Consider the following 72089-nt stretch of genomic DNA (forward strand, 5'->3'; position numbering starts at 1 on the left):
TCATGGGTCTGTCAGGTCATAGATAACTGTGATGTAATGTACAATGCTCATCAACAAGTTTTCTGTACACAGAAAAAAACCTGCCATTCGGTTACCTTTCATAAGATTCTTTGTCCACATTGCCCAGTGGGAAACATTTGGAATCCTTTTCAAATTTTCCAAATAGACTGTAACTTCACAGAATGTTTCCTTTGTTCTTTAAAGTGCTGAATCATTTATTTTAAAATCAGGTTTAACCTAACTCAACTTTAGTTTTGGTTTGCTCTATTTGATTTCAAGTAACCTTTCAAAACAGGTCGGGGGCAGATTTATAATAAATGTAGCTTGAACTTGGCTTGGAAATCTGATAATGGCAGGCAAAGGGACTATGTTGTTCTTATATCTCTTTTTAAAAGCCCTCCTTATTTATGCCTTTTCATAACTGGGTCGACTACACTGCTTGATGCAAACTCAATCCAAAATATAACCTGAGCTTAAACAAAGGGATATGAGAAGCCTGCCCTAACAACTAGGAGCTCCACACCTAGCCAACCCTCCTACTGCTGTTGACCATGTGATCTTGTTCTAATAACTACTTCTGTCCAATTCTGTGTATCTGAGTCCAGGAATTGTTAACCAAGGTTGTCTAAAATATGGACAATAACACACTTCTATCTATTTTTTTTTAAATACAGAAATTGAAGTCTGGTTCCTCAATCTCAACTTCGGGACTGGGACTCTTGATTGTGTGTCTACATTCTGGATTATCCAGTTGGTCCTGGCTTTTTTTTCCAGGACACACCATTATCTTGTGTCTGAATTTTTAGCATGGACTTACTACATTTTGTCTGTTGCATTATCTTTTACTTATTTTAGTTTGTACGATAAGATGTTTTTTCTTCAATGACATCTATTCTTCTTAAGTTAGGCCTATTCTTCTTGCATATTCCTCATCCCAGGAGAAACGGCCAATAGTAGCTTTTAAGCCCTTCTATAGTGTTCCAGTTTGTTGAGCAGATTGATTATATCTTGGAAGAGAGGCAGATTTGTAGCTCATACACCAGTAGAAAAAACTTGCTGGATAAATAGCAACAGGAAGTCGAAGTTAAATCATTATTCCTCTGCCTTCCTAGCATTTGGTTGTGTACATACTATAGTATGCATTTAATTCCAGTTTGACTTACAGTTATATATGTCTCCCCCGATAGGATTGTAAGGTCCTTTGTGACAGGGTCTATTCTTATTCATTGCTGTATGCCTTGCAGCATGAGGGTAGTGCTTTCTAGGTGGTAAATGCGTAGTAAATGGTTGAAAAAATAAAGACATATAATAAAATTAGAATGTGTAAGATCCTCATTAATAGGATCAGTGTCTTATTCATTTACCTGCTATATATTAATATAATGTTTTCCACATGGTGAAATACCTAGTAAATGTTTGAATAGTAAAGATAGAATTAGAGTCTCACTTTTCTAATGTATATTTACTCTTAAATTTTTTTCCTGCATAGAAATCAGCTGTCATATTGGCTTTTTGTGCTTGATTTTTCACACAATGTGTTATTCTTTTTTTTTTTATTGAGACGGAGTGTCGCTCTGTCACCCGGGCTGGAGTGCAGTGGCACGATCTCGGCTCACTGCAACCTCCGCCTCCTGGATTCAAGTGATTCTCCTGCCTCAGCCTCCTGAGTAGCTGGGATTACAGGCACCCACCATCACACCTGGCTTATTTTTTGTATTTTTAGTAGAGACAGGGTTTCACCATGTTGGCCAGGCTAGTCTTGAACTCCTGACCTCATGATCTGCCCGCCTTGGCCTCCCAAAGTGTTGAGATTATAGGTGTGAGCCACCATGCCCAGCCCGTATTATTCTTTTTTATGGTGAGAACAGCTACATCTCTGTTCAAGTCAAATACATTGGGTGCCCACTGTACGCTTTAACTTCTCAAGTTCTTCAAGAGATACAAACAGGAGTGATCAGATGAATCACTGCTTTCCTGATTTTTTTCCTCTCATCTGCTCTTTTTGCATTCTCTTGTCTAAACGAAGAGATATAGCTATTTGGGAGGTAGAGGCAGGAGGATCTCTGGAACCCAGGTTTGATGCTGCAGTGAGCTATGATTGCACCACTGCATTCCAGCCTGGGTGACAGAGTGAGACCCTATCTCTAAAAGAAGATAGGGTCTTTTTATATGTTTATCATATGCCTTATTATAGCTAGATCAACTACACTGCTTGATGCAAATTCAGTCCTGCTGGTCTCCAAAACAAGAAAAAAAGAAGAGAGAAATCAAGTGCATGAAAATTATGAAACATGACAAAGGGGAAGAGCTTGGGGAGATGCTCATCTGATGTCCTGGGGAGAGCACTATGCTGGGAAAGGCTTGTATCCAGCTGTGGGAACTTTCTAGAGGAGTGGCATTTGAAATCAACATGAAAGTCTGGCCTGGATTTTGACTGAAGAAGTAGGAGACCATTGGAGAAGAGAAGAACTTGAGTAGAGACAGAGAAGCAAGATATGTCTAGAGAATGTCAAATGGGTTTGTTAGGCTTAATGTACAAATAGCAAATAAGTGGGAGGTCTTACAAGGTCAAGGTAGATGGAAGACATATTATGAACTTTAGGGAACCTGTACTTAACTTGGGAAGACAGTGGAGAGCCATAACCGTGTGTGCGTGCGTGCATGAGAGTGTGTGTACGTGTGTGTGTATGTGTGTGTGTAAGAAGAGAAAGAGAAAGATGGGAGTGAGGGGAGGGCTCCAAACCATAGCAGTTTATTAAAATCACTTGAGTATCTTTGAGAAAGATACTGAATCAGCCCAGATCTCTAGAGTGAGAATATTAAGGTGACTTCCGAAACTGTACTTAACAAAACCCCCAAAATTCCTCAGGTAATTTTTATTTCCCGGGTTTGGCAGTCAACTGTGGATTATAGATTACTGGCCAGGAAATTCTGTTCACTCATTTGTCAAAAGTCTATTGAGGCCAGGCTTGCAGTGGCTCATGCCTGTAATCGCAGCACTTTGGGAGGCCGAGGCAGGTGGATCACCTGAGGTCAGGAGTTCGAGACCAGCCTGGCCAACATGGAGAAACCCTGTTTCTACTAAATATACAAAAATTAGCTTGGCATGGTGGCGAGCACCTGTAGTCTCAGCTACTCCGGAGGCTGAGGCGGGAGAATTGCTTAAACCCGAGAGGCGGAGGTTGTCCTGAGCTGAGATTGCCCCACTACACTCCAGCCTAGCGACAGGGTGAGACTTTGTCTCAAAAAATAAAAATTAAAATTAAAAAAAGTCTATTGAACACCTACTATGTATCAGACATTGTGTAATTACTGGAAATATAGAAAGGAAGACAACAGGCACCATCACTGATCTCATAGAGTTTACAGCCTAGCAGGATTAACCAACACTAAATGAGTAATTACACAAATTATAACTGTACTAAGTACTATTGAGGAGAAGCACAGGGTACTGTGAGAAAACATAATGATGGGCCTGACAACTCTGGTTAGGGGAGATGACCCTGAGGAGATAAAATTTTAATCAAAAGCTGAGTGGCTCAGTTAGCTGAAAGGTTTGAGAGTCACTGTAAGTAATTCAGAGTGAAATAATGACTTGAAATAGGGACGAGAGTGAAGGGGGAGATGGATGAACTTCTGTTTCTGTTTGCTTTGTCCAGTAAAATCAAGGGGAAAAATATGTCAAGGAAAATCATCAGAAAGTAAAGCAAAATGTGAGCTATCCTTTTGGCAGAACTATGGATTTCCCAAGTTTTTAATAAAATTGGTGCCATTTCCCAAGCACTTAATGCTTGGCTTGGGGCTGTGGTCGCTGGAATTGAGTCTTTGTTAACTTCTCCTTCAGTGCGACAGAAAATTGTATTTCTGCTGAAATAAGGAATTTAAAGTTTATATACCCTTCTTGAACATTGTCAATGTACAAAAATACAAAAAAATAAATCGTTTCCCAATTTTAGAAAGAAAATAAATGCCTGAGAGATCTCTCAACTCTAAAGTATTTCTCTAGGTACAACTTCTCTCTTTATCTATCATTGAATCTTAGCTATCTAAGGAAGCAATAATTGTTTCCAGGAACTTCCATTTATATTCTCTTACATGTTACTTAAGCTGCAGAGCTTTCTGAGACTCTTCATTTCTGCAGAAGTAACAAATGCTGCTGTTTAATCCGTGTTCCACCTGAAAGCTTAGATTTCTTTTTGAGTTGATTTTCTGACTAACACAGTTAATTTTCTGATTAGTATAGGGATTTATTTTCCTCGAAATGGCTTAATGATTAGCTCTAGTATTTACAAAATAAAAATAACTTCCTGACCTGCTATTCAGTTCATATGGTGGGTGGAAGGAAATGACTGTTTTTGATATTCAATTGACATACTGGGGTTCTACCATTACAAATTTCAGGGAAAATTCAGATTTCAGAATTGGAAGTGTCTTTCTCAAATGCGCCCAGTTCTAAACTTTACCTAGATTCACCTAACTTTACTCCTAGCCCAATCTTTTTCCTCTCTCATCTTTAAAGAAGTGGTAACCCTTTTTAAAGTTTCCACTTGGTTCACAATGGCCCCCAAGCTGCATCTGCTCCTGCAGCCTATAGCCTATCTTCCTAAATGTCAGTGAATTCAGTGGGATCTCTACCCCATTTCCAACCATAGTTGATAGGACCATAGCTGGGTCCCATCCAAGCCAGCTGGGGTCCTTTTCCTGGGAGTATGTAACTGGAACTAGAAATACATCTGTTTCTTCATGTGGTAGGTATCATCATTCCTGTAAAAGAAAAATGTAGGAGGTAGCTTGTGACATAGGAAGGTTAGTCCAAGAACACTGTTCTTGATAATAGAAAAAAAGAGGAGGATGATGATAAGAAAATATTATGTTTGAAAAATTAGAAGGAAGGGGTCACATCAAGCTCAGTGGTGACATTGATTAGGGCCATGTTTTATGGATTTCCACCATGCCAAGCAGCCCCTGAGCTACAGGAAGCTCCTCCTGCTTCATCATCTCTGTACACAGTGGGGCTGGTGGGAACCAGCTTTGAGAGGGCATCATGAACCGTGTTTTGAATAGTTTGAGATGTTCTTGTGGCATCTAAATGGACATATCAAATAGGCATTGGACGTGGGCATTTGAAACAGTCTTGGATAAAAATGTAAATTTAAGATCATAAACCTAATAAAAGTTTACATAGTCTTTGAAGCCAAAGTTATGGATAAGCAAACCTTATTATAGCAAGTTTAAAATTTTGCCACTTAACTCTTTTTTTCTTACATTGAACCTATGGTTTTTTTGTTACATGTTTTTTTATAATAAGACTTCTTCTGGAACACACCCTTTGTATTAATAGTGAACAGATGGTACCAATTTATGCTCTTCTCAGCAATGTATGACAGTTCTTATTTCTTTGCATCATTGACAGCACTGTGTATTATTTAAAAATCTTTAGTGATTTAAAGAATGTAAAGATTGATAGAGCATTATTTTAATCTGTACTTCTTTGATTAAGTTGGGTCATTAAAAAATGTGTTTATTTATTATTTGTATTTCTTCTTTACTAAATTGCCTCTTTATGTCTTCTTGACATTTTCTCTTGGAAATTCAATTTTTATGTTAAAACTTGTGAAAGCTTTTTACATAACGAGGACATTGTTCCTGTAGATGCCATTTGTATTGAAACATTATTCCCAGTTGTCATTTTCCTTTTTATTAAATGTTTTTATTGTTGCTGCTTTTACCAACATATTTAATTTTTCACAGTTCAATCAATTATTCTGCCATTTCCTGGGTTTGCCTTTGGTGTTTTTGAATAAAATTCTCCTACCAGATACCATTTAAATATTTATGTATTTTCTAGCATATTAATGATTTCATTGAAAAATTTAACCTGTCTTGGATATATTTTGATACATGAGTGAGATCAGGTTCTAACTATTTTTTTTTAAGTAGCTAAATGTTACTCTAGCACAGTATGATTCTGTTATGCATGTTTGCTTCTGCTGGCGATTTAGATCATCTAATAACATAGTAGAAGGTAACATACCTAAATAGCATAACATGCTTCTACCTGTAAGGGGTATTAAAATATTTACTAATGACTTGGGAAAGATATACTCTAGTTTTTGGGAGAAAAAAATAAAGCCATTTAAAGTTTGTTCCTCTATAACATAACTGCTATTTCTATCTTCTCATAGTTAGGGGATTAGCATCCAAGATGCCATTGTGAGAAAACTCTAGTTATTGGGGGAACCTGCCCCCAATATTTCAACGTAGTTTCTTTCTATTTTCCATAAGTGTCAGCCGGCTGAGAAACAAAGAGAAAGAGCACAAAGAGAGGAATTTTACAGCTGGGCTGCTGGGGGTGACATCACATATCGGTAGGACTGTGATGTCCACCTGAGCCTCAAACCAGCAAGTTTTTTTATTAAGGGTTTCAAAAGAGGAGGGGATGTAAGAACGGGGAGTAGGTACAAAGATCACATGCTTCAAAGGGCAAAAAGCAGAACTACTAATAAAGGTCTAACAAAGATCACATGCTTCTGAGGGAACAGGACAAAGGGCAAAAGCAGAACTACTGATAAGGGTACAACAAAGATCACAAGGCAAAGGGCAAAAGCAGAACTACTGATAAGGGTCTATGTTCAGCGGTGCATGTATTGTCTTGATAAACATCTTAAACAACAGAAAACAGGGTTTGAGAGCAGAGAACAGGTCTAACCACAAATTTACCAGGGTGGAGTTTTTCCCCACCCTAGTAAGCCTGAGGGTACTGCAGGAGACCAGGGCGTATCTCAGTCCTTATCTCAACTGCACAAGACAGACATTCCCAGAGCGGCCATTTATAGACCTCCCCCCAGGAATGCATTCCTTTCCCAGGGTATTAATATTAATATTCCTTGCTAGGAAAAGAATTTAGTGATACCTTCCCTACTTGCACGTCCGTTTATAGGCTGTCTGCAAGAAGAAAAATATGGCTCTCTTTGCCCAATCCTGCAGGCAGTCAGACCTTATGGTTGTCTTCCCTTGTTCCCTAAAAATCGCTGTTATTCTGTTCTTTTTCAAGGTGCACTGATTTCATATTGTTCAAACACACATGTTTTACGATCAATTTGTACAGTTAACACAATTATCACAGTGGTCCTGAGGTGATGTACATCCTCAGCTTATGAAGATAACAGGATTAAGAGATTAAAGTAAGACAGGTGTAAGAAATTATAAAAGTATTATTTGGGAACTGATAAATGTCCATATTAAAATGAAATCTTCACAATTTATGTTCCTCTGCCATGGCTCCAGCTGGTCCCTCTGTTCGGGGTCCCTGACTTCCTGCAACATCTAGTAAGTGCACTTGTGATCTGAGCATTCTAAAGTCTTCAAACACAACCCCATTGTTCACCAGTTCACTGTTTTGGTACATGGTGAGAGTGTGCACATATTTTTAAGACTCCAAGGTTACTCCTTATAACTTATTTCTTTATTGAAAGCAAGATTTTGTACAAGAATCCTATGGCTACTTCTCCACATTTCTTTCAAGCATGTTGTATTTCTATTAAAATACTGTTTATTCTATTTATTTATTTCCTTAGCTTTAAGTCTAGGAACACAAAATCAGCTACCTTTTGTTAATTGGTTAAATACCTACATCCATAGTTCCATTTTACCAAAGTAGATATACTCATTTATACAGTAGCTATGTCTGTCTGTCTGCCTATCTCTTTGTATATCTACTGAGATTAAAAATTGGTAAATCTATTAAGAGTAATAAGAAAATCTGTGCAGTGTCTCATGAAGATCAGTGGGTAAATAAACATTTGGGGTTTACAGATAACCAAGAAGATAATGCTTATAAAATAAGTATTTCCTTATGCTTTCATGGTCTTGGATGCAGAGAATATTGATGGCTTTTAAAATGATTTTGGCCCTTTATTTATCCAATGATATTTTCCTCAATCAAACTTTCTCTTCTATGCCCTTTTATTCTCATTTGTAATCTTTCATTACCCACTAATAAACAATTCACTAAGGTTTAGGGTCTCTTTTTTAAAAAAATCTTTTTATATCTCTCCTACAATGAAACCTTATATCAACCCAAAGTAATATTTTTAGAGGAGAAAGAAAAAAATGATAATTCATGAATGATATCAGAAATATACTGTCATTCCATTTGTAGGTATGTGTTATAAAGGATGACATAGAAAAACAAAAATAAATATTACACTAGGATGCAAGATCAAGAGAGACTTGGAGTCCATTTTTAACTTTTTAAATAGTTTAGAGCAGGGATCTTTTCCCGAGGTCCAGCAACAACTTTGTGATGGGAGAAGGAAGCAAAAGGCTGAGTTTCTAAACATTCTAAGACTCAGTGCAAAATTTTGGCTATATTTGATTATGCAACATTTTTGGTAAGGGAGAGAAGTTTCATAGCTTTAATCACATATTGGTAGGAATCTGCCACCACAAAACAGAGAAGGACCACGGATAGGGAGTTCCTAGAGTTATAATAAATATCTGCTCTTTTGAGTCATGTAAGGAAGTTAAATTTAATGAAGATATTTCTTTTTCTTTCTTTCCTTTGCCCTAATTCCTATTATGATGAATTTAATGTATTTTGAGTCATTTTGCTAAACCTTACATAAATGAGCAATGTAGAAAATATTTTGGTCTACCTGCACCCACAATTCAGCAGAAGGGTGCCATAGTGATAAGGGTACAGCAGGGTATTTCTGAAGGGTGAGTGAAAAGACAGAAAACAGCATGGAGTAGGAGCACTCTTTATCCTTGAGCCCACACTGGGCCTCACCAGCTGGCTTCATCATTCTAGATGCCAATAGATGTGTCATAAAGAAGGTCAGCTGCCAAACATCATGGAAAAACCAGAGAATCCTTGCAGGATGTTTTAATTTTTTATGTAAGTTGACAAAGGATGAGGACATACAAGAGGAGGGTGAGTCAGTGACACATATGAGTTACACTCTCAGATGATCCAATGCCTAGTTTACATACCTTCTCTCAACAGCTACTTTTATCGGCTACTTCAGAGAAATTAATAATGCATCTCATGAGTTCTGCCAAATATATGAAATTCTGGCAGAGGCAGTAAGGGGAAACATGCTCCCCATTTGGCATTTGCCTTAGGGATAATGTTTGATGGTCATCATGTATTTTTTGTCACATCTTTGCCCTGTCCATAATAAGACTTACAGACTTATATCTAAATGCTGGAATCCATTTTAACCTTCTTAAAAAATATATGGACCATCAGGTCAAGTGTTTTTCAGATCCCTCCTGTGAAACTTATTTCTAAATTGTTTAATTTCTTTTCAGAAAATGTTTTCAGATGAACATCTTTTGCAAATGTGTTTCTCAACTGAAGCTCATATCTCTCTTTCTTCGGCTCTCACCTTTTGAGAGCCTTTTATAACTTTATAATTAAAATCCTATCAATACAACTCATGTAAAGTAATAGGATCCTAGGCCAGGTATAAGTGTTGCAGGCTTTCTCAATATTTGGCAAATATAGAGTATCATACACAGTTGGATTCCTTTAAAAATAAAGTATTTTATATTTAGAGATTTCATTTGGGGGCAGAACTAATGTGTTACTTGACTCCATTATATTTGTATTTATTTTTTTCAATTAATAAATTCTAAATTTCCCAACTTTGTGTAGAAAAACAAATCAATTTTGATTAAATATAAAATAAAAACAACTTACATTAATAAAGAGGATTCACCTAAATTCTAGGCCCCAAGTCAAATATTTCATAAGAAGTCTCTTAGTATGGTTTTTAGGTGTAAAACAAACACAGCCTTTGCAGAAAGGCTTATTGGAGCAGTGAAGAATCTGCTTAATTTTTTTAAGTAATTTTACTAAAACTTACAGAAATGAACAATTGGGCTTGGTCTCTACTACTTCAAATGAGATAACTAAAGTAAGTCATAAGATTAAACACTGGACACAGGATTTGTAGAATTCTGGATGTAGATATGGCTTCGGCAAAATAGGAGGAATAAGTTCTAGTGTTTTACAGCATAATAAGGTGACTATAATAAACAATAATTTATTGTATATTTTAAAATAGCTAGAGGATTTTGAATATTCTCAACACAAAGAAATGATAAATGTTTAAGGTAATGGATATGCTAATTACCCTGATTTGATCATTACACATTGTATACATGAATCAAAATATCACACTGCTAGCCTGGGCAACATAGAGAGACCATGTCTCTACAAAAAAAAATTTAAAAATTAGGCTGGTGTGGTGACATGCATCTATAGTCCCAGCTACTCAAGAGGCTGAGGTGAGAGGATCCCTTGAGCCCAGGGGTTTGCGGCCGCAGTGAGCTACGATCCCACCATCGCACTCTACCCTGACTGGCAGAGTGAGACCTTCTCTCAAAAAACAAACAAACAAAAAACACCACACTGTACTCCATAAACATGTACAGTTATTGTGTGTCAATTAAAGATAAAAATAGCATAAAGTGAAGTGCACATCTGACTAAAAGATTGCATGATGTTTCTATATGATTCTAAGCACAAATTACTTCTTTAGCATTTTTATAAACCATTCACTTGTGACTTTTCTTCCAATTTTAAAGTAAAGATTCTCCATGCAAACTAACTAGTTGTAATAATGGCAGAGAAGCATTGTCCTTGCTAACGTGGGGAGAAGACGTGAAAGCAATATCCAGAAGCATCATCTTCCTATATAAAACATAATCATTTTGATCACAGACAACACAAATGGTAGCAATGTTGGGCCAGCATAATGATATTAAATCCAGTTGTCATCTCAGCTATATTTTTGTCTTCAGGAGTAAGCAAATGGATTTCTCAATATTTCATCTCCAGCTGCTCTTAAGTAGTTATATTTGAGGTAAAATACTCTTGCAAGTAAAGTATTTAAGATTTTTGAATGTAAATGGAGTAGAAACTTAATGGTTTTAGAAACTAAATGCACAATAGAAAGAGAGATAAAATTATTTTATTGGTTCAAATAAACTGAAAAAAATAGACATACAAATCACTTAGTTGTAATTTTAAAGAATTCCTCAAACTAAACTTGAATTTAAGCATAAGCTTATGCTTACAGATTACTATTTGCTAGCTTACTAATTATTATTTGAATTAAGCAGTAAGAACTAAAATTTAAGTTTCTTAGTTTTACAGATCGATTTGAAGGCATGCTGTCTTGCTAATATTGAAATAAATTTATTTCTTAAAAATTATTATTTTACTGGATTATGTCAGAAGCAGGGCTGTGTTCTTGAGGAAGGACAAGTTTCTTCTCAGACTCATCACAATGAAGCTCTCACTGTTCTGCCCTTCAGAGGTTGGGTTGGGCGGTTGTTGTGCTGAATGGGGACAGCGTTATCACCTTCAACATTTGATAGAAGACTGCGGAATTTTGCCAGCTGGAAGGATAAAATGTTTTAAAAATAAAAAGTTTTTAAAGTTACATAAAGCGTTTTATTTACAGGATTACTAACGCACTGATATTTAGAAAACTGAGTTAGAAATTGCAGTAATATCACTAATAGGAAGAGAGAAAGCCCCAAATCCTTTACATTCATTCCTTTGAACCAGGCATTTTGCTTTAATTATTGATGACTGGGTTAAAGTATCAAGTTTTTAATTTCAGCTGGGGTACATTGGGCGAGTGACTTATTAGCATGGTACCTTAGTTTCCATATAGTACTGACTTCACTGTGTTGTTGTGAAGATTAAATGGGTTAATACATGCAAAGCCCTTAGAATGATGCTTGACATATAGCATGTGCTCAATAAATGTCAGTTAGCAACAGGCTACAATGCTTGTCCTGTAGGTTTGTTATGAGAATTGGCTAACAAAACTATGTAAGGCACCTAATAAACGTGGTTGAGCAATGAATGATGCTTACTATAATCACCATTATAAACAAAAGTTAATGAGATATTTTGTTGAATACTTAAAAGTTTAAGCTCTACAAAAGGAACAAAAATATTTTGCCAGCTATCAAGGTACGGCAGCTGGGAGCCACAATTCCCCAAAATCTTATTGAAATGTCCAGTCACAATTTTTCCTTTATTTCTGAAATGCTTAAGAAGATATTTAGCAAGGTTGGACTTTTCCTTATTAAGGATGAAGGAGTGGTGGGAGTCATTTTTTTTTTCTGCATAAAGGCAAGAAAAAGTATTATAATGCATTTTTGGATAGTTTAATAAACCTATGCCCCCAAATTAATATTTTTAAGTTGGGAGGAAAAATGAACTTCTCACAAAGCTGATTGAAATAATAATCTCTGTCACTTATACTATCAATTAAAGTAATATTCCTGCTACACATTCCCAGTTCCCATTCATTCACAACTCTACCTGCTCTGAGCTGACGCTGATGCTCTCCTTACAGATAATCCAAGTTACACTCTCATAAAGAGGAGGATGAGTCAGAGAGCCAGCGTAGGTCCAGAAATCCAGGGATGAAGGAAGGAGAGTAGAGGGGTCAAAATTTGTGAATGGGGCTCGTTTGCCCTTCAAGAAAAGAATACATAATTACAGCATGATATAAAATACTTATATGAATATATGTGACATACATATGCTATATTATCTTGTTATTCATTATTTAGAGATTTTAGCTAAGAGTCATTGATTTTTCTATTTATTACTTCATGACTGGTGTGTTTGTGGATATAAACAATAATATCAACAGAAGAAAAAAAGATGAAAAATGTGTTATATGTAAGTTTTTGACCAAGACATCTTCCTTCCTCATTTGGTTGCAGATAAGCAAAGATTCAAAAACCTTTTTTACAATCTATATCTTTAAAACATATTTAATTTCTAGTATAAAGCTTTTATTTTTTCTCTAGGAATGATGCCAGATTCTATTTCAATGGCAAAAATCTTTATTGACATGAATATTGGTTGTTTTAGTTTTATTCTATTTATTCCTATCATCTTTTCTGATTATTACTGGTGTATAGGAAATGTACTGATATTTGCATGCTAATCTTTTATTCTGTATTTTAGATGATCCTTCTGGAGTTTTCAGGTAGATGTTAGCGATGATATCAACTGCACATAATGATAGTTTTGTTTTTGCTATTTCAATATCTTTTTTTTTTTTTTTTGAGACGGAGTCTTGCTGTCGCCCAGGCTGGAGTGCAGTGGCGCAATCTCGGCTCACTGCAAGCTCCGCCTCCCGGGTTCACGCCATTCTCCTGCCTCAGCCTCTCTGAGTAGCTGGGACTACAGGCGCCCGCCACCACGCCCGGCTAATTTTTTGTATTTTTAGTAGAGACGGGGTTTCACCGTGGTCTCGATCTCCTGACCTCGTGATCCGCCCGCCTCGGCCTCCCAAAGTGCTGGGATTACAAGCGTGAGCCACCGCGCCCAGCCTTGCTATTTCAATATCTATCATAATATGTACTCTTTCATTATTTTGTTGCACTGACTAGGACCCTTATAATTTTCAATTGTGATGGTCACAGTGGCACCTTGGTCTTGTCCCTGATTGAAATGAAAATGCTTCAAGTGTTTCACTATGAAGTTAAATGTTGATACAAGTTTCTAGGTAAATTCTTTATCAAATTCAATAAGTTTTCAGACAGTTTTCTTTCATTTTGTTTCATCCTAAAGAAAGGGCATTAACTTTTATCAAATGATTTTAAGCATTTAACAAGTTGATCATGAGGTTTTCTTCATCTTTAACTAGTTAATATAGTGAATTAATTTAAGATTTTCTAATATTGAGTCATTCTTGTATTTTTGGGATAAACTCTACTAGTTCAGAAACTACTCTTTTAATACACTGTTGAATTTGATTTCTTACAATGAATTTTAGGATTTCCTTTAGCTATATTCCTAAGAAAGTTTATCCTATGTTTTTTGTTTTGTTTGTCTGTTTTGTAGTTTTCATACCCGGTTTTGGTATCAGATTCCATTAACTTGATGGGAAGTTTTCTGTCTGTTCCTTCATCTGGGCAGTTTGGTTAACACTGGCATGATTGTTTCTTAAAAGTTGAGTAACCCTTTTCCATGAAGTGGTCTGGGCCTAGTCTTTTTGTTTAATAGATACATTTTGACTATTGTTTAAATTTACTTTTAGATTCTCAGTCTATTTAGGTATTCTAACTCCTTTTGAGTCAATTCCCTTACTTCACATTTTCTTGGAAAATTATCCATTTTATCTAAATTTTCAAATTTGCTGGCATAATGTTGTAAAAAATTTTGTCTCTTAAAATTTTCTTCTATACCTTTAGTCACAACCTATTTATTTCTAAGAATGTTTTATATGTACGGCTTTTTTTCTCTTTATCCAGCTTCCCCAAAGTCTGACTTTTTTGTTGTTCTTCCAAAGAATCAACTTTTCAATTTATTGGTAAAATTTTACCCCTTACTTAGTCATCATTTTTCTTTTTAAAATTTATTTATTTATTTATTTAAACTGGAGTCTCACTCTGTTACCCAGGCTGGAGTGCAGTGGCACAATCTCGGCTCACTGCAACCTCCACCTCCCGGGTTCAAGCAATTCTCCTGCCTCAATCTCCTGAGTAGCTAGGACTACATGTGTGCGCCACCACGCCCAGCTAATTTTTTGTATTTTTAGTAGAAACGGGATTTCACTACGTTGGCCAGGCTGGTCTTGAACTCCTGACCTCAAGCAATCTGTCCACCTCGGCCTCCAAAAGTGCAGGGATTACCGGCATGAGCCACCACACCCGACCATCATTTTTCTTTCTTATTTTATTCTTTTCTGCTTTTATCTTCACTAATTATTTCCTTATATTTTCTTTTCATATTTTTTTTGATAACTCTTGAGTTGAGGGCTTATTTTTTGTCTTCTGTCATTTATACTTTATAAGACACTCATTTAAGTTTAATCTTTTCTAGAATCAGCGTAAATCAGATTTATTTTACACAAATATATGACAGTTCTCCGTGCCGCAAAACATGACAAATCTCTGATTTATGGTTTAACTACTTACCATTAAAACAATAAAGCTAAGTTTGTGTATATCAAAGAATCCATATTTTTTTGAGTTGACAAGAGTTATGGTTATCAAAGATTGTATATCAATCGTATCTCAAAAGAATGCCCTTTACTTCTGAATTTTTGTACTGCTAAAAAACTAGAGATATCTTTATTTATCAAATGGAAAATCGCAATTTTGTTAGATATAGTTTTTCAAGCAAATGTAAATGGCTATGTAATCTGGTTTTCTACAGGCCATATTCTGCTGAGATAAATAAACCGTAACTACGAATAACAAAAAACCAAAACAATTCCCTGCATTAGAGACTTTCTCAGAGGTAGGCAGTATTGAAGTAGCACCTTGATTTTCAGTTGGTAGCTTTTGCTATGGCCTTCCTACTCCCCAGTTTTAATACTTCATTAAATGATTTCCACAGATCTGTAAATTCTTGTTCTCTGATTTAAACTACTGATTTAGTGTGTTTACCTTGGTTTTAATTGCTTGGAGGGCATCAAGTACTTTCTGCAGCTTTGGGTTGGCCTCACCAACCTGGAGATTTAAGGAAATGAAGTATGAGATAAAGATTATTATCAATCGAACACTGCTTAGCTAAGTTTTGAATTTTTTTTCAATTAACAACTGACAAGAGGTAAGGTATTTTCTCTCTGCTTTAGAAGGAGAAATTTTTCAAGCTGTATGTCTTTGAGGGCCTTTGTACTCTATAAATTGTTTATAATATGTACCTACAGATAAAGTAGCAAACAAAAAGCTTGATTTAAACTTAATTATTGGCAATATATTCAAAGTTATAAAGGGCAAAATCTAGTAATTTATCAAAACTGACACAAAAACAAATCTCTTATTTTGGTCTGTTATATTAGTTTTCATTACTACAGTATTTGGCATATTGTAAGTGCTCAGTAAAGGTTAAGTAGAGGTGCTATAATTTCGAGTTACTTGGTAAGCCAGGCATACCCAATTAATAACCTTTTTGTAGAACTTTTCAGGGATTCTTCTATAGAGGATTTGAGCAACATCTCCCATTTAAAAAATCAATTGAATGTTCTTTGTAAGAAAAAATTCTCTTACTATTTCTTTCCTAATGAGATATTAAATTGATAAATTTCTGAATCTATGATTTCAGGTTTCCTTACTAATATTAATAATATTTCTTTCCCGATGAGATATTAAATTAATAAATTTCAGAATCTATGATGTAGGAAGTTTAGAGGAAAAGGAATTTAGAAGAGCTGGAAAATAGAAATTCCTTTTTCCCTATGAACACCTTTCTATCTCACCTCCACCTGAAACTCATTTCTCTCTTTAAGAGGGAAAAGCAGAGATAAAACCAAGTAATAAAATACTAGGGAACTATTTGTTCACCTGTAGTCATCAGTTAAATGGAAACTTTAAAATAATAAATTCTAAAATATTATGTTCCCTTATTTCCTTCTATTTTGAGGTCTAATTGGTAAGACAGTGGAAGCAGAGCTGTGTAATTATCTGTAACTCACCTTCATCAAAACACCAATAACTGCCAAACCATCAGCCTTTGAGACAGCTTCAGCAAGGCTGGAGTACTTTGCAGAATTCCAGTGAGCTACGTGAAGCTAAAAATGATACTATGGTTAATTAATTATTTATATCAGTGTGATGAAAAAAGGTAAGTTATAAGTTAACTTGTTACCATATGATGATGGATCTTGACTTAGATACATAAAACTTATGTGAACCTTTATCTAGTGGATTAGAAGAGTTACGTTCTCACTCGTAGGAAGAGTTATCTGTGTGCCAAGTAGAGATTACAAAACCTGGAACCAGTAAGCAAAATGTCCTTTCCTATGATATTGTTATTTAATATTACTCCTTTAAATGTATCTCTCTTTGTTATGAAGAGATCAGGAAATATGACTAACTAGCTTTTGGGAAAATAATTGAAGTAATTTTCTCTCACATGAGGTACTTTACAGTAAATTTATGAGAAAGGGTTCCTGGAGTACCTGGGAGTCTTGGCCAAGAACAGATCTTTCAGGTACATTAGTGCCCTTTCCAAACACCTCCCAAATAAATATCTCCAGCTTAATGTCTCTGCAAACTCTAGATTTGTACATCCAAGGATGTATATATGTATTCTTGATATCTCTACGTGGATGTCTAATAGATGTTTCAAACTTAATCTGGCCAAAATAGAACTCTAGATTTCCTTCTTGCCAAACCTGCTTAATTTTACCTTCTTAGGATAAGGTTTTTAAATTGCTCAATCAATAAGTACAACAATTATCATTCATTTCTTACTTTCCCCACCTATCAACATTCATATCTTACAGGTTATACTTCGTCACATGTTCACAACTTTGAGCATTTGCATTAGCTTCTAATTTTCTCTGGAATTTCCTTCCCCATGATCTTCAAATGGCAGACTTTTGTCTTGAATTAGGGTTGAACTCAAATGCCACTCCTTAAATAATTCTTTTCTGATCATCCAATATAAAGTAACCACCACAAATCAAAACAGTTCTATCCATACCACTTATTTAATCTCTCTTCTTCCTATTCTCCTCCCTCCCTTCCTTCCTCCCTTCCTTCCTTCCTCCCTCCCTCCCTTCTTTCCTGCCTTCCTTCCTCTGAAATTTTTATTTTCCCTATCAAATGCAAGTTCTGATAGCAAGTACTTTTTAAAAACAGTATCTCACGCCTGTAATTCCAGCACTTTGGGAGTCCGAGGCGGGTGGATCACGAGGTCAGGAGTTCGAGATCAGCCTGACCAACATGGTGAAACTCCATCTCTACTAAAAATACAAAATTAGCTGGGTGCAGTGGCACATGCCTGTAATCCCAGCTACTCAGGAGGCTGAGGCAGGAGAATCACTTGAACCTGAGAGGAGGAGGTTGCAGTGAGCTGAGATCGCGCCTCTGGACTCAGCCTGGGCAACAGAGCAAGACTCTTTCTCAAAAATAAATAAATAAATAACAACAAAAAATAAATAAAGACAGTATCTGGCATATTGTAGGTGTTCAGTGAATGTTTGTTGAATGAAAAAAGAATGATTAAGACAGTGTATTAAGAGGGATCACTTATTGCAATTTCCTCTGACTGTGCCAGTGTAGATTCTGTCCCTACTTGTAATTAATTATTCTTACATGTGTATTCCCATGCTTCTTTGTGAATAGTCATACTTCCATTTACTACTATATTTATTTAATCACAATAATTTATGCCTATACTTCCCTGCTTGAAAAGTGTTTGCTTGTGTCTTTATGGAAATGTTAAGTAACATTATTCAGCACATGCAACATGAAAGGTGCTGGTCTAAGTGTGCTCTGTATGAGTTGACTCTTTTCATGCTGTCAACAATTATTAAGATAGATACTAATGTTATATTATCTAGATTCTCTATATAGGAATGTTGGAGCGTTGAGTGATTTGTTCGAAGTTGTACAGCTAGTAAGCGGTCGAGCTTTGATTCAAACCCTGGCAGTCAGCTAGGTCCTTGCATTCTTAAGCAACAGGCTGCACTGCCTCTCAAACCTATTGTCTTATAGGTATCCCAAGAAGGTTTATTGAACTGAATTTAATCATATGCTAAACTTTGTGGCTAAGTGTCTCTCATATCTAGCATGGATTATATTGATTTTTCTCAATTTAGATGAGAGAGTCACTAATTTAATTTTCTTGGATACTACCAACTATCCTTCCAAAAAGATAATACTAATTTAGGCTCTTAGTCCATTTAATTTTAATCTACCTTCAATTTTACGGAGGGGAAAACCCAATTAACAGATTTCTGCAGCATTGAAAGGTGTTAGTCATGCTTTACAACACAAGGTAAAGCAAGTTTTATTTGTATACAATCCGCTGATATTCTATCAGAATAAAAGATACATATACTTTGTAACATAGCAGTCTGCCCTGTAAAAATCTATCCTACGTAATTACTTTCACTAGTGCACAAGATATATGTACAGATATATTCACTGAAGCATTTTTTAATAAAAGCAGAAGAAACCAATATAACAAAAATCATATGTTGTGATTGTTCATCCATAGAAGGCAGTTAAATAAATTCTGATGCATTCACCCAAATGAAATTCTATGCTGACAGTAAAAAAGGTGGAATTCAATCTTCTGATTTTTAAAAATTGTCATGATAAATGGGTAAATAGAAAAAAAGCAGGTTGCAAAATTATATATATTATAGAATTCATTTGATGAAAGTAAAATTAAAAAGTCAACCTGCATATTTGGGTACACATGTATTATATAATTCATACATCTAAAGTAAAGAGCAAAATTTCTCCCATTTTAATCTCCCAGACCCTCTGTTGACAGTTTGGTGTACATGTCTCCATTTTTCTTTGGATATGCAGATAATAATGTCCTGAAATAAGTCACAAACTCCCATGTGAGAGCAGGTTAAGAGCCAGGGAAGCTCAGACCCTCATCTAGGTGTATGCTGTTCTGTGACCATTGCTATGGTTAAATTGGAGCTCTTAGTAGAGTCTCATTGAATTGTCCTGGCTTGGCCACAACAATACTGCTGGTGTATCCAAACTTGAACATTTAAATAAAGAGGAAATGGTGGTGTGTTCCATTTGGGGTTACAGCTTTAGAGGAGAGCAGTGTCACCCTTTGAAGCTAGCTTTGATATCAGGGTAACAGTTTTTGAGGCATTCTCAGGGAAAGGTGAATCTTGGGCTCAGGAGTTTAGCTGCCTCTTTCCACATGAAAATTTTCCCTCTCCTGCCAAACATTATATGTCTGTGCTTGATTTTAATGGAATCTCGGAGTTCCTTACTGGAATACCCATTCCTTTGGAGTCTTTATGATGTTGTCTTAGAAGAGAAGGGAGAAGCTGCTTCTGGGAGTACTCCCAGGGTAATTATCTCTCACTTACTAAATTACATTACCTCGCCAGAATATTTGACTCCATCCACTGTATGTTCTGAACCATGCTCATTTGTACTGCCCCAGTGAAAATGGAACTGAAAGAGCCTATAGCTGTCGGAGAGAGGACCACCTTTCAACACTGGAAGAAAAGGGAAACAATTGTTAGCCTGATGCTCCACAAACTCTAGCTTATCTTTGCATTTAATATAAACCAACACTAAATTGTGTTGAGTAGAAGTGAAAACAAACATTAGTGCCTAAACTTTCATCTTGTTTTCCCCCACATCCATGAGGATGACAGTCATATGTATGGTGCACCCCGACTGTGGCATTGATGAGATACTCCATGAGTTATACACATTTCCCAGCACACGAGCTACAATTTTACCTATTTCTAACTCCTAGAAGGCATATTGCAATGTGAGTGAATTATATCATTACAGGGCTGTCCTTGAATCTCCTTTAATTTGCAAGTTTATTCCTTCATTCTTTCAACAAAGACAGTATGCATCAAAAATCTTTAGTAGTTTGTTTTGAGTAATGAACCATTCATCACCTACTGTGTAACTGATGAAGACACAACAGTATATCTTGACAGCTTTGTTGAGAATCGCTGGCCAGGAACCAAGAGAGAGTTCCAGTGGGGCAGTGGGGCACTTATAAAACTTTGTTTGGAGAGCCTATCCAATGATAATATTAGTTAAATGCACATAATACCAGACCTAATCTAATATTAATAATGGACATAGCCCTAAGGTGCCTAAAATTTAGGCCTCAGAAACTCACAAACAAATTTAGCATTTTAAATCAGTAGAACTGTTTTATGGAATTGTCATTTAATAAAATATTCAATAAACCTTCATGAAAAGCTAACTCCGTAGCAAAATTTGTTCCAGATTCTGGAGTATAAGGATAATTCAGTCACTGCTTTTTTTTTCTTTTCTGCTGTGCTCATTCATCTTCATCCCAATTAGAAAATATTTTTCTTTTTAGTTGTTACATTTGTAATGACTGGTTCACTAGACCTTTCTGGATAAATGCTGTTTACTCAGAGACAGTGAAGTGAGCATACAGATACTGGAATGACGAGAAGAGACGTGAAGGTGACTTTGAGAAGAAAGACTGAAAATACAGAGCTGGGAGTTCCAAAAGTTGTCTTTACCACCTGGGCGTTTTCCAGAAGTCCAAGATGCGTCACTAGATTACAGCAATGCTACACACAAGCACAAAAGACTTAGAATGGGTGTCATATTTCTCGAGCACTATTTTTTAAATTTCCCCAGTAGACTGTAAGAAAAAAAATATCAGAAGGGTCTTTCAGCTCACCTGATCGGTTATCATTGTCCTCAAAATTTACATGGAAGGAATGTCCCACATTGATAATTTCTTTGGCTGTGGCTGGGTTGTAGGAGACACTAATAGGTTTCAGAGAGGTGTCATGTTTGGTTTCACTGGTTTTAATATCAACAGGGGACTGGTTATTTCCATTGGCAATGGGATACAGCTTGCTCCATTGTTCAGGACCTACCAGGACGAACACATGTGTAAAATCAATGCTTTATCAAATGCTTGATTCCAAGTTTTAGGAGTATAGTTACCTGTTTGCTTATTAGATTAGGGTTTATTTAAGTGTATTAAATGATATTCTCTTAAGATTAATAGAAATGCTGTGTTTTAAAATGTCCCTTTTCTTTCTTTCTTTCTTTCTTTTTTTTTTTTTTTTTTTTTTTTTTTGCTGGAGTGCAGTGATGCGCTCTCGGCTCACTGCAACCTCCACCTCCCAAGCTCAAGCTATTCTCATGCCCGAGCTTCCGGCATAGCTGGGATTACAGGGGCATGCCAACATGCCTGGCCAATTTTTTTGTATTTTTAGTAGAGATGGGGTTTCATCATGTTGTCCAGGCTTGTCTTGAACTCCTAACTTCAAATGATCCACCTGCCTTGGTCTCCCAAAGTGCTGAGATTACAGGCATGAGCCGCTGCACCGGGCCCCTTTTCTATATTGTACTATAAAATAGTGTATTTATCAATACTACTAATATAGATCTATACTCATAGTCTATAGAATCAGACCATACATATTTTATTATTAGCAATAGATTTCTAATACAAGCTTACCTCATTTTATTGCACTTCGCTTTATTGTGCTTTGCAGATACTGCATTTTTTACAAGCTGAAGATTTGTAGCAACCTTGCATCAAGCAAGCTTATTAGGGCATATTTTCAACAGCATGTGTTTATTTCACGTCTCTGTGTCACATTTTGGTAATTCTCACAATATTTTAAACTTTTTAATTGTTCATATATCTATCATGGAGATCTTTGATGTTACTATTATAATAGTGTTGTGGCACCATAAACCATGTCCAAGTAAGATGATGAACTTAATCTGTAAATGTTGTGTGTGTTTTAACTACTTTACTGACTGGTTGTTGCCCATCTATCTCCCTCTCTATAAGTCTCCCTATTCCCTGAGACAAGAATATTGAAATTAATCTGTTTAATAACTCTACAATGATCTGTAAGTACTCCAGTGAGAGGAAGAGTCACATGTTTCTTACTTTAAATCAAAAGCTAGAAATGATTAAGCTCAGTGAGGAAGGCATGTCAAGAGTTGAAAAGGCCAAAAACTAGACCTCTTGTGCCAGTTAGCCAAGCCGTGAATGCAAAAAAAAGTTCTTGGAGAAAATTAAAGATGCTACACCAGTGCACACACAAATGATAAGAAAGCAAAGCAACATTATTGCTGATATGGAGAAAGTTTGAGTGGTCTGGATAGAAGATCAAACCAACAACCACATTCCCTTAAGCCAAATCCTAATCAGAGCAAGGCTATAGCTCTCTTTAATTCTGTGAAGGCTGAGAAAGGCAAAGAAGCTGCAGAAGAAAAGTTAGAAGCTAGTGGAGGTTGGTTCATGAGATTTAAAGAAAGATGCCATGTCCATAACATGAAGGTGCGAGGTGATGTGGCAAGTGCTGATACAGAAGCTGCAGACAGTTATACAGAAGATCTAGCTAAGATAACCAATGAAGGTGACTACACTACAACAGATTTCCAGAGTAGACAAAACAGCCTTCTATTGGAAGAAGATAGCATCTAGGACTTTAATAGCTAGAGAGGAGAAGTCAATGCATGGTTTCAAAGTTTTTAAAAACAGCCTGACTCTTTTGTTAGGGTCAAATGCAGCTGTTGACTTTAAGTTGAAGCCAACACTCATTTAACATTCTGAAAATCCTAGGACCCTTAAGAATTATGCTCAATCTACTCTGCCTGTGTTCTATAAAAGGAACAACAAAGCCTGAATGACAGCACATCTATTCACAGCCTGGTTTACTGACTATTTTCAAGCCCACTGTTGAGCTCTACTCCTCAGTAAAAGAAGATTCCTTTCAAAATATCACTGCTCATTGACAATGCACCTGGTCACCCAGGAGCTCTGATGGAGATATACAAGGCGATTGATGTTACATTCATGCCTGCTAACACAGCATCTATTCTGCAGTCTATGGATCAAGGAGTAATTTCAACTTTCAAATCTTATTTAAGAATAAATTTTGAAAGGCTGTAGTTCCCATAGATAATATTTTTTTTTAATGATGGATCTGAGTAAAGGAAATTGAAGTTGTCTGGAAAGGATTCACCATTCTGCATGAACATTTGTAATTCATGGGGGAAGGTCAAGTTATCAACATTAACAGGAGTTTGGAAGAAGTTGATTCCAAAGTCATGGATAACTTTGAGCCTTCCCAACCTTCAGCAACCACTACCCTGATCAGTCAGCAGTCATCCACATTGAGGCAAGACCCTCCACCATCAAAAAGATTAATACTTGGCTGGGCACGGTGGCTCATGCCTGTAATCCCAGCACGTTGGGAGGCCAAGGAGGGCAGATCATGAGGTCAGGAGATCGAGACCATCCTGGCTAACACGGTGGAACTCCATCTCTATTAAAAATACAAAAAAATTAGCTAGGTGTGGTGGTGGGCGCCTGTAGTCCCAGCTACTCGGGAGGCTGAGGCAGGAGAATCACTTGAACCTGGGAGGCAGAGGTTGCAGCGAGCCTAGATAGTGCCATTGCACTCTAGCCTGGGCGACAGAGTGAGACTCTGTGTCAAAGAAAAAAAAAATTAATACTTCTGAAGGCTCAGATGATCACTAGCATACTTTAGCAATAAAGTATTTTTAATTAAGGTATGTAGATTTTTTAGATATGCTATTGCACACTTAATAGACAACAGCATAGTGTAAACATAACTTTTAAATGCCCTGGAAAACTCCAAATTTTATGTGACTTGCTTTCTTGGGATATTTGCTTAATGATAGGGGTCTGAAACTGAACCTGCAGTATCTCTGAGGTATGCCTGTATATATATTTCAAACATATTTTGTAGTCAGCCATGCTCCAAAAGACAATGCTAAGAATACATGCAAAGATAGTATAATTATTTAAATTAGGCATTTCAACAATTAACCTATGGCTGTACAATTATTTTAAATGCTTAATATCTCTTCTGTTGGAAATGGGAACAAGCTATCATTTTGAGCTATATAAACAGGAGAACTCTTACCATTTTTGTCATCATATCCCCAGTCTGGACTTGCCATTATCTTCTACTAAGTTTTCTTTTTCTGAAAACAAAAATAATACCTGGAATAACTAACTGCAACTGTGCATGCAGGAGATGCCTTAAATCCCTGCTTGGGCGTTTTTATAGAAACTTATTTGCTTTTAATAGGCCATTATTTCATCATCTCTGCTTATCAGGAAGTACACATATCTAAAAAAAAGGTGTTGTAAAAAATTCTACAAGGGCTATGTTGGTTTCAATTGCTTAATTTTCTTATATTGTAAAAGAGAATTATCAAATCCTAGATTTCATAAAGCCAAGTCCTGTTTCACTCATGTTATTAGAAGATGTGGCTTAATATTATCATATATAATTCTTTAGATTTTCTAAATGAAAAATACTTTGTACACTCAAGATTTCCAACTCTACCTTTGTTAGTTACTTAAGCAATATAAGCAAAAGTAATTTATCAGGAGAATAATTTGTGTGTTTACAGGCTGATCTGAACTAGTATCTTAATGTTAATTTAAAATCAGATAATTAAATTACTAATCATTTGTGATACATGTTATTTATAATGGTACATTTTATAGATATACAGGGTAAGAATAAAGTCCATTTTGGAGCAATATTGGAATTCATAAGTGGAGAAGATTTTATTAATATTAAAGTTAAATATAGCACAATATTTATTTTATACATCAAATAGGTCTACTAGAATAAAAGTCTTATTTTTTAATAGCTCTGTATAATTTATAAACCCCTTTCTTATTATTTTATTTCACCATCACACATACATACAAATGCTATATAGTAAGAATTAGCATTTGTAATTGAGAGATGTTGAGGTACTTTTTGCCACAACCGGCAACAAGCCAAGAAGCCAAGACTTCAGCCTCCTAATCCAGTTGCCTTCTTCACTATATCTCCACCAAATGCCACACTAATTCCCCTCCTATGCTCACAATACTCTTAAGTCCAAGTTCAGCCTGGATCAAGATGAGAACTGATGCACATTGAATGATGAGAAGGTACACAGGACTTTTCAGGAAGGCAAAGAAAACTGATTAGGATGTGCCAGACTCTGGCCAGTTCTACATGTTCAAAGCTCTAAACATGCTCAAAGAAAAGAAAACCAGAAAAATAAGCTTCCATAGTGATGCTTTTTTCATGCCATGATAGTCATTCCTCCTTTCACACAGTAAGGATTGTCTGAGCTGCTGCAACCCCTGAAAGAAGAGAGGATCAGGAGCAATTTTCACCAAGGCTGACTGGAGACACGTTGTTTGCTCCTTTGCAGTTAATGATGGTTCATTGTCTCATATGCAGAGTGGGCTGTGGTCATGAACATCCACAGAGTGGGAAGAGGCCCAAGCTCCCGTTCTATGGCTTTAGTAAGCATAAGAAGATATTGTTTAAAAGGGAATTCTTTTTTTTTTTTCAAAGTATTGTTTATTGAAGGCCCAATAGGGATCAACTGCTGTGCTAAAAACTTTACGTGCATTAACTTATTTAATTCTTATTATAACAAAATTGGGCATTAAAATCTGTGTTTTAGGCTGAGGTGGGAGGATCTCTTGAGCCTAGGAGGTCCAGACCAGCCTGGGCAACATAGTGATACTCTGTTTCTTGAAAAAGAAAAAAAAATTGTGTTTTACATTTAAAAAAAATTGAGGCTTACAGAGGTGAAGACACCTCCTCAGGGTTACAAAACTTGCAAGTGGCTGCTTATACCCCATAAGCCTAGGGTTTAAACCTAGATCTGTCTAATTCCAAAGCTAATACATTTGCTTAGCCTTCCACTGTCAACAATTGTCCACTGACCTCCAGTTGATTCTATTTTCTGGAGGATTGGATTAGGTGATGTAGCTTGGTTTGGCTCAAGATGACCAAGAGTCAGGCTTCATCCTTGGGCTTACTTCACTCCGGAAGCTCATGGAGTGACAGGAGCAGGCTACACCCTGCCAAGTAATTTGCCTCCTAATATTGTATACTTTGTAAAAAGTAACTTTAGCTTGAACTACTCTATTAATCAACAAATTTGAAAAATAGCAACCCCCTTTCATTACATGATTTTGTGATGATTTGTCACATGAATGCTTTAACATCCATATGGAATGGTAATTTATTTAAAGCTTTAGGTACAGAATGACACTGGACCCTAACTATTATCACTTTTTATTTTATTATGTACCCGAGGTGTGTTATTGTACTGCCTCAGGCAGAAAATTATATAGAGAAAGGATATAAAGTTTAATGAGCCTTTATAAGTCCAAACACCCTTCCCATTTACTTTTATCCTTCTTTTTCTGCTTACAAATTTTGCTTCTCTCAGCTGAATCTATGCCAAATTCAAGATGTTTAGTTTTGTATTCACTTCACTTTCACCAACAGCCTCCTCCCAGTATACTTTTCTAGGATGACCTTTGGGCTACTTTTGCCTACCAAGAAGGAGTTTAATCTACACAGACTCTGCTCTTCTAAATTAAAAGTATACATATATATATGTGTATACTTTTAAATTTTATATATATAATTTAAATTTATATAGAATATAATTCTATATTATATATAGTATAGAATATAATTCTATATTATATATAGTATAGAATATAATTATATATTATATATAGTATAGAATATAATTATATATTATATATAGTATAGAATATAATTCTATATTATATATAGTATAGAATATAGAATATAATTTGAATTTATACATATATAATATCTATATTAGATTATTACATTTATTTATTAACACCAATTAATTTCACCTAAAGATTTTTTAGTACCCTAAAATGTTTTTCAAGAAAGCATTTCTTCAGTGTTTTTAAGTATATATTTAAGTCAGTTTTAAATTATATTTAAGAGCCTTAGTATTTCTTATTTTAACTTTTGTTCTTCTAGTTCCTTTGATACTTTTCATCTAATTTTTATTTTAATATTTTAAAATTAAAATCATGAACTCTTCTGGAAGCAAATAAATTATGGTGAGTTTCAAATTTAAATTTGTACTTAGAAAATAACTCTCTGGTATAAAAGGAACAAAAAGTGAAAAAGAGTGCCATCCGTGCCTAGTTATGGACGAGTTCTGCTAAATGCCACTGAAAGGAAAAATCCACACGTTGGCAGGACCAAATTCCAAAAAACCATAGCTGCTCTACAATGCTTAGAGTTCCACAACAATAAGTGGCTTTCCTGGGATTCATATTTTCCCTAAAATGTGTAAATATATATTGTGAAAATAAGTGTCATTGTTGACTATTAAATTTGGCCTGACTCTCACATTGCCTCCTAAATTCCCTGCCCCTCCAGAAATGGTATCATTTGGGGTGGCAAGATAAATCTTATTTCCACTGGAGAAGTGGGTCATGGAAAATGGTGATATTAGCCTAGACATTTCTGCATTGAGACAACTAGAAATTCTGATTAATCAACTGAAGTGGCAGGATGGGTTATCTGGATTTCACAGCTATCATTTTCTTTCAGTTGGGCTTTCTCATCACCTGTAACAAAGCTGTGTTGGTAACTTTATTCCTTCCAGTGTTTGTATTTATCTCCATCCATACCGAGCTTGTTCCCATTTTAGGACCTTTGTGCTTGCTGTCCTGCTGTCCAGATTGCTCTGTACCCAGACCTTTGTATAGCCTCAAATATCTTCTGCTTAGAAATGACTTTCCTGAACTCCAAATTCACATGTCCTCCTTTTCCCAGTCACTCCATTATATCATTCTGTCTTATTTCTTTCATAGCATTTGTCACATCTTGCTTGTATTGTGAAATTAATTTACTTGCTTAATGTCTATAACCATCTCTAAAATGGCATCTCTATGATATGATAAAACCTTGATCATTTTTTTCACCACCATGTTCTCTTCACCTATAATATGCCTGGAAAACAGTGGTGCTCAATAGACACTTATAGAGAGAATAATTAAATGGTCATTTTAAATTTAAACTATTGTATATTTTTAAAGATGTAGAAGAGCAGAATGTTATCAGGGACTATGCTTACCCAAGTGCACTGATCTGAACTCAGGTTGTGTGGTACATTGATATTTGGGCATGTGAATGAGCTTTGCTATACTCATGTTTGTTTTTGGATTAAGGAAAAAGCCCTTCCCCTCTCAGTTCTATTAATGGGAGGAATGAAGTGACCTGTCTGTGTCTGTCAGTCATTACTGGGAGAATGAGAACACTGATCTTTGTAAGTGTCAAAATCTAACTCTTCAAATATAGTTTGAACTTTTGACATATAAATTTCAAAAATCCATCACTTTTATGGCTTTTATTGCTGTAACTAAAGAAAAGTTTCAACCTTTTATTTCCTGTCTTGGAACATTTTATTTTTAACACAGTTGTTAAATCTGCTAATGGGTGTTTTTTATTAACAACCAAGTCAACTCTTTATATGGAATCATTTTAATACACAGCATAGAGGCATTCACAATGTCTTACAATTTCATGCTTTTGAAAATATTAAATTTTAAATATATCTCATTGACTGTCATGCTTATTGAAATTACTGGCTAGAAAGACACACTGTATATTCAGAGAATGTCTAGTGAACTTTTATGCTAATAATTAGGAATCTCTTCTACTGCATGAATGGATAACTTGGGCAGGTTAATAGTACTATCCCAGTATTTATTTTTAAAATTGAGAATATACTATTTGTATCTTATCTTCTATAACTGTTTGGGAAATTAATGAGTCTTATAGAACAGATGATGACACTCTTAAGTAACATTTTTCACCTAAAAAGAAAATAACATGCATTAATGATTTATAAAGCATAAAATTCTGCCAGGCATGGTGGCTCATGCCTGTAATCCCAGCACCTTGGGAAGCTGAGACAAGTGGATCACTTGAGGTCAGGAGTTTGAGACCAGCCTGGCCAACATCATGAAACCCCGTCTCTACTAAAAATACAAAAAATTAGCCGGGCATGGTGGCAGGCACCTGTAATCCCAGTGACTCAGGAGGCTGAGGCAGGAGAATCGCTTGAACCCGGGAGCCAGAGGTTGTAGTGAGTCGAGACTGCACCGCTGCACTCCAGCCTGGGCAACAAGAGCGAAACTCTATCTCTAAATAAATAAATAAATAATAAAATTCTGCACAAATATAAATGATCAACATAAGCCTGAAAAAAAAAAGGAATTTGATTTCAACTCTCAGGCAAATAGATGATGATATAAAACAAAATAGTTCAAATACTGCATGTGGCCTGAAATTCAAAACTTGCTTCATAGATACATGTTTGCTGTAGATTAAACTAAATCCTATATGTAAATATGAAAAGAGATAAGTTCTCAAGTGTAAATATTAAGGGAGGTGAAGATCAGTTCTATTAGTTACCTTGTAGTAACATCCTTCATGCATCTGTTTGGGGGTTCTAGCTACCTAAAATCTTTTTAAGATTAAAAAACGTCTTCTCACTCCTGAAATCAGCTTTGTTAGCTCTTAAATCCTTTTATCAAAGACTAGATTTCTAAAATACATTTGTAATGACATGTCTTTTCTTAATCCAGTGGTTCCCAATGTATGGTTTGTAAATCACCTGCTTCAGAGTCACCTGAAGTGATATTAAGATACAATGTGTGTGTCTCAACCAATCCTTTATTTTTGTGAATGGCCTTGGCCAGTTTAGATGATCAACAAATAAGCTCTTTTAGTAAGTATTGGTAGCTTTGTTAGAGGTATCTGGGAGTTAGATGACTCCACCCTCACAATCTAATTACCAAGAGGTGTATTTCAGTGAAAGCAAGTCTTCAACAATCAAATTTCCCAAGTGTACATGTGTTATAATCAAACAGCCAGAAAATAGTCATATGTCTTGCCTGTAATTTCAGGTGGGCTGGCTGCAAGTGAGGCTCACCAACCAGCACCTTGCATGAAAAGCTCACTCCAAACAGACATCAATGACATCAAGTCCTCTTTTGGGTCAGGCAGCTGAGTTCAGTGGGGCTTAGACCTCACATACTCCATCAATGGCATTTGAGTGCTGGGCTTCTCCACTCCTATGTCCTGTTCATACAAGACATTTTCTGGGTCCAGAAAATTATTCCTTCTCAGTTACTACTCTTGATACCACTAATTGTACAAAATTCTTTCTAACATCTTTTATAGTAAATAACAAAACTTCGGGTGTTGATTTCACTACAAATAGCTAAGTAGCCACCTCTGAAGAGGGCGGGTCCTGATTAGGACTATCAAGCATTCCTATTAGGCATTAGATTATATGAACAAAAGTTATTTATACTGAAGTGATGTATAATTATAACACTACTGAATCAAAATCTCTGCATGCAAGACCTGGGAATCTATGTTTTTAACAAACATTTCCAGGTAATATATTAAAAACATATTTGTAGACTTTCACAAACATTTTTAAAAATCCTAAATGCTGTTTTCTTGACATGCTTTCTCCTTTAGGAAGAATACTGAATTAATATTCACTTCAACAGCCACTTCAAAAACTACTCACTGTTTTTCTAAATTAGATTCCCCCCATAAGATTTCTTGAATTTTTAATGCTTTTACTAGTACCTAACTCTAGTGAATAAATTTTTTTTTCATTCATTTTTTGTGATACCCTTTTAACTGTTAAGTCAGTATGCTAAATACAGGGTGGTGACTTGCTCTCCAGTAGTTTTTAAATCAAATGCTCAAGTCAGAGCCATGATTAAGCAAAGACAAGTACAATAACTAAATGCCTTCTAGTACTGGAAATACCAATTGTTGCCTGCAGGAGATTGTCATTTTAATTTACTCTTATCTGATCTTTGTCTTAGTAGATCTATCAAAGAAAAGTAGCAAGAGCACTATTTGAACTAATGATTTGCAGAACGACTCATTACTCAAGGGCAGGGTTCACAGAAAAAGTACATTACAGAGGTCCTCTTTACTGATCTTCAAAGAGTAAACAAAGACATGTAATGAGAACGAAGTAGTATCTACAACGTTCCTTTAGTCTCTAGACTGTCTTTTGCTTCACAGTTATTTTTAAGAATTAGCATTAACTGTAAAATTTTTGAATCTGTCTAACCCAATTTCTTTGAGTAATGCTATTTCTTTATGATAAACCTGGGTTAATAAGTATAAAATACCTAAAAATATTTTCTAAATGAGGATTAACGATTAATGCATATAGCGGATGCATAGTAAAAGATGGCTTTTATTTTTTACTGAGTGTGCTACTACTAATAGAAAACTGTGTGGGCTATGGTTGAAACTTAAATGCAGCCAGGTGTTAAGAAGAACACAAGGCTGTCTTGAGCTTCCAAGGATTTGATGATGTACATTAGCTGATCAGCCTTGAAATCAAGGGACATAATCTGACCCCCTCACCCCGGAGTTTTTCTAATAAATGGGGAAGGAATAAATGGAATGATTACAAGTGCTTTCTGATTTTTAAAAAGTCTTTTTATTTTTAGCCTCTACACTAAGGACACAACAGGTGCTTTTAAAGAAAGAAATAGAAATAGTTTCTTTTAGAATAGCCCAATAGAATGAGACCATTTTACTCCTGTACTTTTTTTACTCACATGATCTTAGTTTATAACTTTTAAGAAGTTCAGAGGCTGAGAAAAACAAATATCAGTATTTCCATTTCAAAAGGAAGAAAGAGGCTTTCACAGATGAGAAAAGCCACTTGTCCAAAGTCAGATGAAAGTGTTAAAAGTGGAATGTCAAGTCTTTAAACTCTGGTTCAAGAATTCTTCCCACTATGATAAATTATAAAATCAAACTAACAATAACTTTTTTCATTACTTTTTACTTTATTATCACAAAAGAGTTTAGTCATATGGGAAGCTATTACCTCACAATAGTCATTGTAGTTTCCCTAAAACAGACCCTATAACTTTGGCTTGATTTTGTCCATGGGTGCTGGTGATGGAGTATAGACCACCATTATCTTTGGAGAGAATGCATGCTGCATGCTGTGGTTTTTGCATCTCCACAGCTAGCCTGCCCAGCCCACGAAGCTATCACATGCATCCCTACTGAGGCTTTTTCAGGGCCTAACATTTCCACATTTCTGTGGAGAGACGAAGCTACTTGTGATTTATGCTTCCTGATTCCAGTGTAGCTGGTGAATGCATATTCTACATTTCCACAAAAATCTACTTTATTTCTTCCAGTCCTAGGTGTAAAGGATCAGCCTACAGGATGGAACAAAATAGGTCCTCCTCCCTTCTATTTCTAGAATAAGAAGGAGAAAAAAGCAAAATTATTTGTTAGGGTCTTCACAGCAAAATTTCAGAAAAGAATCTTGTCCTCTTAGCTAAAGGCAAAATAGCAAGGTTTGAATGAAAGTCCTTCCTGATCCTGTTTCCTTTATGCAAAAGGTTACTTGGGCAATTAATTTAGCTGGTCAAGGCCATGTCTTATTCTGAATTTCCTGTTTTACTTTCTAAAAATTTTTTTTCAAGTTGCTCCAGGCAAATGAGAGTTACCTAAACATATACAATAAGCAGATTTCTAAGAAAGGTTTAGCTCTAAGTAAGTGAAGAATTTTCAGGCCTCTTAAAGATCTTTGATATCGCGCAACTCCTCTGTCCTCAGTGACTCCCACAGAAGGAGTGCAGGGCAGCTTCTCCTGTGGTTTCTTAGGGCTCTTTTAGCTTCTGGAATCAGAAAACTCTGGAGAGGCTGCTTAGGCAACAGTTTTCAAGTGTGACTTGAAAGGCTCTGCATTTCAAAACCCCAGGGTTATGGGTGAAGAAGTGTTGAATGAAAGGCTCTTAATTGCATCGCCTTGCACCTAGTTTATCTGGCCCTGTGATGGAGTTCCTTAATATGCAACACTTGGACATTGCAATAGTCCTAATTCCTTTAAGACTGTCCCGGACTCTGCCTTTAACTAGTTGGTAAAGTTCCACATAGCCTTTGTGCAACTGCCTGAGGGTTGCAAAATGAGGGGATGACATGTTGGCAAGTGCCTCAGTTTTCCATCATCACCCAGGAGGCAGCCAGAACCAGTCTGGTGAGAAAGAACTCCAGGAAAAACACCTCCCCAGGTTCGTGTCAATAACACTTTTAAAATGGAGATCCACAGAACCCAAAGGAGTTCTTATGGGCCTCATAGGCTAAGAACCAAGCTCAGTTAGAATGAAGCTAATGAATGTGGACTTCTTAGAACAAATAGGGCTGATTTTATGCAGTGATTTGATCTGGGGAAGATGAATTCTTGGCAATATTCTCAATTCCTCCTATTGGTAATTCCTAGGGGTGCTTGCTAGCCAGGGTTCACGTTCGATGTTCTTACAATGCGATCTTTTGTCACTCCTATCTCAGGCTCCAAGAGTCCTCATACAGTCCCCTGCAGAGTTGGACAGGATTTTACTGCGTGGTCGCTTGCAGCTGGCAACAGCTGTTGCTACCCTTTTTTATCCACATTTATTTTTGTGTGTTAAGATTGTGTTTCTAGTCCTCCCCCAACTTCTGATACTACACACTTGCCAAATTGTTTGCTGGTGAATATGATTTTATTAGTAAAGGCAAGTGACTTCTTCCAAGGGAGCATTGACTGTTTATGTAGTGGCTTTATGTAGCCACTTTGGTTAATGTTTTTAAAAGACTCATTTTAACTTTAAGATCAGAGGTGGCAAATGAAACTTTGCTTAAGGATTCATGTACCTAAAATGTAATGTTGTAGTGGTAAGGAAAAAAGGAATCATCTTTTAGCAGCAGCTAGGTATAATGAAGTTTGCAGAAAAGAAAAATAGGGTGTATTTTATTAGATCCAATATTGACAGCACTGCTCTAGCATGATGGACGTGCCTTCTGTATGAGATGAGTATGACATCCACTCAGAAAACAGCCCAGTGGGGAGAGAAATGCCAGCAATAATAGATGTGACCTTTTAGTGCCTTGGCCATTGGCATCGCCTGAGGGTAATCCTAGATCACCCATTTTTCCATTTGGATGTAGCTGAGACTGACAGGGCAGGTGTCCTGCCTAAAGCAACTGATTTACTGATTTACGGGCAGCTTTCAGTCTTCTTCCTACTTGCCTCTTGCAAAGTGAACTTGAAAATCCAGTTCTTTTCACTACCTCTGCAGAAAACCTAGAGGCAAGCACAGGATTTATTCTTTGTTATTTGTAAGGCTGCTGTTGAAGTAATGCAAAGGTCGATTAAATGACATACCATAAAGATTTTTAGTATTGTTATTAAACCCAGTAGGATTAAAATGTAGCTACTGATGAAAGACTTGAACTGCAGTGTCTAGATGAAGCTAATTTGAACACAACTTAATCCCCTCATCATAATATGAACAAGGAACAAAACAAACGGTACCATGGCAGTTGGGCACTGTCTCAGACACCACAACTTCTGGTTGTTGAAATTAGCTATGGGTTGATTTTGTAACTCATAGTTACATATTACCATTAACGTCACCAACCTGTCTCCTTAAACACCAGGTCTGCACCCAAATCATTCAACCTAATCTCAAGGGGTGGATGGAGAAAGTGTGTTTTGAACTAAATGATCCATGGCTTCTTAGGGTGTAAAATTTGGGCTAGACAGCACTGAGTGTGGGAGGGGAGAGAATCACATTTGGCCCCGCTACATGTTATAAGTGGCACTTGCAGAATCCTGGCTCCCTCTCTCTACATCCTCAGCAGGAAAATTGCTTAAAACCATTTGAGGGGGCATACCTTAGTAACATCCTGAATAGACATGTGTGAACCTGTCTTTTCTGGAAGCTAGATTTAGGTTAGCTTCAATGTCCAACCAATACCTGTAAGCCTGCTTTCCATTCTGTCCTGTGCCATCTGGAGCAACTCAGCTCTCTGGACCTTTGCCCCAGTTTTCCAATCTAGACTGTGACCTTGCCTTTGACCTGTGGTTAGTCTTGTTTCACAGCCACTGACTGCTGCCTATGTCAGGATGCATGCCCCTGCTCTGCCCATCCCCTTCCTGCCAGCTCAGCCCCCAGCTCCATTTTTTTTTTTTTTTTTTGAGACATAGTCTCACTCTGTTGCCCAGGCTGGAGTGCAGTGGTCTGATCTCAGCTCACTGCAACCTCTGCCTCCCAGATTCAAGCGATTCTCGTGCCTCAGCCTCCAAGTAGCTGGGACTACAGGCATGTGCCACCATGCTTGGCTAATTTTTGTATTTTTAGTAGAGACGGGGTTTTGCCAAGTTGGACAGACTGGTCACAAACTCAGCCTAGCTTCTAATCCAGGACCTCTTACACCATCCTATTCCATGGTCTGATGCTGACCACTAGTTGAGTTCAGGCTCAAGTGACTGCTTAGACCAGAGGCTGAGAGTTTAGGCCTGGGAAGAATACTGCTGAAGGACCCAAGTCCCAGAGGGGAGAGCACAGGCTGCTTTGAGCCAGAAACAAAGGGCACTGTGTGCTCTCCAATGGTCAAAAATTTGAGGAGAAATATCTGGCTTAAGTGGGAGAAAAGTGAAAGCAGGAAGAACATGAGCCATTAATCTTGTGCCACACTAATAACTAAATGAGGCTATAGACTTGCAACTCAGCTCACTTGGGTAGCATTTGCGTCTTGAGTTTCTCACACACTGTGAAAAATCACCGAGGGGTATTTTTATTTATGATCTTAATTTAATTTTGTTGGACGGGTACCATGTTCATGTGGTTTCAAAGGTATAAAAGGGTACAAAATAAAAAACAATCTTCTCCCATTTTCTGTCCCAGAGAAAACCAAAGTTATGAATTTATTTCATACATTTAAAGAGATATTTGATGCATATACATGGGTATAACTGCATGTATTATTTTGCTCTTTTGAAAAAAATACAAATAATACATACTGTATACACTTTTTTGTCCCTTACTTTTTCCCCTTAATACATTAGAATTTGGCCCTATTACTATACAAAAAGTAATTTTTTTTTCTTTTGGTTTTACATGTTTTGTTTTACTTTTTTCCCTTAACTCATTATCTTGGAATTTGGCCATTATACAAAGAGTATTTTTTTTTGGCTTTGCAATGTTCTTTTTTATGGATTGCCATTGTTTATTTGGCCATTCCTCAATCAATGGACATTTAGGTTATTTCTCATTGTTATAAACAAAGTTGAAATGAATGGTACATCTCCTTGTATATGGAGAGGACTGCTACTGGATACAGGAAAAGGGGTCTAGTAATATAAATACCTTGTAAATAAATACACAGATTTTTGTTCTTCTCAATGACTTCTCACTGCTTAGATTCTAATAACCATCCTGACAGGGAGGGAAAGGTAATACATACTTTTTTTTTTCTTTTCTTTTTTTGAGACAGAGTCTCACTCTGTCACCCAGGCTGGAGTGCAGTGACGTGGATCTCGGCTCACTGCAACCTCTGCCTCCTGGGTTCAAGAGATCCTCCCAGCTCAGCCTCCCGAGTAGCTGGGATTACAGGCCAGTGCCACCACACCCAGCTAATTTTTTTTTTTTTTTTTTTTTTTTTTTAGTAGGGATGGGGTTTCACCATGTTGGCCAGGCTGGTCTCAAACTCCTGACCTCAAGTGATCCGCCCACCTTGGCCTCCCAAAGTGCTGGGATTATAGGTGTGAGCTACTGTTCCTGGCCCATTTTTCTTTCATTTTTTCTTTTTTTTTTAACACAAGGAAAAACGTATCTAGAGAGAGGCAAAGGTGACAGCTTTCTTTAAAGGGAAAGTTGAATGGAAAGAAATTCATCTCTTAGATACACCCCAGAGTACCACTTTTTAGCAGAGAAGTCCATTCTTCCTTCCAGAAAAAGTGCTAAGACAAAATCTTGTTGGGATGATCTGTTTTTAGAGCTCTTTAAAAAATATCTGTTTCCTCACACATATACAAAGTAAAGGAAAGCAAATAGCTCATAGAACAAGGACGACTTTTACATGATTGATAGCAGATTCAAGGTGGAGTCACCAGTGGAAGTCACTGAGACAACAGAGAAGAGAGATCTTTCAAGGTGGTGAACCAGCTTCTGACTGAAGGGTGTGTGTGGTGGTGGGGAGGCAGGAGCAGTCTCATTGTCCTTATAAATAGCTCTCCAGGACAACTTTTGTGTTTGATATAAAGAGAGAAAACAAGTTTGTGAGCACAGTGTTAAAACCAAGGGAGCATACCTTAGTTACATCCTGGAATAAACATGTATGAACCTGTCTTTTCTGGAAGCTAGATTTAGGTTAACTTCAATGTCCAACCTATACCTGTATGCCTGCTTTCCATTCTGTCCTGTGCCATCTGGAGCAACTCAGCTCTCTGGACCTTAGCCCTAGTCTTCCAATCTAGACTGTGACCTTGCCTTTGATCTGTGGTTGGTCTTATATCGCAGCAACTGACTGCTGCCTGTGTCAGGATGTATGTCCCTGCTCTGCCCATCCCCTTCCTGCCAGCTCAGCCCAGCTGCTACTTCTTTTATCTCACCCTGTTTCATGGCCTGATACTGACCATTAGTTGAGTTCAGGGTCAAGTGACTGCTTGAACCAGAGGTTGAGAGAAATTCAGCCAATCAGGGCACTGAGATCACTGACTGCTGTGCGAGAAAAACTGTAGCTGCAAAGGAAGAACTGGTACACACGAACACTGAGAAACATCATCCCAAAATTGTTTTTCTCTAACTGAAGTATGAAAGTGAATATACAAAGAAAGAAACTTTAAAGCTTAGTGAGAAAGCAACCAAATGTACCTGTGTACTTATTTTTTAATTTAAAAATTAAAAACAAATTTTTAAAAGACAGGGTCTTGCTCTGTCACCCAGGCTGGGTGCAGATCACTGCAGCATCCAGGTCCTGGGCTCTAGCGATCCTCCCGTCTCAGCCTCCCAAGCAGATGGGACTATAGGTGCATGCCACTATGTCTAGTTCCTTTTTTTTATTTTTTAACTTTCAGTAGAGACAGAGTATTGCTATGTTGCTCAGGCTAGTCTTGAACTCCTGGGCTCCAGGGATCCTCTTGTCTTGGCCTCTCAAATTAGGGGCATTATAGGCATGAGCCACCATGCCTGGCCCAGATTTAAATTTTTACTTTTAAAAATATATAATTTTTATTTTAAAAAAGTGATTAAGTGTATTTTATTTATTTTGTTTTAATGTAACTTGAAGCTAAACTTATTGTGTGAACCAAGCCATTTTGATCAGTGATAAATGGCAGGTCTAGTTTTTTTTCCTTCTTCTTATTGAAAGATCAAGAACCTCAGCCTGCCATGACTTTCTTGGCTTCCTTTACTAGAATTTAATCCTTCTAGTATTTGACATAATTCCTATGACAACGTGTGGACTGAATATAATGTCCTTCATTTCACAAATGAGGAGATTGAAGTTGAAATATTTTGTCACTTGCCAGAAGTCCCATGTCAGGGTGGCAGTGTTGATATTTGATCCTACTTTTTGTGCCTCCAGCCCAAGAGTTTTTCCCATGACAATCAGAAACCTTGAGATTAAAAACACATTGAATGTTGTCATATGTTGGTAAGAATAAAATACCAAAAAGAAAATGCCTTCTACACACAGCTTTTCTCATGTACTCGCTCTAACCTTCTATTTGCGCTATTGGAAGCAAATATATTAGACTCATTCAGCTTCAATTTTCTTGTTTGTGAGGTAGAAATAATAATAACAACCTTACACAGTTGTGAGGATGAGTAAATAGTATATATAAAGTGTCTTATGAAGAGATAGTACTCAGTGAATGGCAACTTTCCTATAATGATAATAGTAATAATTATTGTATATGAGATCAGGTAGGTGAAAATGTTTTATAAATTGCAAATTGATAAAAGTAAGGTACTCTTATTATAATTATTTTCTTACATTTAAACATATTTATTCACTATTTTTAGAATACATTTTAATGGTTGGATCCACTTAGTATATTCACTTTAGTGCTATTCTAAGCCATTATTTTAGGAACTTAAAAATTTAAAGTTAGTTTAACTGAAGTGAATACCAATGCTTCTGAAAAGTGCTTTCCTCTTTTTTTCATTTTACTTAATCTTAAAACTAAACGTCTTTCTGCAAGAAGAAATAACTCAAGACTTCTGTTGGGATCAAGTACGATTAATAGCCTGAAATCAGGAATAAAGCTGCCTTATGGAAGAGTAAGAAAATAAGGCACAGATAAATCTCCTAAATTCTTCTTTGTGTACTAGAGGAAAACAAAATAAAATTTCCTCAACCCTTAAAAACTTTGTGAGCTCTAAAACCATTCACAAACATGATTTATTATTACAGAATCCCAGTTGCACACCTGAAAACCCTGGGGCCACATGTGTTTCAGAAATCAGAATTTCTCAGATTTTTGGAAAGCAATACAACACAAATATTATATATGAATGCCCTTATCAGGGTCTGGGACAGTACCTTGTAATTGAACACGTTACTATTTTTGGGGCAAATGTATGAATAGTCATAGTACCTGGAATAAATAAAGACTATAAATAGCTTTGTGTGAGGTCAGATTAGGCTCACAGATGAGTTCAGGTCAAATCAGGTCATGTGTTTTCAGAAACACTTTTGGTTTTCAGAAATTTTTGGATTTCAAAGCTGGAGATCAGAGACAGTGGAGCTGTATTTTTATCCCCAGTGTGGAGCGGGTCAACACAAAGGCAACTTGTCTGGTAGGAAGATCATCAGATCTGGACCCAAGTAGGCCTGAACAGCTGATCTACCTTTTACTCCTCAGAATTATTGTGGAAACCTCTATAAGCCTCTGTTTCCTTATCTGAAAATGGGGAAAAGAATCCTACCTTGCAGGACTGTGGTAAGGGTTAATGATAATATAGGCCAGGTATCTAGTTACCTGGTACTTACAGTATGATTGATAGCTGCTATCATTGTTCATGACAGATGGTATCTAATGAAATAGAATAAAATCTCTTTTTTTATTATTTCAAATTTGAAAGTAGCAGGGAAAAGGGGTAGAAATTTTGTATATGAATCCCAGCAGACTTCCTAAAGGGAAAACGGGCAAGGCCCCAAAGCTTTGTCTCTGAGACTTCACATTTATTGAAACCTATTAGGCTGGACAGGATAGCAACTGACCTCAGCTCAGAGTCAGGGAAGTTCCAAAGAGTCCAAAGAGCCCCTGAAATGAAACGCACAGGAGGGTAGAAAGAACTTGCACAGTGGGTTGGTCCCAACTGAAAGACAGGCAAATGTAGTCTGGGCCCATGAGGAATTGGACATAGGAACCTGTTTCACCCTGAGCATCTGTGGTCATGCATTCAACCTGCGCGAGTGACTATGTGAATTCATTTATTTGTTCATTTAGCAATTGTTTTTGAATGTCAACTAAGCATAGATCTATGAAAATATCTAAGAAACATACAGAAACAACTCTATCTTCATTAGCATTATAGTTTATGAGGGACTTAAACAAGAAGCAACAGCAAATCACCCAAAATTGTGGTGAATTTTCTAAAGGGATAAACTAGGTGGGCAGTGGTAAGGGCAGGAATGGGCTACTTACAAGGAGGAAGGCAAGAGGAGACAGGACAGCCATGACCAAGGTTGAGGTATGGCCAGAACACTCCTCCTCTGTGACACCTCGCTGCTGTGCTTTCTCATCACCAGCTTTTAGATGGAGTGCCATCCCCTCAGAAGGCCTTCTTGACCTCGCTAAACTTCATTTCACTCTCCACTTTCGCCAATCACTTTCTACCCGTTATCCCAGTTTATTTTTTCAGAGCTTTTATAACCGTCTGAAATTATCTTTTCTAGTTTTGCATGTATTTATTAAATTCTTCCCCTCTTTAGAAGGAAAGATTCTTGAGAGCTCTGAGCATTTTGTCCAGTGTCTGAGGGTGCCTAAATATTTGTTGAATGATTAAAAGGAAAACTATGCAAAGACCTTAAAGCAAAAAAGAGCCTGATGCATTCTAGGAAATAAAACGAGGCATTTGGGTCTTGTTGATGCTAATGGCCTCCAATGAATCCTGCCTTCTGGTATCCATGCCCTTATGTAGTCTCCTCCCTTACTGACTCAGGGCATGGCCACATGACTTATTTGGCCAATGGGACATCAGCGAACAACACAAGCGAAGGCTTGATAAGTGCTTGTTTAGAACACAGATGAGCCATGTGAGAAAGTCCTGCCTGGTCTGGTCTCCTTCAAGAGGAAATACCACTTGGAGAGCAAGGTGCTGGCATTCCAGCTGTCCCAGCTGAAATTCAGCCACCCAGCTGAAATTCGCTCAGTGAGTAAGTCCAGGTAAAACCAATAGAAAGATCCACCCATCAACCCCGTAACAGTGAGAAGAAAAAAAAAGTTGTCACTCAAAGCCACTGAGTTTTTGGTGGTCTGCTGTGTGCAAAAAACCTGAAACAGAGCAGAGGCATAGTGAGCAGGCGAAGGTAGTGTGAGATGGTTTAGAAAGGAAAACAATCATTCAGAACCTTACACATGTCAAGTTACTGTATGTTAAACACAATGGAAATTAACAGGTTTGAAGGAAGGGAAGACTTATTACTGAAAAGATCAGTTAGGAGGCTATTCCAGATATCTTTTGCTGCTTTGAGTAATGGGATATGGTGGAAAAGACCCGGCACCAGTTCCCAGGCTTAGGCCTTATCAGACTGGCAGCCTCTACTTCCCTTCTTTAGGAACACTCTCTGGGAGGCCTGAGCATCTGTTTAGAAAGCTAATTATTCTGCTGGAGCAATTACATGGAGAGGCCCCTTTACCCGGCTCCGCCCCCAAATTCAAGAGGAGGAGATATACCTTATCTTTCTATGGGAAGAGTGCAGTCCACCATAAGGTCCCAGATATTATCTCTTAATCCTCACAATACCAGTATAATGTAATTAGTATCACTCAAATTTTTACAGATGAGAAAAATGAAGTTTAAATGATCTATATAGCTTTGCCCAAACTTTCACAGAAGTGGAGGCAGCATTTTAACTTAGGTCTTCCTAATTCCAAAAGCAAGATATTGCCAATATAAGATCTGGATGGGCTCTGGGTTGGCAATATATGAGAGTTTTGGTGGCAGAAAGAGAGGAGGTGAAAAGTTGTGTTAGAGTTAGGGAGAAGATAAATGGAAAGAAAGCGATATTCCAGGAAAGCAACTTTTTCTTCTTACTACTCTTCTGCCAAACTGTAGATGACCCTCTGTGACAACCATAACTAAGTATGAGCTCTGAAGAACAATACATCCTTATTCTGTCTGGTTGGTGTACAAGGGTAATTGCCATTGAAAGTAATGGCGGAAACCATAATTACCCTTTTGCATCAACCTAATAAGTTTTCCACAATTACTATTGTTTCAGATCCATTTAAAAGGAAAAATACTTATTGAAGCATAGTCATTAGTAGCTAAAAACTAGAAACCAATTACATATCAGCCAACAGGAGAATAGACAAGTACACTGTGGCATTGTTATACAGTAGAGTATAAACAGAACTATATGCTCAACATACATAATTCTCAAAAACATAATTAATCAAGAAAAGTTAAATTGGAGAACAATGTATATAGCATAATACCAATTTTATAATGTTTAAAAATATGCATAGCAATGCAACATGTAACTTACAAATTCAGACTAGGTAGCAATCACATGAACAATACACTCGAGAAAAATAACTACCTGTTCAGGTGATTGTAGTTGCCTCCAGGAAGGAAAAAATAAAGCAAGAAAATGGGAAATCTAGATTAAAGCTTCAATGTTATCAATAATTTATTATTATTATTTTTAAATGAAGCAAATATGGCAGGTAGAAACAAAAGGAACTCTTTTCAAGGTGATTTTGGTGAGATCAAAGGCCAAAGCAAAGTTGTGTCAAGGCTTAGGTGGTAATTTGTAAAACTTTTAGCCCATCAGTTCACCAAGTACAACATAGGACCTTGAACACAGTGAGAACTGAAAGAAATGAAGTGTTACTTTGTACCTTGATGCTGTGCAGTTGGGAAGGCACCCACACTCTGTACCCTACTCAGCAAAGCCATATTCTTTTAATGGTTTTCAGAAGCCAAGGTAGAGAGGAAGTGCCTTTTAAAAATAGCTTTTGAGGCAAGAAAGGCCATAACTGGAAGGCCAGATGGAAGAACATGAGCAGACTTGTTTCTGAGCACATGAAACATCCAAGAATTAACATGGTGGGTTTTGATTGGAGTGGAGTATGGGGAGAATCTATTCCTGCAGGCCAGATCTATGAGTCAGTGACTTCATTCGGTGGATGAGTCCTAGGGAAATTCAAGTAACTCTTAAAAATAGAAAGACCTGGAATTGCTAACGAATGAAAAATAAGATTCAACCACTTGTAAATGATGACATCAGGACCCTTCTTGTGTCAATTGGTGGAGAGGGTTTGGAAGAAGAGACACTGAACCTCGAATGAAAAGGAAGCCCTGCATGGAAATGACATGAGACAGGACAGGGCAGCTGGAGAAACAAAAGACCAATTTCATCAACGATTATTTTCTGTTTATCTTTGTTTGTGCAAGAGCACAGAAAAAGCTGCTTGCAACAGTCTTTCACATATTGTTGATAACTTGGTAGGTATTATAACAAAGGCTTATTCCACTGATGCCCCTGAAAATGTGGGCATGTATCTTATCTCTGTGCACTGGCCTCCTTGATATACCCTGGGACATCCAGATACCCTGAAACCTGAGTCCTGGGGCTTAAAACCCACTTACTGGTATTGTGTATGATTTACCAATAAGGAGACTAAATTCCCTGGAAGACCGTGGAAAACATGTGCTGATGTTCCAGACAAATTACATTTTCTGGTTGTAGCATTTGGTTAAAAAGAAGACACTGAAAAAGCAAGCTATGAACATATAGAAAGAATGGTTCAAGTCCCATTGAATCTTTGTTAGCCAGTCTTTGGGAACAAATTCCATAGTCCTTCTTCCATAAATCCTTCTAGAAAGATAAAATATGAGATTTTGTAGCCTTTTACCTCCTCTAACCCAACTTGCTTGAAATATCTAGTAATTTTTCATATCTTAAATAGAAAAATCAAGCCAGCCAAATTTTATTTATAAGAAGATGAAATACCAGTTTTCCCTGAAAGTAGGCCTAAATGTAAAACTAAAGACACTGCTGACCTTTCCTTGTCAATCTAAAAGGTAAAAAATTTTAAAAATGGCCTGGGCACTCAATAGTAAAGCCTTTTTAGAAAACAATACAAGCGTTGGCTGGGTGTAGTGGCTCAGGCCCATAATCCCAGCACTTTGGGAGGTCAAGGCAAGAGTATCACTTGAGCTCAGGAATTCCAGACCAGCCTGGGCAACATGGCAAAACCCCATTTCTAGTAAAAAACACAAAAATTAGCCAGGCGTGGTGGCATGTGCCTGTAGTCCCAGCTTCTTGGGGGACTGAGGCAGAAGGATTGCTTGAGCCTGGGAGGTCAAAGCTGCAGTAACTTGTGTTCACAGCACTGCACTCCAGCCTGGGCGACACCCCCTGTCTCTAAATAAATAAATAAATATATACATAAACAATTAAAAATGATACAAGCATAACTCTTGTTTCTCATCTCCGGTAACTGTAAATGGCATTATACCATCCCTATTTCTTAAGGAAGAAACCTATGAGTCCTCTTTGTATATTTCCTTTCACAAAATCTATTTATCAAATCAGCAGCAAGTTTAATAGCTTCTTCCTCCTAAACATAATTTAAATCATCTACTTTTGTACCACCATCTGCCATCACCATTTCTCTCTTGCAGAACCACCAGGCCCTGGGGAGACCTCACTCCTGGAGAGAATGTGGGTTCTGCAAGAAGTAATTGATCCCTTCAGGAAATGCACCTTTTCCCTCTAAACACAAAGCAAAACCACCCGAAACTGAGAACCGGACCTTAGAGGCACACGTTGTCCCATCCTGAGAGTGGATGCCAATAATAACTCTGAGGCTCAGACCACTGGGAGGGGAAATCTGAATCTGTGACTCTTCCGCTCAGACACTCTCAAGGGAGCTGAACTGGTTCACGGTTGCTGATGACCACTGGCTACTATCTCTTTAAGGAAAGATTGTCCAGTTTAGGAATTTAGGACTCCCCCAAATCATCAAATAATGAGTTCATGAAGACCACCAGATACCCAAGAAGATAAGCACTGTATGTGTCAAATACGTTTAAAAAGATAATAAAGAAGAAAATGTTAAAGAGATATCAGATGTGGCCAGCCACCATGGCTCACACCTGTAATCTCAGCACTTTGGGAAGCTGAAGTGGGATGATTGCTTGATGCCAGGAGTTTGAGACCAGCCTGGCCAACATGAAGAAACCCTCTCTCTACTAAAAATACACAAGTTAGCCGGGCATGGTGGCAGGCACCTGTAATCCCACTTACTTGGGAGGCCGAGACAGGAGAATCACTTGAACCCAGGAGGCGGAGGTTGCAGTGAGCCATCACACGACTGCATTCCCTGGGTGCAATGTGAGATGCCCTGTAGGTGACAGAGCAAGACTCTGTCAAAAAATAAAATAAAATAACAGACATGAAGTATTGAGCTTGATGTCTAACACTCAGTGGGGCTTACTATGTGGAAACTCCATGTGGATTGCACCTCATCCTTTCTTCACTGGACCAGCGCTATTAGCACCAATTCACCAGCTACTATCATCTGAAGGTACACATTGATCATGCAAGTTACCTTCTCTGGGCAGGCAATCCACATCTTTATGGTATTGAGTTTATGGCAGACCATACAGAGAGGTAATATAGTAGTTTTCTACTGCTGCTGAAACAAATCACCAAAAGTTTAGCCTCTTACAATACAAACTTATTCTCCTGACACTTCTGGCAGTCACAAATCCAAAATACGTTTTTGGGGCTAAAATCTAGGAGTTGGCAGGGTTGCATTCCTTCTGCAGTCTCTAGGGGAGAATTTGTTTTGTTGTCTTTTCCAGTTTCTATATGCCTCCTACCTTCCTTGGCTTATGATCCCTTCTCCATCCTCAAAGTGGGCAGTATAAAATCTTCTCTCCCTCTTCTTTTCTTCCTCCTTCTTATAAGAATCTTTGTGATTATATCAGGCCCATCTGGATGAATCAGAATAATCTCCCATCTCAGGATCCTTCATTTAATCACATCTGTGAAGTTCCTTGTGTTGTGTAAGACATTTTCAAAGATTCTGGGTATAAAGATGTGGACATCATTGGGGCCAATTATTTAGCCTACTACAGGTAGGAAGCAAGGGGAAACTTCTCAAGGACTCATTTAGTGATGGTGGCGTTTGAAGTTGGTGGTGGCTGGCATATTGAGAAGGAAACAGGTCAAATGGGAAATAAAAGATGATTTTTGGCTCTGGGTGTAATTGAATTGCATATTTTGAGGGGGTAGAATTCAAGGAAATTAGCTTCACTGAGAGCTGAAAAAGATTCAGGGATTTTACTTTCTAAAAAGCAAAATTGGGAGGATAATTGTGATGCATAAGGGGAGAGCAAGGGGAGTTAGTGATGGTTGAAATAATAAAATGTACGAATAGTTTCATTACTAAAGCATATCGTTCTCTGGATATTGATGGATATCATTCAATTGGCTGTAGTTGATGTAGCAGAAAAGAGTCATCCATCGATTCTATTGATTCTATTGAAATTTTTAGGCAGATAACTTATATATTATTTTGATGAAAATATCAATGCTGATATTAGCAATAGATACATGAGAAGAAGCAATTAAAAAGAACTAAAGATGTGTGGTTTGGCAGAATGATTATCAATATAGTCACCTATGTGAACTGCTTACCTTCAATTCCCTTGTGGCACAATAGCACAAAAGCAAGTCAGGGTGATGTGAGTTTTATTTTATAAGGGCTGTTAAGTCTACATAGGTTTGCTTAGTCATCATGGTTGCTGTTTTGTGTCATGTCCATTCACTTATAATTTAAAGAAAAAGTAAAGGGAACATATTTCTTTCGCAACACTTTTGCTTTTGGCAACCTCTTATTGCTTTTACTACTGAGAGAAATTCCAGTTCTTTAAGAGTTAATTTAAAAAAAAAACTTTGCCCGCATCTTTCCAATTCCTGGAATACCATTCACAGGAGCACAGCACAATAAATAATTCTGTTCATGCAGGTGATAAATGCTGTTGAGGGCTCCGCTTGCTAACCATTTAAGAAATACAGATTTACATACTTTCAAGGCATATCTGTGAAAATGTCAGTTCTTTAACTAAACACTCATCTACACAGCCTTTCTGCTAAAGGGAGCACCACCTGAGTGACTTGCCCACACTCTGAGCTCTTCCTGCCTCCAAATGAATTGGTGATTGTTGCCTTCCTGCCTCCAGTGTGTTGGTTACTGTTGCCATCCTTATCAAAGGTAAGGGTCCAGGCCCACCGGCTTGGAGTTATCTGTGTCTCCTTCCCTTTCCTTAGGCTCTTGTGGTAAATGCTGACAATTCTATCTTCACAACCCCTCTAGTGTTCTTTCCTTCCTTCTCCTTTCATCACCATTGCCTCTTACCTGCTGACATCAAATCACATCCTAACTGACCTCATTGCCTAAGCCTTTGCTTCCTCATATCCAACTAAAGACCTACTGCAAGAATGATAGCCCTGAAGCCCTGTTCCAGTCAGCTCATTCATGGTCAGGGAATTTTCAACAGCTTCTCATTGCTTTGCATAAAAGGCAAACACCACCACCTAGCAGGCAAGGTCCTCAGATCTACTTTTCCAGATTTTTATTTCAATAGTTTCCTTTATACTGCTTATTTTTCAGTAAAGCAGGACTATATGTTGTCCCCAAATTTCTTTTCTTTCTTTTCTTTTTTCTTTTTTTTAAATAGAGACAGGGTCTCACCATGTTGCCCAGGCTGGTCTTGAGCTCCTGGGCTCAAGCAATCTGCCCACCTTGGCCTCCCAAAATGCTGGAGTTACAGGCATGAGTCACTGCACCTGGCTATTAACCCCAAATTTATTCTGTGTCTTTCTCTCTTTACCTTCAGACTTTGCGATGTGCTGCTCTTTAATCTGAAATGCCCAACTCTTGTCCCAAACACACACATCCACTTGTGAAAATCTAACCTATCATCAAAAGTACATCTCAGATGATAGGTATTTCTTGAATAAAGTCTTTCATCTTTGCATTGCCATAGAGTTTGTTTTACATCTTTCTTATGACAGCACTCACACATTCAAACCTTGGTTATATTTATGTGTATACTTGTCTCTCCACCAGTTGGGTAGTAAGACTCTTAAAATCAGAGTCCAAATTTTATCAATCCTAGGAATCTTCCATTCTCTTCAGTAGATAACCAAAAACTTTTGTTAAATATTGGAATGAATAAGCAAGTGAATTGATTTTGTTAATTTATTTCTACAGAACATTGGTGATGTGGTGAACAAACACTTTGAACACATCCAAAATAAAAACCATCTGGAACTAGAGTAACAGAATTTTTAATCAAGCTACACTGCTATAATACACACTGAGCTGTGAAAAATCTCATGCTGGAAAAGTTGCCAGAATCTTAGTACACTATTTTCAGGAAAGAGATACCATTTCTTTCCCTAAGACATGACCTCGTCTTAGTACCAGAAATGTGAAATCTAACTGGAGAATAAATAAGTTTCAATTTTTAATAGCTCATAACTCTGACAGGGCTGGGAGTATCGAATTAACTTGAGCATTATCCACCCTGCAGTGCCAGCTGAGGGGCATGTGGAGAGAAAGGTGCTGAGGGTGGGTGTGGGTGCTCAGCTTCTAGACGGTACTGGCAGCAACAGCTGCCGCTTGGCTCTAGAGGCAGCCCTCTGCTCTCCCTCTGTGGGCAAGAGGTCCAGGATGAGATGGGGAGGTGGGTGGTCAGATGGGGCAGGGGCTTAAGAGGAGGCCTCAGGCCCTGGATGGAGATACAGCTGAGCTATATGAGGCAGAGTAATTAGTTATGGCATCACCGGTATATAAAAGGGTGAGGGAATCTCAGAATTGAGTTATAATACCTGCTTGTGAGACGATATTACATTAATGATGACAAAGGGTGACTTCTATGAACTTCCAGAAACAAAGGATTATCTGGGGAGTAAACTTAACAGGCGCTTCATTTCAGAACAACATGAAAAAATTACAGGCACATAAATCCAGAAGTAGGTAGCTCCGTCTCTACCATAATGGATGATGAATGGTGAGATTAAATGATTCTGAACTTTGCCTGACATGATAAACCTCTATGACTTAAGAAAGTGAGCACTGCTTGGCTGGACAGAGCCTCCCTAATATTATTATGGTAAAAGGAATTTCTCACATTGCAGGCTGGGGAAGCCAAATGGACTTTGTGCCACAGTGTTCTGCACCCGTTTGTACACAGGGCTTTTGCTTTAAAATGAGCATTTGGAAGAATTGGTAAATCATTTTATGCACTTTGCTTGTTTTATATTCTAAATAAATTTATAAATGGTTGATTCCCTTTAAATCTTATTTTAAAATCATCCCCTCTTCACCTTCAATATAGCCTGAGCTTGTTAATTTATTTTTAAGTTCAAGGAGAACAACTATGGCCATACACATGAAGAAAATACAAAATATTGGGAAAGATGACAATTTCATTGCATATCCATGACCCCCTCTTCTTGCTAGTGCCCTGCAGGTGAGAGTCAGTTAGTAGAATAAGCAAGGCCTAGGGACCTCCAAAATAATGTAGGCTTTTATAGACCCAGGCAGAGGGCAGTGGCTCCTCTAGATACAGGGTTGATGTTTTGCCCTGGGATAAGGAACTCAGAACCCTTGGCTCCCTGAGTGGGTGCAATCAGTGAAACCCAGTAGATGTATCTCGGTCTTTGGAGAAAAATTGCCTTTGCCAATGTCCTATGTACAGCTTGCTTCTGCAGGCCAACTCTAGCAGCCCTGGAGAGGAACTGCAACTTTGAGCAGAACTATTGTTAATCCACACAGTTAAGGAGCGGAGAATCCCCACCATGCTCTTTCTTCCTTTTTTTTTTTTTTAAGTTTTTTTGTAGAGATGAGGTCCCACTATGTTGCCCAGGCTGGTTTCGAACTCCTGAGCTCAAGTGATCCTCCCACTTCGGCCTCCCAAAGTGTTAGGATTACAGGTGTAAGTTACTGTGTGCTACCCATCATGCTGTTTCTCACCTTGAGCTTCAAAAGGTCACTTTTCCCCCTTAGCTTCCAAGGAAGACTTTTGACCTTTTGCTCATAAAATAGCCAATGGCCAACAGTGTGAGAAAAGATCATCTATGTGACCACTGTTTAGAGAAACGTAGATCAAAACAATGAGAGACCATGGGAATGGGAGGCAAAATTCAAAAGACTGATAATATTCCTGTGGAAACACGAAGTACTCCAATAATTCATTTGCAGCACTTAATTAAATTATAAATGGACATAGAGTTAGATTAAAATAGTCCACTTTTAGGAGTCTGTGAAATTGAAAAATTAACAAGAGTAATTGGAAATAAATGTGCAAGGATGCTAACTGAATCAATGTTTATAAGAGCAGGCATTTCAAAATAACCTAAAGGGGAATGGAATTAAATAATGATACTAGACAAGTGCATTTGTGACACTTTAAGTGTAAAAAGTGAATTGAAGAGCAATGGCATAATATGATCCTGATTTTGCATATAAAATTTTTTTGCATCTACACACTTATGCATTCAGTGAAGAGAGATTAGAAAGAAATACCAGTCTGGTAACATTTGTTGCCTTGAAGAGAATATGACTCTAAAAGATGACAGATTGTTAATTTTTACTTGATTTACATCTGTATTGTTTGATAGTTGCAAAGAACATATATCATTTTTGTAATAAAATTATTTAAATTTTTTCTTTACCTCATATTTAAAAGTTTATAAGATTTTGAGGTGTTAATCTGAAGAATTTCAAAGAGATAGATTATAGAATTTAAAAATTAAAAATTTCTTGCCTTAAGAATAAGCCAATATTTTAATAAAATCTTGTTTTAACCAATAAAAAAAGTTTATAAGAGGAAAAGAACCATTTCTATAGTTTCTACATGTCTACTGACATGTCAATATAGCTATTGTGCCCCCTTTTGAATACTATTTTATTGCCTTATAAAATAGGAAATCTCCTAACCAGATGAACACATGGAGAAGTTATTTTATTTTGTACCGTCTACATGATGATTATACTCCTAAGAGGAAAAGAAATGTACTTGTTTGGAAAAAACCAAGGGAGTCAGGGTAATCTCACTCAACTCTGTGGCATAAGAGAAAACATTTAAATTAAATGATTGGAAAGAGAAAAACAAAGCTAGGGATAAGTTCTGAAGCATGTAAAAAATCTTTGCTTTGTGGTTCCTTTAAGCGAGCGGTTCTCAAACATTTCTGTGCATCATAGGGCTTTGTTAAAACAGATTGCCCAGCCTCACCTTCAGAGTTTCTGATTCAGTAGGTCTGGGATGGAAGCTGAGAATTTGCATTTCTAGCAAGTCCCAGGTGATGCTCTGAGGAACACACTTAGAGAGCCACTGCTTTAGAAATATTCCTTGTATACCCCTTGTCAGAAATGGCTAAGATTTCCAGAAGCAAGAATAGGAATAAAGGCAAGATGTACACAAGTGATATCTGATACTGGGATTGAGATTATGTATTATATACAATTTTTTGAAAAGTAAGACTACAACTAAGCTGTCTATTACACTACATGTGCTGTGGTAGTATTTTGTATGTTGTATAAAACAAAAGCATTAAATAAATCAAAAATATTAAAGAATAATAGAAAATTATTTATATGTATTAAATATCACTTATTTTCTTTTCATTGCTTATAAAAGAATATGAACTGTACAATTTTCCAGCTAGTTACACATATTAGAAAATAAATAAAAACAAAATATTGAAAGAAGAGAGGACAGAATGTTTACGAATCGTTTGTAATTTTAAAATTAAAAAATTAAATTAAATTAAATTAAATTTAAAATAATAATAATAATTATTATTATTATTTTGAGGCAGAGTCTCACTCTGTTGCCAGGCTGGAGTGCAGTCTCAGCTCACCACAAACTCTGCCTTCCAGGTTCAAGTGATTCTCCTGCCTCAGTCTCCTGAGTAGCTGGGACTGGAGGAATGTGCCACCATGCCTGGGTAATTTTTTTGTATTTTTAGTAGAGATGATGGTTTACCATGTTGGTTAGGCTGGTCTTGAACTCCTGACCTCGTGATCTGCCCTTCTCTGCCTCTCAAAGTGCTGAGATTACAGGTGTGAACCACCACACCTGGCCAAATTTAAAATTTAAAAATTCCATGTGTCTTTAGTTGTCGTACATGATTGCTTTAACAATATGGAGGTGTTTTTTTTTTTTCACATTTTCTTTGTGTGAAACAAATATAATATCTTTTTAATGATTGTTTCATTGTGACTGAAGTAGCTGAAATGCACAGTGTGCTCTTTTGAGTTTCCCTATAATTGTTCAAGATTGATTTTTCATTGTTCTTAAAATTAAACTTTTTTTTGGAGAAAGAGAAACAGATAAAAATAAAAGAAAATTTTAGATAACTGTAACTTTATACTATCTTGGGGGCAATGCATCATTTCTAAGGGAGTTCAAGCACTGTGCATCAGAGCCAGGAGGTTCCAGACTTGTCACTGTCACGTCAATCTTGTAACTTTCCAACAGGTCCTCCTTCCCAGAAACCAAATCAGATTTTCTACTTGAAGCAGTACCAAGCCTCTGGACAGAGCTTCGAGGGAAGGATTTTGGGGTCATGGGTTTTTTCCAGGGAGGCTCGAAAAAAGCTTCCCTTGCAGTTTGAGTTTGAAGGCTGTAGCTCAGTGGCAGATCAGGCCACCGAGGAACATTTCCAAGGAAGTAGCCACTTCTCTCCCAGCCTTGAACCCTGATCTCTGGGTTCTTCCCTCTGAGAATCTCCCCCACCTCAGTTAAACTGTGCATCATAACTGCATGGCTATTTGAGATATTATTTTTAAATAACATGTTTACTTTGTGAAAGCTCTTACGTTAGGGAAACCAGAGGTCAGCATTGCAGTTTGTTTACAGATCTGTGAAATGGCTTTGCCCTGTTACCCCCTTATTTATATCAGATTTCATCCTTCATGCTACCCTCTCTTTTCCAACTTCAGTTTCCTAATGCTCTTGGTTACCCCACTTTGGAGATCACCCCGGCTTGCCCAGGATGCATCTCTCCAACTTTCAATGCCTAACCTTGGCTAGTTAACCATCTTGAAACAAATTCATATCAATGCATTAATGACAGAAAATAGCTTAATGTGGTAACTGCTAGTCACATCTTTGCTTTACATAGTGATTTTAAACTCCAAAGATCTTAAGTAAAGAAATGCATTTTGAACAATGAAATGCCTTGGACTGGTAGGGCCAGCGAGAAGGAGATGTTTAGCCAGAGCAGCTTTCCGTGGTCCTTTGCATCATAATAGCTAGTCCATCTTTGGTTGATGCAAAAGTTGTACTTAAGAGAAAGCAAGTGAACAGGGTTCTCTTTTAAAAGTATACTCCAAATGGCTACCAGAAGGGGAAATGAATGGGAACCCTGGCACTATGGTGGGTTAATCTTGATGTTCTCCATTCATCCCTTACGCCTGTTACCCATGTTAGTCTGTTTCTTATTAATTGGAAATTACTTTTACTTATGATTAAGAAACTGTTATAGTCCTGGACTTGTATGTAGAGGATAGGATTACAGTTCAACAAGTAGCCAAGTAATACATGACCAACTAAGATCCCTGGAATTTGGCTACCTAGGGTTTAATGTGTCTAGCAAACTATTTCCTCTGCAGTGAGAAATAACATGACACCAAACCTTTCGGAATCAGGCCAGGAACTGAAATGGGGGGGAAGTTGGACCAGCTGTCTTTGAAGCTGAACCCCGTCATTAAGGGCTAGATGGCACAGCCATAGAATAGGTTAGGACAGTTCTAGAGAACTAGTGATCATTGTATATTAATATCTGTAATTTATAAGCCCATAAAGATTTATGCTTCTTGTATTTTATATGTTTATTTGTACTGTTTTTCCTTCACTTTGACAGTCTCAGCCTATCTCAGATTGGCAGGAAATCAATTGAAGTAAACTTTGTTCAGACTTCATTCAAACCTCTGGGGATACAAATGGTAGTGACTGGTTATCATGGGAAGAGTGAAATTCAGAGGAAATTGAATCAAACCCCTCTAAACTTAGGCATTTTTTAATAGTACTAAAACCTTGGAGTTTTTTTAAAACAACTTTTAAAATCTTTTGGCTTTGTTCTATTTTATTTTTATTTTTTAGAAAGAGATATGGGAACTTTATGATCACCTTGGATGATTTTATTGTAGTTAGAGAGTAAAACATTCTAGCTTATTTCTGTAAATATGGAACTCAGTAACCATGTCTCAGTAGAGATGCTTTTTATTTACAGAAAGTAAATACAAAATAATTTCAATTTTCTAAAAATGACAAGTACTGTCAAAATGTATGACAACCTGTAGTATAAGTATGTACAGATACACTATTTTAAATTTACGTCTTAGATTTTCTTTTCTCAGCTAATATTTATTTTTATTGACTTTTCTCAGAAATTATTTTAATCAGTCCTGTATTAAAAGATGCACAATTTCAAATTTCTTCTTATCAGATTAAGACACAAAATAGGTTAAAATATAATTTGCCATTGTTGTGTTTAAATGGATCGTAGAAGTGTTAAATTTACATTTTCATACTATTGTGGATACTTGTAGGAATTTTAAACTTGATGTCATAATTCTTTTATCACCTTTGGTTGTCTGCATTTAACATATGACACCGTGTGATACCTGAATGCCTCTCTGAATAGCTCCCAGCTATAATGACTACTGCCATCTTTAAGATGGATCCACAGATTCTGGATCTAACTTATGTGCAGTTAGAGGGAGTTTAAAGGAAATTTAAATTACCCTGCCAACTCCAAATGACTCTTCATCCTTGGAGTTTGGTTAGCTGATTCTGTGCCTTCGTCCTAGTAATTGGGAGTTCTAGCTCCCCTAAAGATCTGAACTCATACCACAAATTGTTTCAAGACCTGTTTCTTTTCCTAAAGGTAAGCCTCTGGCTTGATAATGATTCTGGCACCCTAGGCTTTCTAGGTCTGTTAATCTTAATTCTTTTGGTCATGCATTCCTTTGAAATTATGATAAAAGTTAGGTTTGTTTCCTTTGAAAGTGCACATATTCTCAGGTGTGTGTGCATATACACACATGCTCACAATTTTGAATACAGTTTCTGGGATTTCATGAATCCTAAGGCAACCCCCAAAGAGTGGGGTCTCTGAATATTGCAGGCTTTAATGCCATGTGTAGTACACCCAAGCAGAAATCAGCCCAGCTGGGGCAGCATCCTAAATCACATGCCATTGAACCTTTCTTGCCCTTTGGTGCACAAGAATCTTGTCAGCAGTAGTCAGGTAGGGTCCGCCCAATACAAATATTTGTCTAAAGCAATACCCAGAGAGGTAATATGATTTACAACTTAATGAGAAAAATAAAATCATTTGCTGAGTGTGAGTGAAGCTACTTTAAAGAATGAGAACAGTAAAGATTTTACTGTGTTGATAAAGACTTGATTGCACTCAGTGAATTACAGAGCAGCAAGGTTCTGATATTTACTTTCAGTTCCTCTTCACTGAGGAACTTTTGAACTTCTATATGCATTGTGACTAAAAGAACTGTGGCCTGTCTTCTATGGATGATTTTAAGCTCAACCATCAAACATCTATTAAACACCAAGTATATGTCAGGTCCTGTGCTGGGTGTTGAGGACAGAAAATGAGTGAGGAGCTCATAATGTTGTACAGGAGAAAGACATGTAAGTAAATAATAATGAAAGGGGTTGCTACTTTTTAAGTGTAGACTATGTGCTAATGGTTTCACATATATTATTTCACCAAATCTTTAAAACAATCCTAGAGTCATGTTTCTTTTTATCCTCATTTTACAAGCGAGGAGACAAAATCATGGACGATGGACCATATGCCATGGTAGAACTGAAGTTCAGACGCGAGCACAGAGAAGACCCAGGTTTTTGGGAGGCCCTCTTTAAAAAAGAATGCACTTTGTACTCATCAGATGGCTACTATGAAACAAAAAGAAAAACAACCAGACAAAAATACAGCAGAAAACAAGTGTTGGCGATGATGTGGAGAAATGAGAACCCTTGTGCATTTCTGGTGGGAATGTAAAGAGCTGTCGCCATTGTGGAAAGCAGTATGGTGATTCCTCAAAGAATTAAACACAGAACTACCTTATGGTCCAGCATTCCACTTCTGAGTATATATCTGAAAGAAGTGAGAACAGGGGCTTCTACAGATATTTGTACACTTGTATTCATAGCAGCGTTATTCACAATAGTCCAAAGGTGGAAACAAACCCAGTGTTTATTGTCAGATGAATGAATAAGCAAAATGTGGTACTATATATACAGTAGTTTCCCCCTTAACCAAAGCTTTGCTTTCCTCTGTTTCAGTTATGTATGATCCACCACAGTCCAAAATTATTAAATGGAAACTTCCAGAAATAAACAATACGTTTTCAATTGCATACCATTCTGAGTAGTGTGATGACATCTCACAGCATCCCACCCCATCCTGACGGGGCCGTGAATCTTCCCTTTGTCCATCGTATCGCCTCTGTACACGCTGCCCACCCCTTAGTCACTTAGTAGCCTTCTCAGTTATCAGATTTGCTGTTGCCATGTTGCAGTGCTTGTGTTCAAGTAACCCTTATTTTATTTCATAATGGCCCCAAAGCCCAAGACTTGTGATGCTGGTAATTTGGATATGCCAAGGAGAAGCCATCAGTCCTTCCTTTAAGTGAAAATTTGAAAGCTCTTGGCTTAATAAGGAAAGGAAAGAGGTTATATACTGAGGTTGCTAAGATCTATGGTAAGAACAAATCTTCTATCCAGGCCATTGTGAAGGAGGAAAAAGAAATTCGTGCTAGTATTGCTGTTGCAACTCGAACTGTAAAAGTTACAGCTACAGTGCAAGATGGGTGTTTCGTTGAGACGGAAAAGACATTAAATGGGTGGGTGGAAGACAAGAATAGAAAACATGTTTTGATAACAACCTGTTGCACCAGAAAGCACTGAGCATCTGCGAAGACTGTAGCAAGCAAGAAATGAGTGACACCACACCGCAAACGGCTGGTTACACTGATTCAGAAATACAGAAGGTCAGTAGTAGCCTATGGCCACATCACAATGCTTACATCATTCACCTCTTGCCATCTCATCACAGAGGCATCACAGCATCTCCCATCACAAGAAAGGTGAGTACAGTACAATGTAATATTTTGAGAGAGAGAGACTACATTCACATAACTTTTATTATGATATATTGTTATAGTTGTTCTATTTTATTATAGGTTATTGTTGTTAATCTCTTCCTATTCCTAATTTATAATTTAAACTTTATCGTAGGTGTGTTTGTATAAGGAAGAAAACATAGTGTTTACAGGGTTCGCTACTATCCATGGTTTCAGGTATCCTCTTGTAACGTATCCTCACAGATAAGGGGGACTACTGTATATACAAGGGAATATTATTCAGCCTTAAAAAGAAACGATACATGCTACAATATGGATGAAGACTGAAGACACTATGCTAAGCGAAATAAGCCGGATACAAAGGACAAATACTGTGTGATTCCACTTATATGGGATAGCTAGAGTAGTCACATTTATACAGCTAGAAAATAGAGTAATTGCTGCCAGAGCTCGGGGGAGGAAGGAGTGGGGAGTTATTGATTAATGAATATGGAGTTTCAGTTTGGAAAGATGAAAAAGTTATGGAGATGATGCGCGATGAGGGTTGCACAGCAACGTCAATGTACTTAATGCCACAGACCTGTATACCTTAAAATGTTTAAAGTAGTAAATTTAATTTTACCACAAAAAGAATACAAAATTAGTAATAAAATTAGTGACAAAAGTGAATATCTATTTAGAACAAGAAAATGATTTATAATAAATCAAATATTTTACAAAGTTAAATATCAAAAATATCACAAAATCAAAAAAACAATTTCATATTCAGCCACTGCCAGACACAATTCTCTAATAGCTTTTATCTATATTTTAATTTCATAATTCTGGATTATCTCTTCATATAACAAAAATTTTATATTATTTTCTATAGAGAGAATAGAAAGATATTTCAGTCTTATTTCAAGCATGGTTGATTAAAATTTATGTTTGTTCTTATTAATACTGGGATTCATAAAACTTCACACACATTGGAAGCACTGCTATAGGTTTGTGTCTTAATACACAGGATTCTTTAATTTTGTACTATTTTCTTTTTTTTTTTTTTTTTTTTTGAGTCAGAGTCTGCCTCTGTCCCCCAGGCTGGAGTGCAGTGGCACCATCTCGGCTCACTGCAAGCTCCGCCTCCCGGGTTCACGCCATTCTCCTGCCTCAGCCTCCCGAATAGCTGGGACTACAGGTGCCCGCCACCACGCCCTGCCAATTTTTTTGTATTTTTAGTAGAGACAGGGTTTCACTATGTTGGCCAGGATGGTCTCGAACTCCTGACCTCGTGATCCACCCACCTCGGCCTCCCAAAGTGCTAGGATTACAGGCTTGAGCCACCGCGCCCAGCTTGTACTATTTTCATCAAAAAAATTTTGTAACATATGACGTGGTTTTAATTGTACATAAGACATTATCAGATACATTCCTGAGAGAACCTGTCTTAACTAGGTTTTCTGGTCAAATTCTAAAACCAAATTCTCTGCCTGCAGCTTTACACACTGGATGATTGAAATTATTTTCCCTGGATTAGCTCTGTCTCTGTGCATTTCGCCATCTGTTTTTCTTCAATAACCTACAAATTTCTGAACCTGGGAGCCATTAGGAAGCACACTTTCACTTTTCGATACGACTTCTGGCCCTGCATATTTGTTTTGGCATAGTGGATGCTACCCTGAATGGCTAGCAATAAATTATCAATATACAGAAATGACTGATACCCACATAAATATGTCCCACTAAAGCCAACTAAAATTATTCTCAACTCAACTTCCCCCATTTGGGTCTCAGAAATGCCCACAGCCCCTCCAATACCACCTGATACAGGAAATATGATGCCAGACAGAGTAAAATGATAATGGGGTTGACTGATTGTGGTTAAATATCTTTTGCAAATTTTATATAAAACATATGATTGTGTGAACACATTTCTTGTGCCCTTCTGGGATCTTGGAAGTAAATCAAGCAATGAATGGTCTTACAGCTTAAGCATCATTATTTTTACAATATTGCCACCTCTGCCTAAATCTGTCTCACTCCAACATTTTTGCTTCTCTCCACTGTGCTATTCCACCTTAGATAATTGTAAAACATTAGGACAAGGGCAATGAGAGAAACCTAATTAGACAGGAAGGACACACTAAGGAAAGACACATAAAACAGCCTGGAAGGAAGGCTTCGGAGGGAAGAACTCACTATCTCATGCTGGCCTGTCCTGGAATTGCACTGTTTTATTTTATGTATTTTGTTACCACTTTCAGAAAATTAACAGCACAGCTCTGCCCAACTAGCACATCTAATGCCATGTCCCACCCACCCGCCCTACACAGACCAGTGGTGCCATAAAATACCTGTTTTTTTCCTTTTCTTCTGAAAAAAAAAAAAAAAAAAAGATTAGAACAAATAGAAAGATTAGAACAAATGTTGGCATGATAAAAACAAGGAATAAAATAGGCAGAAACATCCCGAAGGAAGATCTACATGCTCTAAATGAGTTTGTGTCTCTTGGAGAGGAATAAAATCCAGAGCATGGAGAAAGTTCAGATAAGATGGATGAACCTCAAAATAACTCGAGGTGCAGTGAAGACTCAGGCAGAACAACTGTATCCTGGCACATGCTATCCCAAATTTCAAAAATAGAATGGTGGATGTAGGTGAGCTATAGATCATGAGCTTGATGCAAATGTAGGTAATATTCTGAGATACAGTATTCAGTAGATAGTGTTAATAACATAGGGAATGGTCAATAAAATGACAAAAGGATTCTTGATATTGAACTGGATATAAAACATGTAAAAAGCAAGTTGACTCCAATCAGGCAATAAAGAGATTAAATTCAGTCCATTAGTGAATAATATCCTATAGAGGGAATTTCAACTATCAAATTACACAGTTATAAGTTATAAAAGAAGCTGGGCATGGTGGCTCACACCTTTAATCCCAGTACTTTGGGAGGTCCAGGCTGGTGGATCTCTTGAGATCAGGAGTTCGGAACCAGCCTGACCAACATGGTGAAACCCCATCTCTACTAAAAATACAAAAATTGGCCGGGCGTGGTGGCACATACTTGTAATCCCAGCTACTCGGGAGGCTGAGACAGGAGAACTGCTTGAACCGGGAGGCAGAGGTTGCAGTGAGCAGAGATCGTGCCACTACACTCCAGCCTGGGTGACAGAGTGAGATTCTGTCTCAAAAAAACAAAAAAGTTATAAAAGAGGTAACTTTAAAAATTGGGTAAGGGGGCTGGGCATGGTGCCTCACACCTGTAATCCCAGCACTTTGGGAGGCCGAGGCAGGCGGATCATCAGAGGTCAAGAGATTGAGACAATCCTGGCCAACATGGTGAAACCCTGTCTCTACTAAAAATACAAAAATTAGACGGGCGTGGTGGCACACGCCTGTAGTCCCAGCTACTCAGGAGACTGAGGCAAGAGAATCGCTTGAACCCAGGAGGCAGAGGTTACAGTGAGCCGAGATCGCACCACTGCACTCCAGCCTGGCGACAGAGTGAGACACTGTCTCAAAAATAAATAAATAAATAAATAAATAAATAAATAAAATAAAATAAAACTAGGTAAGGGTACACATGATATACTAGACTGCATGAAACAGTGTGAGTTTGGAAAGCTCTGTTACCTCAAGGAGATGCCCAGCAGATTGACTTTTGGGTCGTATAGAGGCACCCTGGGCATGTGTGGTACCTAATTAGGTCCCTGACCCTCTCTCAAATTCTTTAACTGACACTTCAACCCTGGCCTTGATTCTCTGATACAGTATCCTCAGCCCAATCAGATCATACATCTATCTATTCTCTTTATTTGCATAAGTGGCTTTACAATACTGGGAGAAGAGAGAAATAACTATAAGAATGTTGAAGTTAGTCAAATCCACAATATTAACACATTTGTATTAACTTTAGAAATTTAATTGTTTAATCATTGAGATAACCTATAAAAGATTGTTAAGTTACTTGAAGCATTTAATACAACCTGATATATTAGAAAATCAGATATATGAACCATATAATTTCAATTTTAAAGTACAAGAGCATTTTCTTCAGTCTACACACAGTGTTTGAATGTTTAAGAGAACATAACTTACTACTGCATACATTTGGTTTATTACTTTTACTGGAATTGCTTTAATTATTAGAACCCCCTCCCTCCTTTTATAAACTTGCAAGATGTATAAAAGATACTAATGTGTCAGGCATTTGAAATGTTTGAGAGATTCAGGTAGACTAAATTTGTAATTGATATAATATATAATATTTAAAGGAACTTAATTAACCAAGTCTATCAATTGCATTAATTGTTTAGGGGAATTAACGTCAAATTGAACATCAGTCATGGAATAAGTTTAAATGGTAATTTATATTGGCCAGGCGCAGTGGTTCACGCCTGTAGTCCCCGCACTTTGGGAGGCTGAGGAGGGCAGATCACCTGAGGTCAGTAGTTCGAGACCAGCCCTGCAAACATGGTGAAACTCCCTCTACTAAAAATACAATAATTAGCCAGGTGTGGTGGCATGTGCCTGTAATCCCAGCTACTCGGGAGGCTGAGGCAGGAGAATCACTTGAACCTGGGAGGCAGAGGTTGCAGTTAGCAGATATGGTGCCACTGCACTCCAGCCTAGGCTGCCAAGTGAGACTCTGTCTCAAAAAAAAAAGGTAATTTATATTATCCTTTTCAGATTTACAGATTTACAGAGATCTGCTTGATAAATATAAAAGGTTTAGAAAAACTATAAAGATTTTTTAAACTTTGCAGCTTTCATTCACTGAATAGTAATTAAGATGTAGGTAGAACTGTATTTTATAAGATTTAAAGATTCTTTTGGCAGTCGGACAAAACACTTCAATGCTCAGCTAGATGAAAGGCAGAAGTCTTCGTTACTTACAGCTCCGAATGAGAGAAGGCTGCCACAGAGGACCACGCAGGGGATTGCACCTGAGGACCGGGTACCACAAGCTGGAGGGGGAAAGGATAGCTTATGTACAGCAAAAAGGGTGGGGTTAGCTAGGTTGAATAATTTTGAATAATTTGCATAATTTTGGCGGGCTTTGGGGCATGGGCGCTGTCCTTAATTGTCTGATGTCTGGCCCTGTGGTGATTAGAGTGGGTACATAGTGGCCCCGGAGTGTGAGAACCTGATAAGGGAAGTGGTTGGGGTGTGGATTTAATCAGCTGCTCAAGAGAGGAAACTGACCAGCCTCTAGCTGAGGCCTCCATACTAGGTCAAGACAGCACAATAATCAATAAAAATACCATATATGAAACATATTTAGTCACTGATTCCTTTATATCTTGATGTCGATTTTGAACTCAATTATTTGGGGTATTTGAGTGGCCTGAATAGTAGAGGAGACGTCTACAGAATAGGGCCTAAGTTGCACTAAACAGCATAGAAAACATTTTATTATGACAGTAACAAGGAAGAAACCAAGTAGAAATGTGACAAGTCCCTGAAGGCTGACTTGTAACAAGGCTCCCATTTGTTTGGTGTTGGCCAGGAGAATACATCAGTCATGGCAAGGGCCTTTAGTCATATTTTGACTAGATTTCAGAGTGTGTTAAATATGTAAGGCATGCTTTTTTTAGAGTGATGGTTTTGTGATCCAGGCTTTCTGTTAGAATGACCTCTTGACTGGTGGTGTTAACCCACCTACAACAAGAAGCTCTAATAATGTTACAAACACCTCTTTGACTAGTTAATATATAATCAAGGACAAATTTACTGTCAAAAAACATTTTTGCCAAAGCTCCCTGGTCTACGAGGACTAATATTTGCTGTAACTTAGCAATATGATATACTAGAGTTTTGGACATTTGTAGGGTAGCGTCAATTATTTTTGACTGTTGGGTTAAAGCAATTGTCCTTGTGGCCATTGCAGCAAGTCCCAGAGCAGTGGTGAGTCCCAGTATTATAGGTATGAATGTGGCACATCAATGACATTTAGCTGGGTGGGGAAAGAATAATTAACATTATATAAATAGGAATGCCAAGAGAGGCCAGAATGCATCTCGTGGCTTCCAATTTCAGGGTAATGGAAGGGCAAAGGATAGGGGATAAGCACCTTTGTTGGTTGGGACACAATATAGTTTTGTGGCATTACCTTTAGATTGGAAAACTGTACCTTGATTTAGGTAAAAGGAAATTACTAAAGAATGGGACTGGAGGAAGACAGTGGCTTTTGTTGGGCATATGGTGAGAATATGCAGTTGTTCATTGGGTAGCCCATCTGTGGTATGTATTGAGGAAATACGAGTGCAGTTGCCACTTGCCATGAGGGGGCACCCCAATACAGGAGAAGAGGCCGTTTGGAAGTGGTTTTCTTTTCTCAGTATTTTTCATCTCTGGGGCAGTTATCAATTGGGTAAATGTGTGGTGTGGGATATGTGGAAGCAGGGTGATGAGTTATGGATAGTCAGTGCAGAAGAGTCTACTTCAGTCAAATGTGTTTGTATTTTGGATGTCTGTATAAATATCAGAGAAGCTGGGGCAGTGGGTTTGAATTTTACTTATGTAGTCTTTTAGAGGGCAAGAGGAGAAGATGCTGTTAGGACGGAAGAGATGGGGGTGGGAGTAGGGATACTGACAATGAGAAAGGGAAGGGGAGGAGGATGGAAGGGAATAAATGGTTTGACAGTGGGAGACCAGCAGATGCTCCTTTTACTCCTAGGAGAGCACACAGGGTGGATACTTCAGTTCGGTTACCCTTTAGGCAGGAGAAGTGGGTGGGATTAGCAGGAACCCAAATCTGAGAAGCATTAAGGAGGCATTGGACTTGGTCTCATAAGGGCTTAGCCTGGTATAGAGTGGAATTACAATCACTAGGGAGCAGAACTTAGAGTTTTATAGGTGTGTGTAAAGTCTGGAAAGTTACTCCAGTTTTGTGGGTCTTACTTTTTTAAAACAGAAGTCAGCAGTGTAACTAGCTACTGGAAAACCAAGAGCCTCTGGTCTCCTATGAATGGCAAGACATTCCATGTGCTGGTGTAGTTGGCACCGCCCATAGTTGGTTGGGAGGCAGGGGGCATGTCATCTTTAATGGCGTGGTCTTGAGCTAGGGCAGTGTCGGACGAGGGTATCCTTCCCACATGGATACCCACTAGGGTTGATGTGGGCCATATTTTTGTGGCTCTGTGGTGTTATAATGAGACTGAGTCATTTGTAGAATTTGAATACAGTGTTGGGTCCTGGGAGCTTGATTCGCAAATGTCTTTTAAGTCAAAGGCTTTGTGGGTGCACAGCTAGCAAAGATGCTGGCATCCAGAATACTGCTATAATTGGACCAAAGTGCCAGAATCTGAATGGTACAATCAAAGTCTCAATTAAAGGCAGCTAAATGTCCCTACAAAGGACAAGATCTTGTTCATTTTTATGGTGGCATAGTATTCCATGGTGTATATGTACCACATTTTCTTTATCCAGTCTATCATTGATGGGCATTTGGGTTGATTCTACGTCTTTGTTATTGTGAATTGTGCTGCAATGAACATACATAAGCACGTATCTTTATAATAGAATGATTTATATTCTTTTGGGTGTATATACCCAGTAATGAGATTGCTGTGTCAAATGCTATTTCTGGTTCTAGATCTTTAGGGAATTGCTACAATGTCTTCCACAATGGTGGAACTAATTTACATTCTCACCAACAGTGGAAAAGCACTCCTATTTCTCCATAGCCTCGCCAGCATCTGTTGTTTCTTGACTTTTTAATAATTACCATTCTGACATGTGTGAGATCATATCTCATTGTGGTTTTGATGTGCATTCCTGTAATGATCAGTGATGTTGAGCTTTTTTTATGTTTCTTGACCACATACATGTCTTCTTTTGAGAAGTGTTTGTTAATGGGCTTTGCCCACTTTTTAATGGGGTTGTTCATTTTTTTTCTTATAAATTTGTTTAAGTTCCTTGAAGATTCTGGATATTAGACCTTTGTCAGATAGATAGATTGCAAAAATTCTCTCCCACTCTCTAGGTTGCCTGTTTGTTCTAATGATAGCTCCTTTTGCTGTGCAGAAGCTCTTTAGTTTAATTAGATCCCATTTGTCAATTTTTGCTTTTGTTGCAATTGCTTTTGACACTTTTGTCATGAAATCTTTGCCTATGCCTGTGTTATGAATGATATTGCCTGGATTTTCTTCTAGGGTTTTTTTTTTTACTTTTGGGTTTTACATTTCAGTCTTTAATTCAACTTGAGTTAATTTTTGTGTAGGATGTGAGGAAGGGGTTGTTTCAATTTTCTGCATATGGCTAGCCAGTTCTCCCAGCACCACTTACTAAATAAGGAATCCTTTCCCCATTATTTGTTTTTGTCAGGTTTGTCAAAGATCAGATGGTTGTAGATGTGCAGTCTTATTTCTGAGATCGCTATTCTATTCCATTGGTCTGTGTGTCTGTTTTTGTACCAGTACCATGCTGCTTTGGTTACTGTAAACTTGTAGTATAGTTTGAAGTAAGGTAACGTGTTGCCTCCATCTTTGTTCTTTTTGCTTAGGATTGTCTTGGCTCTATGGGCTCTTTTTTGGTTCCACATTACTTTTAAAGTAGTTTTTTCTAGTTCTGTGAAGAAAGTCAATGGTAGCTTGATGGGAATAGCATTAAATCTGTAAATCACTTTGGGCATTTTGGCCATTTTCACGATATTGATTCTTCCTATCCATGAGCAAGGAATGTTTTTCCATTTGTTTGTGTCCTCTCAGATTTCATTGAGCAGTGGTTTTTAGTTCTATTTGAAGAGGTCCTTCACTTTCCTTGTTAGCTGTATTCCTAGGTATTTTATTCTATTTGCAGCAATTGTGAATGAGAGTTCATTCATGATTTGACTCTCTGCTTGTCTACTGTTGGTGTATAGGAATGCTTGTGATTTTTGCACATTGATTTTGTATCCTGGAGCTCAAAGCCATTATCCTCAGCAAACTAATACAGGAACAGAAAACGAAACACCTCATGTTCTCACTTATAAGTGGGAGCTGAACAATGAGAACACGTGGACACAGGGAGGGGAACAGCACACACTGGGGCCTTTATGGGGGGTGATGGCAGGGGGAGAGAGAGCATCAGGATAAATACCTAATGAATGTGGGGCTTAATACCTAGGTGACGGGTTGATAGGTGCAGCAAACCACCATGGCACAGGTTTACCTATATAACAAACTTGGACATCCTGCATCTGTGTCCCAGAACTTAAAATAAAATTAAATTAATAAAAATAAAGGCAGCTGAATATAAATCTCTCAACAGTCCCTGGTTTTTCTAGACATGTGATGAGAGGGGTTCTGCTGTACACAGGTTTTAAATCAAATGGCCTGATTTGAGTGCATATGGTTAATAGGGTGTCAGGTTGTTTGCCAATTAATATATCTATGGCTGAGGCTGTAACTCCAGTATTAGTCTGTAGAAAGTCCTCCAATTTAACCAATTTCTATGTTCCTTTATAGTTCCTTTATAGTAATTGGTTAAATTGGTCCAGTTGACAATGAGACCGGGGTGCCATTTCTGTATTGTGGGAGAGCCCAACCAACACTTTCCCCCACAAGAGTTTACCTGAAACACTCAGAAAAACAGGATTCTGCCCTACATAATAATAAAGAAACACTGCTGCCAAAGAAGTTACAGACTCCTGGAATAGGCTTCTGCCAAACACAGGCTATGAGCAGAAGCATGGGGAATGCAGACCCTGCAAAGTGCAGCTCAAGTGGCTCATCACTCCTAATGGTCTAAGGTGGGCCCCAGCTGTACTAGTATATAGCTTTGGAATTTAGCCAGTCAGCACTGATCGTTTTTAATGTTCCAACACAGGAATGTGGATAAGGAGAGACTTGGCAACCACTGGCAGGCACAGCAGCACCAGCTAAAGTGCAGCTCACCAACAGGCAGCAGTTGCATCCCTAGTTGTGCTGGTGTGGGTCTGGAGCCAATGAGTAAGCCAAGAGCAGACGCTCACACCCTGCACCCTGCCCCCACAAGGAGCTACCCAAGAGTCCACAATCATGGCCACAGCTTCCTTCTCACAGCACCAATTGTTTATAAGATTCGAAGACTTTTGATGGTGGACACTTACAGGAGTTGTGTCGGGGACTGTGTAACTGAGTAACTGCAAGCTACATGGGGCAGCTTACGTATGGCACACAGGGTGGGGCTAGCTCGGTTTCATAGGCTCTCTGTGGATTGAATGATTTAAATAATTTTGGTGGGCCCTGGGGTTTAGGGACTGTCCCTAGTTGTTTGGTGCTAGGTCCCAGGGTAGATTAGGGCAGATGTGAGTGTGAGAGCATGATAAGGAAAGTCTTCAAGGTGTGGAATTACTCAGCTGCTGGAGAAAGGGAATTTATCAGCCTTTAGCCAGGGCTTCAAACTGGGTCAAGACAGCACAATTACAAAAAAAAAAAGAAAAAAAAAAGAAAAACAGAATAAGAAAGAAAAGAAAACCCTATATTGTAGACTAAGAGACTCTTTCTGTGCATAAATACCCTCATAAACATTACAAACCAAAAGATGGAGGCAATCACCAAAAGCCATCATTGGTTCACTAACAATGAATGATGCAAATTTTGTGTTTTAGATCAGGAGTCCTCTGATCTAACAGGTCACAGTACAGGTCCCTAGCCTGTTAGGAACAGGGCCGTACAGCAGGAGGTGAGTGGCAGGCCAGCGAGGGAAGCTTCATCTGTATTTACAGCTGCTCCCCATCACTCACATTAATGACTGAGCTCTACTTCATGTCAGATCAGCAGTGGCATTAGGTTCTCATAGGAGTACGAACCCTATTGAGAACTGTGTGTGCAAGAGATCTAGTTTGTGTGCTCCTTATGAGAATCTAATGCCCGATGATCTGTCACTGTCTCTCCGCACCCCCAGATGGAACCTTCTAGTTGCAGGAAATCAAGCTCAGGGCTCCCACTGATTCTACATTACAGTGAGTTGTACAATTATTTCATTATATATTACAATGTAATAATAATAGAAATAAAGTGCACAATAAATGTAATCTGCTTGAATCATCACAAAATTATTCCCGCCCCCACATCGGTCTGTGGAAAAATTATCTTCCATGAAACTGGTGCCAAAAAGGTTGAGGATCCCTGTTTTAGATTACTGTGTACTCTCTTGTGAGCTAGTGAGTTTCCTGCCATTCAAATTACATTAGAAAAAGCTAAAAGATTACTAGTTACGAGTAGCACTTGTAATGTAATATACTATTTGTACATCAATTTCACATACTTTATTTCACAATTTTCTTTCCAAGCCAGATTTACAGTAAATTCAGTGACCACATTTTAAACTTATTCCTTTGTAATTCCACAGACATTTATTGAAAATTAAAGATGTGCCAGTCAGGAAACAAGTGTTGGTATAAAAATATGTCAGTTCTTTAAAATTAAGTAAGACATAGCTATATAGAACAACATAGCTCATTTTGAAAACACATGCAAACAAAAAGATACATATAGTTGCATTATAATGGATGCTTGTGCAGGGGAGAAAAATGGGAGTTGGTTACGGGGATACAAAAAAGAATAAGTTAAAAAGTAATATAACAAAGGGGGAAAAGAAGAAAGGGACTTTCACAGGAATAATGGCAATTTCCCCTGAACTGAGAGATGTGATTAACTTGACCTTCTGCACCTGCAGAAAGTACATAAATAAAGGAATAAAACATAGTCCCTGTCCTCAAGAAACTCACAGCCTAGTAGGCAGACAAAGGTAGAGACATGTGATTGTAACACATGATTAATTCGATAATCACAGAATGTTTAAAGTGGGTACCTTAGACACACTTCAGGTGCCTGGGGTAGGAGGCTCTTGTCAGGAGAGATTTCTCTGGACAGGTACTAGTTAACCAGGTGAAATGGCGCAAAGGCAATCCCAGGCAGAATATAGGATATGCAAAAGCACAGTTGAGAGGAAGAGAATGATTTGGAAAATTACAAGTACAACTTTGAGAGACTGATGTTGTTGTCATGTTTATTCATTCAAAATTATGTATTAAGCACTTACTATGTACCCAAGTACTTAACATGTGCAAATTGAGGTTCAGAGGGTTTGTATTTTGCTTACACAGAGGTAGAATGAACTGGAGCTAGGACTCAGGCCCAGGCCTTCTGACTTCACAAATATCGTGTGCTCTTTCCCCTCAGGCCCCCTTCCACGAATGCTGGAGAAAGAATTTATTGAATTAGATAGAGAGTTGGACTAGATGACCTGCAAGCTTTGAGACTGTGTTCAATGAATAACATCACTAGAGTGCTTTGACTTTGCAAATAATGCTTTGATGGTTTCTGACACTCTTGGATGGCCCATTTATGACACCTGTCTGCAGACACTTTAAAGATAGAGCAGTTGTTCTAAAAAGTTTCTGAAATAACTGTGCAGTGAGTATCAACTTCAAACACGCACAGGGAATGTTTTAATATCCTGTTCTTATGTAAATGCCAGGCCCAGGCTGGCTGAAGGTCACTAGAGAGGACACAAGCTAGGCTGAGAGAATTTGACCTGGGCAATATTTGAGAGCCGTAGACAACTGCACTTGTTAGGGCTAATGACAATGCATTGGTCTAGGACTGAGGCAGACATTCAAAGGACAGGAAAAATTTCAACATCAAGACAGTAGGAGTCTTGATGTTGGAGATTACTGATCCATTTGTCACCAAAAATAAAAAAGGACTCTGACTCAATCCAGTGATTTTTTTCCATATATTTTAGTGATTTCCCTTTTGATTTCTTAAAGGGAATGTGTGTGCTCACTAAAATGCATCTTTATATAAATTTATTTATATTTTAGGACACAAGTTTAAATATATGCTCAATGAAGTCTCTCTAAACTTCTTTAGAGGTTAACAGGAATAGGCAACCAGCACATAGAAAATTTAATCCATAAATAATTAGAATGCAATCATGTTAACTTCAAGTTCTCTTCTTTTTAAAAATAATATCTGCAAAGCTATTTTCTTCTACTCTATGCAGCTTCTAACAACAAGCCGAAAGCCAGGTAGAAACCACAGGAGAAGAAACAGAGAATCTGAATAATTTGCACACTGTATTTACTTTAGTCTAAAGTTGGTTTTAAATACCTAGAAGGTGATTTATCCTACTTTTTTTGTAATTATAATGCTTTAAGTATGTGTTATTATGCAAACATATTAGAGACTTTAGTGTGATTTTCTGAATTAGTTCTGAAGTTAGTGTCACTAAAGCTAAGCATCCTTCTTCTGTAAGAAAACAAAACAAAACAAAACAAAAACAAAAACACCTCCAAAACTAAATATGTTCTCCATAAATCTCAGAGGAATGGAAGAGGTGAAAGTTGATTACCCTAAATCATCATCTCAAAAGCTGCCAGGTCTGCAAATGTACAATCAATCTTGCTCTTGGGCTCAGTGCCATGACTTGATAGAATTCACACTAGGCTCTGATCTCAGATTTTAACTGACCATTTGGAACTATCACTCAGAACTCAGGACTCTGAAGCTAGGGTCTAAAAATCTTTATCAGCAACGATGGCATTTCTCTCGGCAGACAAGTGACTCCACCTGAAATTTAAGTCTGGCTTAAGGCTATATTTAATGTCCAGTATCATATCATCATCACTGGCTTTCTCTGACTACCTTGCCTTTTGGGAAATGTGGTCATATTTTTATATAACACTGAGTTTGCTTCTGACAAAAGAGAGACAGGTGAAAAAGGATCAGCCAAATCTTTTAGAAGATAAATAATAAATTAAAGCAAACTAAGATAAACAATATGGTGAAAATGTTCCTCTTTTATATACACAATTTTACATTTTTAGTTATTTTATTCATTGGTAACATGTTGAGAAATATTAATTATTGGGAGCCCTGCTATGTGAAAGCAAGTCATCTGCTAAAGTAACAAGCTCAACCATGGACTAGCTGTGGTTGTGGACCATTGACAAAGCTCCCACTGCCTCTCACATTTAGTTTCCTTATCTGTAAAGTAGTGACTATAAACAGCAGCTGCATTAGGTGCTTGTGAGGCTTCAGTTTTTTTTTTAATATAAAGACTTTGTACATTTGCATGCATGACTTTTGTGCTTCACTAGCTTTTCTGTCTCAAATATTTGATGAAGAATGGCAGTTTTTACAATCACAATTTTGAGGCCAGAGTCCATTTAAAGATCAACGAACTTCTACAAATTTTCATTTTGTTCATAAATTTAGTGATTCTCACATAATTCTTTCCTTATCTTCAACAAAATCTCCTGAAATCTGATATAATACATGTTAATAAGACACTGTATATTTCTAGTTTAAGTAATTTAGAAGAATTATAATTGTAACTATTACCATAAATATGCATATTATGGAATATTCATGTTAAATTCTTCAATAGCTCTTTTTATAAAATTTCTTTTAGATTTTCAAGAGTTTAGTGGCAGATAAAAAGATTTTGTAGCCAGGAACTGATCAACTTGCTCTTTCCTTTTTTATTTTTATTTTTGAGATGGAGTCTCACCATGTTGCCTGGCCGGAGTGCGGTGGCACCATCTTGGCTCACCGCAGCCTGCC

The 72089-nt window shown here is 37.6% G+C and overlaps 1 protein-coding gene across 1 annotated transcript; it reads right to left on the minus strand.

Moving 5' to 3' along the window:
* Positions 1–10349: 10349 nt before the first annotated feature.
* On the minus strand, positions 10350–40968 carry CA1 (carbonic anhydrase 1). Its single transcript, XM_058443678.1, has 9 exons — positions 40846–40968; positions 40124–40230; positions 34409–34491; positions 21170–21367; positions 19864–19982; positions 16470–16565; positions 15442–15504; positions 12353–12508; positions 10350–11412 (listed from the first exon to the last, which is right to left on the minus strand). Exons 1-9 carry the CDS (start codon positions 40966–40968, stop codon positions 11296–11298), a joined length of 1062 nt encoding a protein of 353 aa, XP_058299661.1. The 3' UTR covers positions 10350–11295.
* Between the last annotated feature and the right edge of the window lie 31121 nt (positions 40969–72089).

This window comes from Hylobates moloch, unplaced genomic scaffold (assembly GCF_009828535.3).
Source record: "Hylobates moloch isolate HMO894 unplaced genomic scaffold, HMol_V3 SCAFFOLD_9, whole genome shotgun sequence".
Lineage (NCBI taxonomy): Eukaryota > Metazoa > Chordata > Mammalia > Primates > Hylobatidae > Hylobates > Hylobates moloch.

Bases quoted from the DNA above. Each gene is read 5' to 3' on its own strand.
- CA1 (XM_058443678.1), bottom strand. From the start codon at position 40,968: ATGGCACTCCATCTAAAAGCTGGTGATGAGAAAGCACAGCAGCGAGGT. The intron at 40,231-40,845 runs GTAAGTAGCCCA...CTATTTCATTAG, and splicing joins CTCCTCTTGCCTTCCTCCTT to ATACCATCTGTCATGAACAA. The intron at 34,492-40,123 runs GTAGGATTCTTT...GCTTGCCTCTAG, and splicing joins CCTTACCACAGTCCTGCAAG to GTTTTCTGCAGAGGTAGTGA.